The following is a 72089-nucleotide window of genomic DNA, read 5'->3' as shown; positions in this document are numbered from 1 at the left end:
TTTTAACAATATCGTGCATGTTCAGGGTGGTGTGACCATAGACTGATCTTAGTTTTTGAATGTTGAGTGTTAAGTCAGCTTTCTCATTCTCCTTTCACCTTCATCAAGAGGTTCTTTAGTTCCTCTTCACTTTCTGCCACTAGAGTGATAACATCTGCATATCTGAGGTTGTTGATATTTCTCATGAAAATCTTGATTCCAGCTTGTGCCTCATCCAGTCCAGCATCTTGCATGATGTACTCTGCATATAAATTAAATAAGCAGGGTGACAACATACAGCCTTGTCATACTCCTTTTCCTGCATTGAACCAGTCCATTGTTCCATGTTTGGTTCTAACTGTTGCTTCTTGACAGGTAAGGTAGTCTGATATTCCCATCTTTTTAAGAATTTTCTAGTTTGTTGTGATGCACAGAGTCAAAAGATTTAGCATAGTCAATGAAGCAGAAGTAGATTATTTTCTGGAACTCTCTTGCTTTTTCTATGATCCAGCAGATGTTGGCACTATGATCTCTGGTTCCTCTTCCTTTTCTAAATCCAGCGTGTACATTTGGAAGTTCTCAGTTCACGTACAGTTGAAGCCTAGCTTGAAGAATTTTGAGCATTACCTTTCTAGCATATGAAATGAGTGCAGTTGTGTGGAACTTTAAACTTTCTTTGGCATTGTCTATCTTTGGGATTGAAATGAAAACAAACTGACCTTTTCCAGTCCTGTGGAACTCCATTGCTGAGTTTTCCCAATTTGCTGGCATATTGAGTGCAGCACTCTAACAGTGTCATCTTTTAGGATTTGAATTAGCTCAGCTGGAATTCCATCGCTTTCACTAGCTTTTTTCATCTTAATGCTACCTAAGGCCCACTTGACTTCAGACTCCAGGATATCTGGCTCTAGGTTAGTGACTACATCATCATCGTTATCTGGGTCAATAAGACCTTTCTTGTGTAGTTCTTCTTTGTATTCCTGCTGCCTCTTTTTTATCACTTTTACTTCTGTTAGGTCCTTGCCATGTCTTCCCTTGAAAATACAACTACCAATATTTGAAAGCATAAAAAAATGGAAAATCTGAAAAAAAAAAACTGAAGTTTCTTAAAAACTTCACATTAAGACAATTGCAGTCCTCCAATGTCAGCTCTTCCACAGAGCTCAGAAATGATTTCTACTCTGGATTTATCCTAAACAAAGTACTTCACCTTCAACAATCTGATAAAGAGGGTGAAATTTTCTTTCACACCACTTTCCTAAAATTGAGAAGAAACTGCAAGACTTCAGTTTCAATTAGAGAATTGAAACAGACATGCTATTCTCTTCTTACTTCTCCTGTGTAAGTGACCTGCCTTCACTAAAACATGTTTCTGAAAATATAGAAGGGATAGACCAGAGGGAAGAAACTGACAAAGAGATTAGCACAAAAAAACTGGAACAGTTCATAAACATGTGAAAATCTAAATTAGAGCAGCATTAGGGAGTAAAAACCATAATCAAGGTTAAAATGCCATAGCATCCTGTTAATTTTTAAGTGTATCTTAACAAATTAATATTGAAACATTGATTTTCTCAAAACAGTAACATTAGGAGCTCCAATATCACATAAACTTACAGCACCACACACTGCATTTTTACTCAGATGCTGATTTATCAAAATAAGGTGGAAAGCCATGTAGTGTTTCCACAAGTTTATCTGCAGTTGAAACCATGATTAGGGCATGGTGACAATAGAAATGTTACTTGAAATGCCAGAAAACAGATTTTCTTAAAACAAAAAATTCCTATCTGAAACTCAAATGCCCCTTGAAACTAATTATTTTTAATAATAATAATAGTAATAACAGAAGAAAACATTTTCAGTGATGAATAGGTTTTTGCATAGATCGTGGTAATGATTTCACAGATGTATACTTACCTCCCAAAGTTCTAAGTTGTATTCATTAAATATATACAGCTTTTTGTATGTCAGTCATATCTCAATAAAGTAGCTTAAAATGAAAGTAATTCTTTTCTTAGGGGTCTCAACTAGTATCATCAAAGATCTTCTGAGAGTGAGATTGGAAAAGATCACTTTTCTGGTGATCTTCCCCAAAAGAGCTGATTAGCCATGAGCTGCTAGAAATGTACTGCAAATATTCTCAGGTCTCCCCCTGTCTCACCCACCAGATGGCTGACCATTTTTAAAGACTCAGTTACCTACATTAGGAATTCACCGTGATATCTGACTTTTCCTCTAGTCCACCTGGTCTGATGGGATTAATGTGCAAAGCACCTAGATCTTCCACCATTGTAATAATAACTGGAAACTGACCACCTACTCATACCCTAGTCTCACTGCTATTTTTACTGTCTCCACCTTGGCACAATCCAATGCGCTTAGCACTGAGCACTTCCCATGAGTCACTTCAGGTCCTATTAGCCTCACTGACTGTTACACTTGATGTGCTTCAGCTGCTGTGCTGTTAATTTCCAAGCTTCATATTTTGCTTCTCCTTCAACAACCCCACAGACAGAATGTGAGCTCCCCACCAAGGTGGCCAGGTGATGAGACTAGCTCCTGCCACAAATCCTCCTTCTTGCCCTGACTGTGACCTAGGACCTTCAAATGCACCAGTGAAATCCCCTCATGCCTTTTCCTTGCACCCTGACTCCTGGTGTTGTCACTTGTCCATGTGTCTTCACTCTCTCTTTTGGCTTCTCATGCTTTGCTGAGTCAACCTCCTTGCAGCCTCCCTGATATGATCCCTTCATACCTCTGGTGACTCTGTTTCTTTAAGACCAGAGAGTGTAATAAACTATGCTTGCCCTCTCTTGTGGCCAAACCTGACTGGCCATCTCAATAGAATAAAAAATAATCATGATGAAACTAATCTGTCACATCATTGTATGAAAGTATAACCCAGCAGTTGTACCTGTTTGTAACATTTGACATCACCTCCCTGCCTCTTATGACACATCACAGAGATCTGAAGGGTCCAGCTGTCCACAAGTCTAGAGTTTTTACTGTCCAGGGCCAAGCAAACCCTTAACCCCCCTTGAGAACCTAATGCTCTAAGAATCAAGTATGACCAGAGTCTTCCCCCAAGGGTGCTCTAAAGCATGTGATCTGGTTTCCCCATGGTCATTCTGTGAATAAGACGGAGGTGTTTCCTGCTGGGAATCCCCTCCCAGACCAGACAGGCCTTACCTGAGCAGACTGCTCCAATATCCTGGTCATGAGAGAAGGTGTCATTATAGTTTTTAAAATCAATATGAATACACTTATAGATACTCAAAGTTGATTCAGCCTCTATACTCTCACAAGAACCATATAAAAACCAAATGGGGCCAAGTCTTGGTCCAAAATAAGACCCTCTGGGAGCATCAATGGCAACTCCACATTCCAGTCGTCTGCACATCTCTTCTACAAATGCTGTGAGCCAGTTCTCAGTATGCACTGCGCCCCATTCTCCTTTGTACTTAGCTTCCACTCTCCCCTCACAGCAGTGGGCTCCATCCTTCAGCCTCAGCTCCAGAACTGCAAGAGAGACACAGACACAGGACACAGGAGAGATTTTAAGAGAGAGTGCAGTGGTGTGCTGGTAAGTATTAAAAAAAAAAAAAAAAAACCTTCTTTCTGAGGGGAAAAAAATCCCTGCATGTGTTGACTTTTATGGTCTAAACATTCCCACCATGGCCAACTTGAAGCCCCCAATGTGCCATCACTGAACCTGGAGCAGGAAGTGAGGAACCAGGTGTTTCTCACGAGCCTGTAGAACCAGCTCCAGGGACACCACCAAGGACAGGCCTTCAGAGACTCTGGATGCTGCCCTCCCTGTAGATGTGCCCAAGGCTACTAGGGCCCAGCTTCTCTGTCTCAGTTACAGCTCATGGCCCTGGACCCAGGGAGGAATCCTCCCTCTCCTTCGCTGTCCATAGGGAGCATCTCATCCAGCTCAGGAACAGAGGGCTGGGGTAACAGGCTCCACAGTGTCCCAGTTATTCCTGTCACCTGTGTTCATGCCCTTGTGTAATCCCCACACTCCAATGTATCTAGTAACATGCATGTAACAAATGGAATTTGGCAAAAGTGATGAGATGTCACTTAAGAGATTAGGTTTCAAGATGACTCTGGTTTTCCTTTGGTGACCTATCTTACTCTCTCTCTCTTGCTCTAATGAAGCCAGCTGCCGCATTGTGAGCTGTGTATGGAGATACTCTCACTACAAGTAACCAAGGGAGGCCTCTTGGCAACAGCCAGCAAGAGACTGAGGCTCTCAGTTAAACAGTCTCCTAGAGTCTGAATGCTGCCAACAACCAGGTGGGTTTGAGTGGTACCCAACCCTCGTTGAACCTTCAGATAGATGATTGAACCAGTGAGACAACACAAGTCAGAGGACCCTGGTAATCCTTGCCAATTCCTAGCCCATGGAAATGAGGTGCTAGATGCTTGCTGCTTTAAGCTGTTGTTTTGTTTTGTTTGTTTATTTTTGGCTGTGCTGGGTTTTTGTTGCCACTCACAGACTTTCTCTAGTTACGGAGAGTGGAGGCTACTCTTCATTGTGGTGTATGAGCCTGTCATGCTGGTGGCTTCTCTTGTTGCTGAGCACGGGCTCTAATCATGAGGGCTAAGATGCCAAGCTTTGTGGTAATTTGTAGCACAGCAACACATAACTAATGTAGGAAGGCTTTATGCTAAGTGAAAGAAGTAAGACAGAGAAAAGTAAATACTGTTTGGTCTCATTTATATGTGAACTCTAAAAAAACAAAACAAAACAAATTCATAGACAAAGAGAGTAAATTGGGGTTGCCTGGGTAGGGATGGGAGTGGGAGGAAAAGATGATGGTGGTACAAACTTCTACTTAGAATATAGATAAGCCCTGGGTATGGAATGTACATGTGACTGTAGTTGACAATTGTTGTTTTTTAGTCACCAAGTCATGTCCTACTCTCTGCAAGCCCATGAACTTCAGCATATCAGGCTTCCCTGGCCTTCACTATTTTCTGGAGTTTGCTCAAACTCATGCCCATTGAGTTGGTGATGCCATCCAACTATCTCATCCTCTGTCACTCTTTTCTTCTCCTGCTCTCAGTCTTTCCCAACATCAGGGTCTTTTCCAGTGAATTGGCTCTTCACATCAGGTGGCCAAAGTATTGGAGCTTCAGCATCAGTCTTCCAATGAATATTCAGGTTGATGTCTTTTAGGATTGACAGATTTGATCTCCTCACTGTCCAAGGGACTCTCAAGAGTATTCTCCAGCACCACAGTTTGAAAGCATCACTTCTTTGGCACTCAACCTTCTTTATGGTCCAGCTCTCACAACCATACATGACTACTGGAAAAGCCATAGATTTGATTATAAGGACCTTTATTGGTAAAGTGATCTCTGTTTTTTAATATGCTGCCTAGATCTGCCATAGCTTTTCTTCCAAGGAGAAAACATCTTTTGATTTTATAGCTTCAGTCACCATCTATGGTGATTTTGGAGCCTGAGAAAATAAAATCTGTCACCGTTTCCACTTTTTCCCCATCTTTTTGCCAAGAAATGATGGAATCAGTTGTCATGATCTTAGTTGACAATACTGGATTGCATATTTAATCATTACTAATAAAGTCAATCTTAAAAGTTCTCATAACATACACACAGTAACTATGTGCTGTGATAAATGTGTTAACTAACTTAAATATGTTAATAGTTTCAAAATATATATGTATTTCTTTTTTAATACTTTAATTTTTGGAGTATAGTTGATTTACAATGTTGTGTTAGTTTCAGGTGTACAGTAAAGTGACTCAGTTATATATTTTAATACATACACTCATTCTTTTTTAGATTATTTTCTCTCATAGCTTACCACAGAATACTGGTTAGACTTCCCTGTGCTATAAAGTAGGTCCATGTCGATTATCTATCATATATATAGTAAGGTGTGTGTGTGTTAATTTCAAATTCCTGATTTATCCCTCTCCCTAACTCCCAACATTTCCCCTTGTATAACCATAAGTTGTTTTAGATATCTGTAAGTCTGCTTCTGTTTTGTAAATAAGTTCATTTGTATCCTTTTAAAATTAATTTTTATTGGAGTATAGTTGCTTTACAATATTGTATCCTCTGTACAGCAGAGTGAATCAGTTATTTGTTGTTGTTCAGTTGCTAAGTCATGTCTAACTCTTTGTGAATTCATGGACTGATGCACTCCAGGCTCACCTGTCCTCCACTATCTCCTGAAGCTTGCTCAAATTCATGATGATTTCTAACCATCATGCTATCTAACCATCTCCTCCTCTGCCACCCCCTTCTCCTCTTGCCTTCAATGTTCCCAGCATCATTTCCAATGAGTCTGCTCTTGGTTGAGTCCTTTTTCTCCACACCATCCCCAGCATTTATCATTTATGGAATTTTTGATGGCCAATTCTGACTGGTGTGAGGTGAGGCCTCATTGTACTTTTGATTTGCATTTCTCTGATAGTTAATGATGCTCAGCATCTTTTCATGTGTTTTTTGGACACCTGTATGTCTTCACTTGGAGAAGGCAATGGCACCCACTCCAGTAGTCTTGCCTGGAAAATCCCATGGATGGAGGAGCCTGGTAGGCTGCAGTCCATGGGGTCACTAAGAGTCGGACACGACTGAGCGACTTCGCTTTCACTTTTCACTTTCATGCATTGGAGGAGGAAATGACAGCCCACTGCAGTGTTCTTGCCTGGAGAATCCCAGGGACGGGGGAGCCTGGTGGCTGCCGTCTATGGGGTCACACAGAGTCGGACACAACTGAAGTGACTTAGCATAGCATAGCATAGCATGTCTTCACTGGAGAATATATACATATGTATTTCAAGTCATCATACTGTATACCTTTCACTTATATCTTATTATATGGTGATTACCTTCCAATAAAGCTGGAAACAATAGATTTAAAAAAAACTATATAGAGAGACAAAAACTTTTGCAAATGCAAGGGAAAGAATGACAGGAATAATAGTAATGGGAGCTTGGAATATATTTCTCAGCTTTTAATACTTGAAATGGTCATCTGAACTAAATTCAATGGGAAAAAAGTAGAAGTAGTGACAAATTTTATTTTCTTGGGCTCCAAAATCCCTGTGGACAATGACTGCAACCATGAAATGAAAAGACACTTGCTCCTTGGAAGAAAAGCCATAACAAACCTGCTGCTGCTACTGCTGCTAAGTCGATTCAGTCGTGTCCGACTCTGTGCGACCCCATAGATGGCAGCCCACCAGGGTCTCCCATCCCTGGGATTCTCCAGTCAAGAACACTGGAGTGGGTTGCCATTTCCTTCTCCAATGCATGAAAGCGAAAAGTGAAAATGAAGTCGCTCAGTCGTGTTCGACTCTTAGTGACCCCATGGACTGCAGCCTACCAGGCTCCTCTGTCCATGGGACTTTCCAGGCAAGAACACTGGAGTGGGTTGCCATTGCCTTCTCCAAATAACAAACCTAGTCAGCGTATTAAAAAGCAGAGACAGTTTGCCAACAAAAGTCCATATAGTCAAAGCTGTGTTTTTTCCTGTGGTCATGTATGGATGTGAGAGTTGAACCATAAAGAAAGCTGTGTGCATGTGTGCCAAGTCGTTTCAGTAGTGTCCAACTCTTTGTGACCCTATGGACCACAGCCTGCCAGGTTTCTCTATCCATGGGATTCCCCAGGCAAGAATACTAGAGTGGATTGTCATTTCCTTCTCCAGGGGATCTTCCCAACCCAGGGACTGAAACTGCATCTCTTATGTCTCCTGCATTGGCAGGCGGGTCCTTTACCACTAGCACCACCCGGGAAGCAGCACCGAAGAATTGATGCTTTTGAACTGTGGTGTTGGAGAAGACTCTTGAGAGTGCCTTGGCCTGTCAAGAAATCCCACCAGTCAATCCTAAAGGAAATCAACCCTGAATATTCATTGGAAAAACTGATACTGAAGTTGAAGTTCCAATACTTTGGCCACTTGATGCGAAAAGATAACTCATTGGGAAAAAAAAAAAAAAAAACAACCCCGCTGGTGTCCCCACTGATGGCACTTATCAGAGTTTATTATAATTTCTAGTTTCATTGTCCAGCTTCACTAGACTATCAGTTAATATGGGCCAGGGAGCTTTATTCACCATCATTAGGGCCTCAGCATCTGGTGAATTGCAAAGGATATGGATTGAATGCCCCACAAACCCACCTTTAAATTAATAAGTATTTGTGGAATGAAAGTCTAAATAAATTCTGAAAAGAAGGTGTGGAAATGATATAATTTAGCACATTTATGGCATTTAAATCAGTAAGAAAAGAAAAATAAATAATTCAGGAATGACATTGGAAAAAATAAAATAAAATTAGGTAGAATGTCATATCATACATAAAATAACTTACAATTATTTAGTATTTACACATTTAAATATATTCATAAAATTATTACAGATAAAATTAATTTATTTAAATTTGAGGTGGGGAAGAACATGCTTGACAAGGCTCTGAAAGTGGAAAAAAAATGGGAAATTTTAACAGGCAATTAATATTATTAGAAACTTCCGTGAGGGACTTCCCTGGTGGTCCAACAATTAGGACTCTGCACTTCCAATGCAGGTACCACAGGCTTGATTCCTGGTCTGGTTTGGTACAGCCAAAAAAATCAAACAGTAAACTGAAGGAAGCATATTCAGTCTATAAATAATGTAATTCAATAGGACAGGGACTTGCACCCAAACTGTTTGGTTTCAAGTCTTATCTCTGTGTCTTACAACTGACTCATCTTGGGCAAGTGACTTTGCTTTGCCTCAGTGATCCATTCAGTGGATAAAAAATATATTCTGCTCACTGGACTGTTGTGTGCTCAAATGAGTTCATATAAGTAAGTGCACTGTAGGTTGTTGCAGTAGATGATAGTAGTAGTATAAAGAGCTTCAATACAAATCATGACAAAAATGATAGCCATCACAAGGTAAAAAGGATAAATGTAATGAGCAAAGTAATTGACAAACGAAGGATTAAATTAGCTAATATATGCCAGTATTTGCCTACCAAACTGGCTAAGATTTTAGAACCTCGTAAGAAGACACAGTTGGTGAAGCTATGTGGAAACTAACATTCTCATTCACCATTTGTAGAACTAAAGTTCAGTGCAGCTATTTCTGGCAAGCATTAGTCTCTATGTACCAAAAACCGTAAAGGTATAGGGTACAAAGCCTTAAAGCCTTAGAGGTACTCAGCCTATAAAACAGCAACTCCACTTTTTTTTTTTTTTCGACATTTAAATATTTGTTTATTTATCTATTTATTTGACCACCTAGGTCTTAGTTGCCATATGCAGGATCTTTAGCTGCAGCATGCGAACTCTCGGTTGCCACATGTGGAATCTAGTTCCCTGACCAGGGATCGAATCTGGGACCCTGCACTAGGAGCAGGGAGTCTTAGTTACTGGACCACCAGGGAATTCCTGGAAACCTCACCTTTAGAATATGATTAAGAGAAGCAGTCATGGATGGTCCTACATTTAAACACAGGGAAGTTCAGAGTAACATTTTCATAATAGCAAAAAATGTTGAAAACAACTAAATGCTCAATACAGATGGTCAGGTGAGCATATTGCATTTCTGCATATAGTGAAATAGCTGGAGGCAGTTAAAAAATTCAGCACTATCCCTGTGATAGCCTGTATTTTTTAATTCTACAATAAAATGCTTTAGTGTGTAAAAGAATAGTTAATGATATAGAAAAATGCCCAAAATATATTCTGGATTGTAAAAACAGGATACAAAACAATATATGCCAGATGATCTAATCCTGAGGATCTACGCTAATGGCATCAATTGCATTTGAGATAGTTTTATGCCAATGCCCATCATGAATTTCAAGGTGGAGATTCCTGTAACATGTGAGAAATCATCAGGTGCTCGGAAAGGCCAAGACTATTATTCTACAAGGAGAAAGTCTACTGTAACATGAAGTAGAAGAACAAAATGTTATAGGATAACTCTGAATGGTGTTGTTTCAAAGAAAATGAAAATAGTGCTTGCTTTGGTGAAATATTCTTGCTTCTTAAAAAACAACTGATGAAATTTCCTACAATTTTTCTTGTAAGAGGAGGGGGCCATGCATCAAAACACCCATCATCTCCCCCTTGTGCGACCAAAACCCACCTCTGACCTCCAGAGCCCTCAGAAGGAGATATTTCACCAGCACCTGCCCAGTGCTCAAGGAGCAGAGATGAGGATGGAGGGGACTTCCCAAGGAGAGCTGTGGACTCAAAGTTGAGGTCTAGGGGATGACAGTGAGCTCTGAGACAAGATAGGGCTGCACAGAGTCTCAGCCAGATCAGCACCCACATCTGAGAAAGCTGCCTTCTCCAGGCTGGAGACCAGATTCTCCGCAGCCCCAGCCCTGACGCCCGCCGTCCTCTCACTCAGGGGAAACCAGCTCCAGGGAGGAACAGGAGAGGGCACGAGGCAGAAAGTGCTCCCTACAGAGTCACAGCAGATCCTGGGAGGGGAAAGGACCATCCCAGGGCCCCAGCACATCAGGAAATGTCACAGGGACCGGGGCAGAGACTAGGGAACTTATACACCTGTGGCTGCACATCAACTGATCTCTACAGACAAGAGGTCCCCTCTCCTGGCTGTGGGCTTCTGCTCTGTAATGGACACCTGGTGGGGACAGGTGAGGTAAGCAGGCAGAGCCTCTCACAGAGCACAGTGCTGGGCAAACAGGGCAACAAGCAGAGGGGAGCCTGGGGGATGGGTAGAGAGGAGCCAGAGAGAGGCAGACAGGTGCACCATTATCTCTGATCTGGTTACATGCAGTGGCCAGGATACCCAGCCCTGTGGGACCCTGTGTGCTTCACAGACCAATGGACTCAGTCCCTGCTCAGCAGCTCCGTTCCTTTCACAGAGACAGGATCCACACACTCCTCACACACAAACATACAAACAAACTCTTTATACACTCTGACTCCACACACACACACACAAATTCCTCACTCACTCCTCACATACACACACTCTCACACACACTCCACACCCACATACCCTCACATACCCTCACACACTCCTCACACACCCTCACACATGCCTCACAATCACACACACACACACTCCACACACACACAACCTCACACACACAACCTCACACACTCCTCACTCACCCACTCACACACACACACACACACACACACTCCTCACCCTCCCACACACAAACACAGAGCCTACAGGAGCATACACACAGGAAACATGGGGACCCAGTGGCAGTGCTCACACACCAAACACGTGGAGCATGTGGGAACAGCCCAGAGTCCCAGCTGAGGTCAGTCGCTGGAGCTTCCACACACTGGGAGCCACTGGGACCCTAGAAGCTCCCTGAGGGAGTGGAGGGGACTCAGGCTGACCCAGCTCAGTCCAGAGCAAACCTCACTGCTCTGTAAAATCTGCCACAACTAGCAGTGGACCCCCCACAGGAGACGGACAAGTATTCACAGTCAGCGTGGCTCCTTTTTGGTCAAAAACACTGAGGCTCGGCTCCACAGCTACAGACACCTTTCCCTTCACCAAGGCGTGCACTGCCTGGTGTGGACCCAGGACAGAGGGGCAGCTCTTACCTTGACCACCCACCATGGTGCCAAGGAGGAGGACACAGAGTCCCAGCAGGGAGAGGTGTCTGCCCAGAGCCATCCTGACCCCACGTCCTCAAGGTCACAGTCCCAGCTGCAGGATCAGCCTGTGAGAAGGTGTCAGGGTGCTGACCGGGGTCTATATAGACCACCCCTTACACCTTCCCTCCTGCAAGCCAATAGAGACACCTCTCACCATTTCAGGCACTATTGGAGGCTGCATCTGCCACTTTCTGCAGCTCAGACACCAATGAGCTTCTGAATCTTCAACATCTCCTTATATGAGCAACATAGTCCTTTGACCTCCCACTTCCGTGATCCTGAGAGCTGGGCGCCCTGACCAGGACTGAAGTAGAAAAGTCGCATCAAAAACTATGAGTACCATTCTTTCCTCTGATTACCTTGGCCAATCCTTAAGAACTGTAAGATCTCGCAGGGTCAGGTTGTGGAATTCACTGGACCACGGAGAATAACTTTGGTGGTATCAAGCATTGATCTTCCCCAGCACTGAGCTCAGGATCAAGCAGAGTACTACAAGAAGGCTTCAAACACAAGAACATTTCTCGGGCCAGCAGAAAATGAGGACAAGGATTTCAGGAATTCACAGGTGACTGTGGAGAAAGTGGGGAAGGAACCATTAAGTTGAGTGGATGAGATTGCAGGTCTTCTCCTCACAGAATGATCTGGAGATTGGATCCCAGAGAAGGTGCATGTATGCTCAGTTGTATCCTACTTTTTGTGACCCCTGGATTGTAATCTGCCAGGCTCCTCTGTCCACAGGATTTCCTAGGCAAGAATACTGGAGTGGGTTGCCATTTCCTTCTTGAGGGGATCATCTCAACCCAGGCATTGAACCCACATCTCCTGCATCTCCTGCTTTGGCAGGCAGGTTCTTTATTGCTGAGCCATCTGGGAAGCCCTATAAGGGATTTTCAGACATGCTAAGTCCCTTTCCCTTTATTGCATTAATTTTATTTTGAAATATCCCTCTCAGCTAGTCAACAAATGACGCTTCAAGAGAGAAAGAGATTGCTGTTACAGGAAACAAAGAGAAAGTAGGAGTTATCATTCAACTCTAGCCTGCCAAAATAGGATTTGGGGATCTAAGAGAAGAAAATATATAACTTAGAAAGATTTGGGTTTTCTAAACTTCACATTGTCCCTCTTTGCATATTGAGAGTTTGATTTTATAGGATTCAGAACACCCTTGTATTATAAGCCATAACTAAAGAAGATGTAAAATATAATTTAAAGCAACTGCCCCCAGACAGAAGGATAAATAGAAAGTATTCTGCTGCACAGTGGCTGCATGCAAGGGGCAAAGAAGAGGTGAGTGAAGCAGAAAACAAAAGAGGGTTCATTCATTTTGAGTCTAAGAGGAAAGGTGGCAGCAAGAATGGAAGCCCAGGTAGATTGGGTGCACAGAGCCAAGCAGAAGGGTCTAATGTCCAGTGTGGCCATTGTTGCCTTATTCTGTTTCCACTGATCAGAAAAGCTCCCAGATGCTCTCCAGAAAGTAGCCCAGGGATGAGTATAGAGACAGCATAGGGCCATAAGTGATGCAAGATAGAGCTCCCCCATTGAAATTCAAGGTCACTAACATACTGCCTTCATTCCTCATACTCCCTCAGGCTCAAGATGCCCTTGATGCCCCTCTGTGGTCCACAAAAACCCACCCTGAGGCCCTGTCACCCTGATTCTCATTTCAGCACAAATGTGGGAAGGACCCACCTATGACACACATGCCCCAGAGTCCCCACCAGAGCTCAGAAATGGCTTCACACCCTCCCCATCCCACACCTGAGGGCAGCTGTGGACCAGTCCACAGCCCTGTCACATCCCCACCGGAAGAACACCTCATCCTGGTCAGCAGACCTAGCTTCTCTGTCCTTGAGACTCAGGTAAATAAAAAGAGAGAAAGTTCAATTGAACATATGTTTTTCTCCCTCTAAATATGCTAATATTAATCCATTATTTTACAACAGTCACTTATTTGCCCTGTGTTCCTCTGACTTTCAAGCCTCCATCTGTACATGAACCCCATCTCCTCTGGATGCTTAAAACAGTAGTGATAATAACTGATTATAAATATCAAAACCAGAATATAAACTCAGGGACTGGAGTAGGAACAAGATCTGCTCAGTCACTAGAGTTGATGTTCTACTCCCCCTGGGTCCCAGAGTCACCATTCCTTACCCAGTTATGGACTCTGCAGCATCACCAGAAAACACCAGACAAACACCTAGAACACAGGATGTGCTTCCTGGAGTCCAGTCATTCCTCCCACAGGATGACACAGGGATGTTTTTAGTGAACCAGGTACACATGATCTCACCTCGGGATTGAGATCTCACAAGTGAAATACTGTTATGGACTTCATACCCTGTTATAAGGATGGAGTGGGCTGGAAGGAGGGGATAACCCAGTGCTGGCAGGCTGTGTCCAGGCAGCACCGTCTACCCCAGAGCTGGGGATGCAAGTCAACATGGACCAACTCACCCTCTGATGAACGTTTATCTTCTCTGACACATAAGGAAATCTCAGTGTCCCATCTCATCCAAGATTTCAAGGAGGAAAGCTTTAGGGAGGACACTAACCCAGCTGTGTCCACATGAACTTCAGGGGTCAGAACAGGCTCAGGAACCAGTCTGCCTGGCCTGACTCAGAGCTCAGCCACATATCATGTGTGTAACCTTGAACAGGGTCCTTACATTCTCTGTATAGTGGCTTTGTCTGTAAAAGAAGAGTTATACTTGTGTATAGATGACAGAGTTTTGGTTAGAATTAAATGAGTTTGCATTAGTAAGAGATATAAATAGTCAACAATAGTACATCATCTTGGCGGAGAAGCAATATTAGGGCCCCTCTGTCCATCCCGTCCCAGGAATCCCAGGACTCTAGAACAGGAATTTAATTCTGTTACCTGGAGCCTTGACTGGAACTGTCAGAGCTCTCCCAGGAACCACATGCTGTGACGGTGATTGGGGCCAGAGATGTGAGTCTTCCACACATCGCCCCTTCTCTCTGTGCCCCAGAGAGAGGTTCTACTGCTCATAAACCTCGACCTTATCAACTGTGAACCTCATGAATTAAGTTGTTTACTTGCTAATTTTACTTTATAAATGGACTTGGTAAAGTTCTGTGTCTAATTCACCTCCTTATCCCCGATGCCTGTTAATTAAAAATCCTAAATGATGTCTCTTGTATACCTGAATGAATGAATGTCAGCCAGATATTTTATACAAATCATTTCAATCAAAAGAAATCTTTTGAGATATAATTTAACTTGATGTGAGGACTTAACAGCACAGTGCAAGTTATGTCACTTGTTGTAATGATATTTCAATATGATTAAATGGTATAAGCTATGTATTGGTTAACTTCTACACTTTTTTGCAATGAATGCAGTAAATTGAAATACCAGAAACAAGGCTGGCCCCATTCCAAGAGCAGTGCTGAGAGAGCCAGTTCTAAACATGTATAAACACTGCGTCTTTGTGTATCTGAAGATAAAGAAGACAAACCTCAGCACACTGACAGGTGAACACCATGAAGCCTCCTGTTCTGGTCTTAACCAGATATGGCCATGTGGTCCGGATGTTTATATATTTTTCATTTGGCATATTTTCAGTTCAAACCACATTTGTGGTTTTAAAATTTTAGTTTAACAGCTTCTGTATTGAATCAAAGTGCAGAAGTAAAGAGCAGGAAGAAGCCTGTTCTTTAACTTAGACTAACTGTTTATTCAGTCTTATGGATTGTAAAGCAATAAAATATGTAACATTATTATTCCCAAATCACCATGAAAATATTGAGGTTTCAGAGGTTCAGCAATCTCTTTGCTAGGAAAGTTAATAATTAAATATCCTTGGTAGAGGGACATTTTTCGGACCAATCAGAGGAACTAATATACAAAATATTTTTGAATTAAAAAAGAACTGTATGACTTTAAAAGGAAACAATTAATTGAGTTATTACACCAAAGTACTGGAGACCCACCTCACCATCTGTGTTCCTTGCATGGCTGGACCAAGATATGTAAAGTCTTCTTTATTAAAGACAACTTCTTCACAAGGGCATGTGATGAGCTTGATCATGAGCTGGTCATGAGCTGACTGAGGTCCAACCCATCATCTCTGTTCAACCCTTTACAGTATATGACTGGCAACATCAAACAAAGTGTATGGCACTGAATTGGCCTCATTCATTCCTCCATAGTGCAACATCAAATACCCAGAAACCAGAGCAGATCAAAGCTACTAAATCATAGACAAGCATATTCTAAGTGGTGAGCAAGCAGACCAAGGGCCCTTCCCTGCTGCTGTTGGAAAGGAAGAAGCCCTCCCATCCCAGACACCATCTGTGGGAGGAGAAACAAGAAGATGCCTCCTGAAATAGAAGAAAACCAGTCTTAGCAGGGAGCTTGAACTGGATTTGACAAGATAATTACTAACATAAATCCGAGCTAACTTGGGGGACACATTTTAAATGGGAGAGTCTATGTCAACTTCATGGAACTTTCAGTCCATGTAAACACCCCTTGCTATTGCACAAGATGAAATCAGTTATAAAAACAGCGAGTACTACATTTATGCGTATTGGAATCTAGAGGACACATTTTCAAGCCCACTACAGAAAGAAAGTATGTATAACTTCCTTTATTTTTAAAAACACAGAGTTGTCACCTCTGTGGACGCTTTCTAATTCTTACAGTTCAGAATTACTGCTGTGTCTATTTAATCTGTAAAAACTTTCTTTTTGTCTCTAAAGTGGTGTTTTTTGGGAGCAAGTATTGTGTCTTGTTCTTCAATGCCTCCATAAGGTCAAGTAAAGACACATAGAAAGAGCTTAATAAATATCAGATAAGAAATGAATGAATGAACAAATGCTGAACAACCACCCTGCAGTTAGTGATACTGAGTGGGGAAGGGAGAAGGGCAGGGGAGACACAATCTGATTAATCCCATTCGAACAAGCTGAAGTGGAGTAAGGAGTCAGAGACACACCAGACAAAGGAGCCAGATAGAAAATGCCTTCAAATCCCACTCCGGGAGGGTCAGATCATGTTCAATCTCTGCACAAAGCTGTACCCAAGAAGCTTCTCCAAGGTGAGAAAAAACTGACAGCACTGCTCTCAGGAGTTCTACTGAAGGATGTGGACAGACAGTAATACTTGTCAAATAGCTGTACTTCTACTCCCCAATGCCTCACTGTGGCCAATGAAATGTGGGCGGTGTCACCTGTGTCACTTCTGAGTGGAGGCAGAAAAAACCCAAGTGTGACTTTCTAGTCTATTTTTCCTGCCCCAGAAGCTGCATGTGCACACATGGTGCACGTGTGAGAGCTTCACAGACCACAGATGTCTGTAGGTTGTGATGAGTGTGTGTGTATGTGTGTGTCTGATTATGAGTATGTAAGTATGTGTTCATTTGTATATGTGTGTGTATGTATGTGTATGTGTGTTTGTGTGTGTTGCCACTGAGATTTGGGGGGTCACTTTTTCCAGCAGCAGAACAGAGTCTCTTCTGATGGATACCAAGGAGAAAGAAGACTTGAAGACAGAATCTGTCACATGAAGCAGGTCCTTTCCTAGATCTCCTCTTCCTTCTGTGTCTTCGTCTTAAGCTACTACCTCTGATTTCACCTTGCTTCCTCTGTTGGGTTTAGTTGTTTCTCAGTCACCATTTCTGATTGACCAACACCTAGATCTAAGTCCTGTTTAAGAGCACCCACCCCTGGTGCATCTCCTGTTCCCTTTACATCACTCTGTGCTGACAGTCAGGCTCAGTTTCCCAAATTTCTCTCTTAGCATCTTGACATTCATCCTTAAACAGCTCTTCTTTCCACTGAGTTAGCCAGTCCATCATCTTTGATCCTGTTTTTACTTTCCACCAATGCTATACTAATGAAAAGGCAGCATGTATTTCTAAACCCCCTAAGTTTTTTCTTGATTTCCTGAACAAATCTGATTCCTGGATTTTGTGCTCCATGCAGATAATTAACTACTTCACCTTTGGTTAAGAAATAATTTTGCTGAATTTTTTCACATCAACTCAAGAAAATGGCACATTCAAAACCTATATTCTTATGAGCACAGCCCTAGGGCTCCCCTCACAGGACTTGGAAGGGGCAGGTGTAAGGAGAGGCTGTGAAGGTGAAGCTTTGTTAGCTTCATGATTAATCCACCTCTGTTCAGAGTTGATATAATTGCCAACTCCAGAGCTATTGAGTTCTTGTGGGTGGTAATTATTAAGCCACTTAAATCCAAGATTAGTGCCACTGGAATGGCACTCAGAGTTCAAAGGCTGAGTGGTTGCTCAGACTTGAACTCCATGACCTGATGCTCTATTGCACATGGAGCATTGGTGCAGCTGAGTCCAGTCTGAGGACCAGCCTAAGAACACTGGAAATACAGCAAAATGTGTTCCTCCTTTAACATCTTAAAGTCTGTGAATAGATTCTCTTTTCCTTATCATCGAATCCTTCCCCATCTGGGCATGCTATCCAAGGCTCCTACAGGCTACAGGCATCTGCTGAGGCCCTGCCAGGGCCCAGGACTGGAGTGAGGCCTGTACCTGAGTATAAGCTCTGTATTTCCACTCTCTATAAGTTAATAGATGCTCATCTAAGGTTTATTGAATGATTGAATGGCACTAAGCTAGATATTTAAGAGAAATTATCTTAACTATAAAGAACTATTTTTGAGGACATCATGTAGCTAATTGACATTTTTGTTTTAAAGATAAATGTTTTCAGCAATTAACAGGCCAAAATTTGATTTTCAAAAAGAAGGTACCTATCACCACCAGATACATCACAACAAACACTCAAACCTCTATCTCTAAGGATACACAAGACAAACCACAACACACTCACATGCGGCTTCTTATTAAGTCTTAATCAGACCCAATAGAGGAGACAGGGTATTTGGATGATTTATCACTTGGCAGTTTTTCAATTAAAACCACACAGGAACATCACAAGAAGAAAATTTGCAATTAATAAAGCACAGCCACACCATCTATTTGACATAAGGAAGGAGATGAGGTGCAGAAAGAGTTCTTTGGCTTAAAATAGCAAACAGACTAATTAGTCTTTCACTTTGTAAAAGGAAGGTCCTCTGGGGCTGATACTGAAGGATTGCTGTAGAGACCAGGATAAGTTGACTTTTCTGAACAACGGTTAGAACTGTGAACTGATCATTTTGGATAATGATGTGCTCTGATTTTTCTCTCTCTACTTTTTGTGAATCCTCTGTAGGTTTTTACATTTTTGTTGCCACATGGCTCACATAAAACATCTTAAAGACACAATAGTCTATATTATACTGATAACAAATTAATTTCAATCGCATACAAAAGCTCTACCTTTTGATCCTCTCCTATATTTTCTGCTTTTGATGTCAGAATTTATCTCTCTTTATACTGTATATCACTAACAAAATATTTTTCTCTGTAGTTACTTTAATGCTCCCCGTAAACTAGAGCTCACTGGTTAGCACACCACCATGTTCAGTGTTAGAATATTTGGAATTGCATTACATATTTACATTTACATGTCTGCTGTATATTTTCATTTATTTAATATAATAATTAGCATCCTTCATTTGGGCTTCCCTGGTGGCTCAGAGGTTAAAGCATCTGCCTGCAATGTGGGAGACCTAAGAACTCCCCTCAGCAATCTTGTAAGACAAAACTCTGTTGGTGAACTCCCTCAACTGTTATTTTTGGGGGAAAGTTTTTAACGCATCTTCATTTCTGAAAGACAACCTTCCTGAGAAAAGTATTCTTGGTTTGCAGGTTTTTTCTTTCATCAGTTTGAATATATCATCCCTTTCTCTCTTGGCTTGTCAGCTTTCTTCTGAGAAGTCTGCTGATATTTTTAAGGTTCTTCAGAGAATTTCTATTTTGTGAGCATTTGCTTTTATCTTGATGCTTCTAAAATTCTCTCTTTGTGTTGATTACACACAATGTGTCTTGGAGACAATCATTTTGAATGAACTCTGAGGAGTGACCTATTAGCTACATGAACTTGGATGTCTAAATCTTATCAGATGTGGAACTTACCTGGTATTATTTCTTTAAGTACAATCTCTGTCCCTTTCTCCCTCTCTTCTCCTTCTGGGACTCCAATAATGTGCAGGTTGTTACTGTGAATGTTATCCCATAGTTCACACAGGTTCTTTCACACTTTTTTCATTCTTTTTTCTTCTTTGTCCTCTGGCTGGGTAATTTCAATTTTCTTGTCTTCTGCCTCAAAGATTCTTCTGCTATTGGTGATGCTTTCTGTAGCATTTTCCATTTTGTTGCATTTCATTCATTGTAATCTTAAAAAGAATTTCTGTTTGATTCCTTCTCTTTTTCTGCCTCATTGTACAGCTTCAGGGATCTCAGTTCTCTGACCAGGATTGAATCCAGGCACAGCAGTGAAAGGATCAAATCCTAACCACTAAACCAACAGCAAACTCCCTGTTTGCCTCCTTTTTTTATGATTTCTGTGTCTTTAAAAAAAAAAAAACAAAAACTGAATTTATTCTGTGGAGTGACTCAGAGCCCATGCACAACAAATGCTGAGCCCATGCTCTAGGGCCCACAAACCACAAACAGGAACCTGCATTCTGCAAGTACTGAAGCCTGAGCTCCTAGAGCCTGTGCTCCAAACAAGAGAAGCCGCAGCATAGAGAAGCCTGCTGTCCACAAAGAGAAGTAGTGCCTGCTTGCCGCAACTAGAGAAAGCCCATGTGCAGCAACAAAGACCCAGTAAAGCCAAAAATTAAAAACAATAACAATAATTATAATACATAATTTTTAACCTTATTTTGTTCACATATTCTTTACCTGAATTTGATTGTTTATCTGTGTTTTTTGGAGTTCACTGAGCTTCTTGGTGGGTATACTTTATTTCTTTCATCATATGTCATTTATTTCATTACTTCCCAGCGGTGAATACTTCCCAATGGTGAGCTGCCCTGGGAGAAGTCCTGGGTATCTTCCCACCCCCAAGCACAGCCTAGAACTATGAAGACTGCAAGCGTGACTGTAGGTCTGAGCACTGAACACCATGCAGAGCCATCAGCCAGGGACTGGGTGGGTTCAACTCACAACCAGGCCATCACTATCAGGTCTTATATTAGTTCAGCAGCCTCTCCACATGTCCACAGTAGAATTGGGGGCAGGGGGTTGTTGTGAAATGTAATACTTGGCCACTCCTACATAACAGCTGTCTCTACCCTGAAGAATCACAGCAGTATCACATTTACATTTTCAGTAGTAACCAGATTAAAGCAATCTTGAAACAGTGTGTTTTCAGAGAAGCCCATTAGCCTGAAATTCTTTATTTAAGTTCTAGATTTAATTCATCAAGAGATGGGACTATCAGAAAACCTGACTTGCTTCCTGAGAAATCTATATGCTGGTCAAGAAGCAACAGTTAGAACTGGACATGGAATAACAGACTGGTTCCAAATCCGGAAAGGAGTATGGCAAGGCTGTATATTGTCACTTTGCTCATTTAACTTATATGCAGAATACATCATGAGAAATGCTGGACTGGATGAAGCACAAGCTGGAATCAAGATTGCCGGGAGAAATATCATAACCTCAGCTATACAGATGACACCACCCTTATGGCAGAAAGCGAGGAAGAACTAAAGAGCCTCTTGATGAAAGGGAAAGAGGAGAGTGAAAAAGTTGGCTTAAAGCTCAACATTCAGAAAACTAAGATCATGGCATCTGGTCCCATCACTTTATGGGAAATAGATGGGGAAACAGTGGCTGACTTTATTTTGGGGGGCTCCAAAATCACTGCAGATGGTGACTGCAGCCGTGAAATTAAAAGACGTTTGCTCCTTGGAAGAAAAGCTATGACCAACCTAGATAGCATATTAAAAAGCAGAAATATTGCTTTGCCAACAAAGGTCCATCTAGTCAAGGCTATGGTTTTTCCAGTAGACATGTATGGATGTGAGACTTGGACTATAAAGAAAGCTGAGCACCGATGTATTAATACTTTTGAATTGTGGTGTTGGAGAAGACTTTTGAGAGTCCCTGGACAGCAAGGAGATTCAACCAGTCCATCCTAAACGAAATCAGTCCTGAATGTTCATTGGAAGGACCGATGCTAAAGCTGAAATTCCAATACTTTGGCCACCTGATGGGAAGAACTTACTCATTGGAAAAGGCCCTGGGAAAGATTGAAGGTGGGAGGAAAAGGGGATGACAGAGGATGAGGTGGTTGGATGGCATCACTGACTCAATGGACATGAGTTTGAGTAAGCTCTGGGAGTTGGTGATAAACAGGGAAACCTGGCATGCTGCAGTCCATGGGGTCACAAAGAGTCGGACACAACTGAGAGACTGAACTGAACTGAACTTCCTTTAAGAATTCAATCATATCAGATCACTCCATCCACATCTTTGAAACATAAATAGACAAATGTACTTGATCTTCCCATCTATATCCCTTCTTCTGGATTCCCTCTGCCTAGGTCTCCACTTTCTTGCCCTCTTGTCCCACGTGAATACAGGGTAATGGGTGAGCAACAATTTGCCATCCATCAACTAGAGAGAGATATGAGCTGATATAATTCACTCAGAAGGATAGATAATTGGACAGACAAGAAATGGTAATGTCCTGAAGAAAAAGTACGAAGGTATGGAAAGAATGGATTCATAAGGATTTGATAACCGACTAGACACGGGAGAGAGCAAGGGGGAATCTACATCTGCTTGAGAAATAAACAGATAAAGTAACCTAGGGAATGAGAGATGAAAAAGGGAGAGGTAGTTAGGTAGAGTTAGAGTTTTAATTGGCCTGTGAACACTTAGGCAGGTTAAGGAAAACTGTATCCCTTTTCTCCCAAGAGCAAACTCCAACTTTGAAACTCACATCCAAGTCTGGTGACCAAGAACAGGTTAAAACAGGTGATGTGACATCTCAAGGAAAACCTAGGAATGTTCAGGATTGGGTTTTTTTCATGAGTTTGTGAAATGAAAATATCTCCTGCCATATCAATAAACAAGAAATGTCACAGCCATCAAGGATTTCTGGTCTCCAGTTGTGAATGAGGGCTCCCAAAACTGATCCAGGGGATGCTGCCACCCCTCCATGGTGATTGCTGAGGAGCTGGGGAAAGCAAGAAGCAGCCATCTGCCACCCCTTAAGATGAACAAGGAAACAGGGTTGGCCCCAGATAGCTGAGCTGCATATGGAAGGATTGAATCCAGTGAGTCCAGAGGCTTGCATCTTCCCAGAAACAGAACACTAAATCCCTTAACTTGGTACCTGATCTTTGATGTTCAGACTGCCTCTCCCTTTGTTGCAAACTTGTATGTAACCTGACTTCCCTTCCTGCCTGCTTGGAGCAGTTTTCTCAGAGCTACTGAGATGCTGTCTCCAGGGCTTAGAGTCCTAAGCATTCCCACCAAATAAAATAATTCTATCAGGTTCTGACTATATTTTCTGGTCAGCAAATTCATCTTGCTAGGAAGGAGAGTGTGAATGTGGATCAAGTTTAGATGCTTTTTCTAAATAAGAGTGACCTGGAGCATTTGTGATCTCAGGCAAAGTCTCATTAGCCTTTGAAGGAGGTGAGCAAAGTGCACTCATCTGTATTTCCTTTGAGGAAAATGGTGTTTGAGGACCAACCATCTAAACGCATTTGAAATGGAACTTGGTAATTATTAACAAAGCAAAAGAAAAAGCTACTTTAATCAGAATATTTCATTTTGAGCAATTTCCATATAACACCATCACAGGTCAGCCTCTATTGAAATACAGGCAATTAGAATATCTGATGGAGAAGGTGATGGCACCCCACTCCAGTACTCTTGCCTGGAAAATCCCATGGATGGAGGAGCCTGGTAGGCTGCAGTCCATGGGGTCGCTAAGAGTCGGACACAACTGAGCGACTTCACTTTCACTTTTCACTTTCCTGCATTGGAGAAGGAAATGGCAACCCACTCCAGCTTCTTGCCTGGAGAATCCCAGGGACGGGGGAGCCTGGTGGGCTGCCGTCTATGGGGTCACACAGAGTTGGACATGACTGAAGTGACTTAGCAGCAGCAGCAGAATATCTGAGGCATCATCTTGTATTAAATACATCACACGAAAGCCACTGTGGATGTTCCCAAGACACTGAGTTCAACATCATCGTACCCTGGGTCCCCTTTCTCCCCCTGGAGTAGGCAGGGGCTCTGTTCTCCTTCCTCAGGATCAGCTTCCTCTCTAGAGACATTTAGAGAAGAGCCTGAAAGAGCAAAGAGAAGCATAATTAGAACTGAGACAAAGCAACTGGACACTGTGTTGGAAGCCTGTTAAACAAGTGATGATGACAAAGCATCCCTGGGACCCAGGTGTGGACAGGAGGCTCAGACTATTTCACACCAGCTACAGTGAGGATGGATCCAGGCCGTCCTCTCAGATCTGGTCCATGTGGTCTCTGGGGCCTCAGTTCATATGGAAATTCTGCATCACAGGAGACCTGTGCTCACACAGGAGCTCTGGGAAGATCTGCTTCCAGGCTACACACTAGCAAGGAGATGCCCAGGAACAGTAAGAGCATAACAACAAATTTAAATGTTCTCCTCTCACAGCCGACAGATGTGAAGTCACAATGAGAGGGAGAGTGGACACAGGGAAAATCTGAGTTCCTCACTCATAAACCAACTCTGCTCTTAGTTATCTTGACGCATGTTCCCAAATGTCCACAAAGAGTATCATGGGTGCATCCACAGATGGCCCCTCCCAGGCACCACACAGGCCCTCAGATGGATAAATACTCTCTTCCAGAGAAAGAGTGTTTTCTCTTGACAACTGAAATATCTGGGGGAAATTAGACCTTAGCTGACCATCAGCTCCGAGTCAATGATCCACCAACATGGCTTAATGTTAAGGCCACCATATACCATAGACTTTGTACATGTCATTGCAACCTTATACACAGACCTCATCTTAAATTATCAGATGACTCACAAATGTCAATATTGCAACACGTTTTTAAAATCTCTGTCTTTCACGTTCAGGGCAGCACAGAGATGTTATTAAAACACTTATCTATTATTGGATTTGGTAAATATGCTCAATTACTCTATAAGCTATCTATTTCTTTTGACTACTACACAATGCTTGTGGGATCTTAATTCCTTGAACAGGGATTGAACCCAGGCCCTAGAAGTGAATGCGTAGAATCCTAACCACTGGATTACCAGAAAAGTCCCTAATCTATAAATTTTAATGTAGGTATATCACAAATAAAATGAAAATTTATGTTGCATTATGGGGACATAGATGTCAAAAGTAGAGTGATTCCTCACCCACAAAGGAGTCTGACAGCATTAAAGATGGCATATGGTTGAGAAGTGAAGTGTTAGTTACTCAGTTGTGTCTGACTCTTTGCAACGCTATGAACTGTAGCCCACCAGGCTCCTCTGTCCATTGGATTCTCCAGGCAAGAATACTGGAGTGAGTAGACATTCCCTTCTTCAAGGGCTCTTCCTGACCCAGTGATCAAACCCAGGTCTCCTGCATTGCAGTTAGATTCTTTACCATCTGAGCCATTAGGGTGGCTCATCAAATGCATGAGATTACCCATATTTTGAAACTGCAGAGAGGCTGGGCATTGAGGAGCTCAAATTCACCTTTTCCAGGACAAAGACCGAAGATTACAGGGGATCAGATAATCTCCCCACTCACCTGTCTGAGACCTTATCCCATCTTCCTTCTCTGGGAGCACTTCCTCCTCACTCCCCTGAGAGTCATGAGGAGCCCCAGTCACTGGTACCTCTTCACCACCATCGTAATCCTCACCAAGGGCAACAGTCCTCTGATCTGGTGCTTCTGAGGGCAGAGCAGGGGTCAGATGAAACCACAGTAAGGGCGTTGGTCTGAGAAATACCTAGGATCCTTCTGACCCATAGTTTCTGAGCTGCTAGAGGCACCAGTCACTCCTTCTTTTAAAAGATTTTTTCTCTAAGACCATGTTTCATTTTTATGTGTCCATAAACCAAAACATAATTTACATATCTTAATATTTCCTGTTTGAAAATATATATTCCAAAGTAACTCTCCTACCATTGAGTGTTACTAAAGTATTTTGACAAATTGTGCTTTACAGAAATTATTTTTAAAACCAGTGTGTGCTTGTTGTGATTCTGGACACAGAGAGCCCCACCCCAATGTGAGACATCACAGAACAGTCAGAGAAAGGGAAGGACGGACCCCATTTGGACACAAGGGATGCCTCTGGTCCATCAAATGAAGACTGCTCCCCTTGCATCTCGTCTCTATGAGGGAAACTCTCCTCCCCAAAGCCCAGCTGAGGCAGGTCTACCTCTATTACCTGGAGCAGATGTGGAGTCATTGTTGTCCTCACCATCTGACAGGAGGCCTAAAGTGGAAACAAACATCACACAACACACAGAATGACCCTCCCCACACTCACGGGACCTGTGTTAAGGCTGGGAAGGGGCAGACCTGGATCCTGCAGTGTATATGGGGGCTGCGGGCTCACGGGGCTCTCAGAGGCCATCCTGCCACTTTGGAGAGCTGCCTCTGTAAGGCTGGGGCACACGTGGGGTCTGTAGATGCTGAGAAGATGTTCACAGCCAGTGGGAGGTGACAACCAGAGGTCCCAGGAAGGCAGGCAGAAACACCCACCTGGGCTGCCCAGAAGACCCTCCTTCTGAGTCACAAGGTAATCGAGCTCCTCCTACACAGCTTCAGCAAGAGCATCTTCATAGCTGGATAAGGCTGAGAGATCCCCTAGCAGGTCAGAGATGCCGCCCCAGACACCCCGATCCAGCAGACCCAATTTAATCTTCCCTAGGCTCATACAGAGGCTACCTGGACCTCAGCATCATCTCTTACCCCATGCACCATGTTGGCATCTTCTCTCCTCATCTGACCTGAATCCACAGCTCAGCCCTGACTCTTTCTGGTCTCACAGGAGAGGTCATGACATATAAGAGTTCACACACCAGTCCTAAGAACCTGTGTATGTTCAGCCCTTAGAGCTCAGCACGGAGCACATGGAGCTCTACAGACTCAGAACAGAGACCTGGCCCAGGTTCCCCTCCTCATACCTGGCCCATGTCCTGCCTGCACACACTCTCCCTGGTCCCCAGTTCCCCCTGCAGCCCACCTCTGCACTCTGCTCTCCATCTGAGCAGCTGAGTCACCAGGATGATGAGGACCAGGAAGAGAAGAGACCCCAGGATGAGGCAGAGGACCCCAGGCAGGGAGAAGATGGCAGGGAGAGGATTTTAGGCTGGTCTGGCCCCTAAGGAAAGCAAGGCAACAGGGTGTGAAGAAGGTCCTGGGCACAGAGAAACCCCCTGTACCAGCATTTCTGGGGGCTCTGGATGATGGTATCCTAGCCTCAGACACAAATATACTAATAGTGACTGGGCTCCTCCAGGTCTCATCCTGAGACAAGTCAACTCCACTCCGGCAAGTCAACTCCACTCCGGCCAGTGTGGCCCCGAAGCAAAGCCGGGGATTGTCAGGGAGCTGCCCTACCGAGACAGCCTGAGGACCCGGCTCATCCCTTCTCCTTGGGCATCAAACAGTCCTGAGACCCGCACCTCACTGATGAGGAGCAACACTCAGGGGCAGGTAGGAGAATGGGAGAACTTTAGAATCTGCACCACCTGAACTAGACTCTTAGATCCTGGGCCTGAGAAACATGTGGCCCTGGGAACCAAGGCAGGGGCGTTCCCCAACATAATGCCCCGGCTGCTTCCCAACAGCCAGGACTCCTCAGGCTCTTTCATATCCTGAGTTGTCAGAGAGCCTACAGAACAGGTTACCAGAATCTGAGTATTCTCCCCTGCCCATGGATGGACCACAGTACCTGCTGTAGTTGGGGGCAATGTTGTCCTTGCACCTAAAGAGAAAAACAGGAGATTGAGTAAAGGGAATTGGCCAGATCACAGAGTAACCCATTTTCCCCTCCTGAGCCCTGAAATCACCACCTCAGTCTCCATGACATCAGTGCCCAGTCCCCCCAGCTTCACTGCGCTAGATCAGAGCCCCAGCACCCATACACTCTCTGAACACAAACTCCCCACCACCCCCTGTCCAGCCAGCTGTCCCCATGCTGTCCCAGCTCACACAGGGTGGACCCTGAGCCCCTCACTCACCAGAGCACCTCACACCAGCATCCTCCTCGTGCTTGCAGGCACTCTGCCCCCAGGACTCCACAGCACAGTCCCACGGGGAAGACTCCCGACCCCGGCACTGCACCTCATCCAGCCAGATGCTCCCATTTCCAAGGCCAAATGCTGCAGACCGCATGACTTCTAGGGCCTGGCCATCAGCCCAGCTGCTGACACACCACCTCGGCCTCTGCCAGGCTCCAGGAGTCATCGCACATGGTGCCCCAGGAGCCGCTGTACCAGACCTCCACCCGCCCTGAGCACTCACTGTTTCCTCCCCTGAGCCGGAGCTTCTCTCTGTCTGAAAAGGCAGCAGCCCCTCCTGTGACTGCCCTGGTGGGAGGAAAGAGCCCCTGGAAGCCACAGGGGAGGGGGCTGACGTACCTGTGCAGGGGGCAGCAGTTGGACAGCTCTTTGGTCTTCTTCCTGCACACAACAGGGAAACAGTGGATCAGGGAGAGCTGGGGGTGGTCCTGTCCCCACATAAGATTATCTAAGGTCTGACTCAGTGCAAATGACATGTGAAAACACAGGCTCATTATCTCCTGGTCTGAGACATTCAGTACATGTGATCATCAGTTGAAATAACTGTAACTGTTCATCATTTATTGGTCTCCACACCTCACAACAAATACAAACACACACAGACACAGGCACATAAACATTTTGTAGACTCAACTTAAAATATCACTTAGATTGGAAAGCATATATCACTCTAAGAACATCCTTCAGGGTTGAGACAGACACAGAAACCGACAGTAAGTCACCTGCACACGAGATATAGGCTTCCTCCTTTGGAGAGCAGGAACTGTATTTCCAAGGGTCAGAAGGACACTGCCAGAGAGAGGTGTCAGTTTTCTGACACTGGATTCCATCTACCCACCGGGGTCTAGAACCTTCTCTAAGAGCAACAAAAGTGTCAAGGGTTCCACTGTCCCCACAGCCAAGCTGTCTGCATATCACGGACATGGTGATATCATCTATGGGGTTACAGCAGACACTGCCCCAGGTCCTGCTGTAGAAAACTTCCAGCCACCCTGCACACTGCTGGTCCTCACTCACCATCATGAGGGACAGGAACTCTAAGATTGAAAGAGAGGAGACAGGACACAGTGAGCACTCCGCTCAGGGCTCTGGGTCTTCCTCTCTCCCAGAAACTGTGACCATACATCACTGACCCAACTGCAGAGATGCCCACTAGTTGACAAGACTATTGAGAGGGTAACAGGCAGGAAAGCCGGGGATCTCCAAATGGAGGAAATAGCCTGCAAGTGTCAGACATTTTTATCTCTCTTAAGCAGCAGGAAGAAACAAACTAGTGATATTTTTTTCCTTCTCTATACAAATTTAAAAGGAGGTTTTTCTTAAAATACTGTGTTGCCATAATGACACCAGGTTTCGCCTGAAGTTGACTGTTCTCAAACCTAGAGATAACCAATGCCTTTTTCTTATGGAAATGTTTGTCTTAAGCTTGCAGATGACACCACCCTTATGGCAGAAAATGAAGAGGAACTAAAAAGCCTCTTGATGAAAGTGAAAGTGGAGAGTGAAAAAGTTGGCTTAAAGCTCAACATTCAGAAAATGAAGATCATGGTATCTGGTCCCATCACTTCATGGGAAATAGATGGGGAAACAGTGGAAACAGTGTCAGACTTTATTTTTCTGGGCTCCAAAATCACTACAGATGGTGACTGCAGCCATGAAATTAAAAGACACTTACTCCTTGGAAGGAAAGTTATGACCAACCTAGATAGCATATTCAAAAGCAGAAACATTACTTTGCCAACAAAGGTCCATCTAGTCAAGGCTATGGTTTTTCCTGTGGTCATGTATGGATGTAAGAGTTGGACTGTGAAGAAGGCTGAGCGCCAAAGAATTGATGCTTTTGAACTGTGGTGTTGGAGAAAACTCTTGAAAGTCCCTTGGACTGCAAGGAGATCCAACCAGTCCATTCTGAAGGAGATCAGCCCTGGAATTTCTTTGGAAGGAATGATGCTAAAGCTGAAACTCCAGTACTTTGGCCACCTCATGCGAAGTGTTGACTCATTGGAAAAGTCTCTGATGCTGGGAGGGATTGGGGGCAAGAGGGGAAGGGGACGACAGAGGATGAGATGGCTGGATGGCATCACTGACTCGATGGATGTGAATCTGAGTGAACTCCAGGAGTTGGTGATGGAAAGGGAGGCCTGGCGTTTTGCGATTCATGGGGTCGCAAAGAGTCGGACATGACTGAGCGACTGACCTGAACTGATGCTAATATACTATGCATTTACCCCAAGCTCTGTCTTCAAGTTGGTTCCGCCTCTTGGCTCAGAACCTACTTGACAAACCAGTATGTTATACTCAGATATTGTTCCCCTAATCTATGTAAATGAAACTATTTATATGATGGTCTGCCCTTCTTCAAGACTCAAGTTAATCATTTTATGGCCCAGGATAAACTATTTGGTGCCAAGATTATCCCAATATGCATGTTATGGGTCAGGGGCTTGGTGCTATTCTGAATTTTAAGACATTCCTTTCTTTCATTAACAGACTGCTAGTGACTATATAACATCCAGCTGAAGACTAGGAGGAGGGTGCTCTTTCTGTCCCCTTCTGATCCCTATGTCAGAAGCTTTCTCTATCTCCTTTATACTTTAATAAAACTTTATTACACAAAAGCTCTGAGCGATCAAGCCTCATCTCTGGCCCCGGATTGAATTCTTCTTCTCCGGGGGCCAAGAATCCCGGCATCTTTGTGTGATTCAACAACAACCTTTCACTATCATTGCCTCACTTCTACCTGACTTTGTCCATTTGTGTCTGTCTTTCTATTTCTACCACAATGATGTAGTGGATACAAACAGAGAAAGACCTACCAGGGCACCTGCGGGATGGAGAACTGACACCCGCCTCCTGAAAAAGAACTCTAAAACGGTTTGTCGATGGAATGTGATGTGGGTATTTGGGGAGGGAAGCAAAATAACAGGGCCACAAATGTCCACATACCAATCCTTAGTACCTGTGAATATGTACCTGACCTGGCAAAAGGAACTTTACAGATGTAACAAATTTAAGGACCTTGGGATGTTTAGACCCCAGTTTAAACACCTCCTTAGCCACACTATCCTTAGAAATGGACAACCTTTCCCAGTTCCAGTCAGAGGGAAATGTAAGTGAGGAAGAATGGTCAGAAGAGGCACTGTTGTTGAAGAAGAAAGACCCAAGCCAAGGAATGAGACCACACAGAAACCAGGAAAGGCTGGGAAAGGGTCCTCCAGGAAGAACGCAGCCCTGTGGACACTGGGGTGTTGGCCCACGGAGACCCTCATCAGACTCCTAGCACACAGAACTGAACAGAATAAGTCTGTGCTTTCATTACATCATCCACAGGATCTCCAGACTGTACTACCACAGGGAACTGAAGAGAGAGCCCTGCTTTAACGTGGAAACTGTCAGAAATGGCTCTGCCAGGAAACACTGCTGAGAAAAAAGGACCACAATCTCAGCTGCTGCAGGAGGAAGTGAAAGCACCTTGTCTTCTCGTCTGCTGGAAAGACAAGCCCCATGAGAGGAAGCCTCCTTCTCTGTCCTTTCAGCATCTCTCCCTCAAAGCTCAGATCCCTGTCCTCCAGAGCCCCACCCCTCCCCCTGCCTGTGGACAGTGTGCAGCGTGGACCTGAGCAGATGACCCCTGCATCCTCCTTGTGTCTGCAGTCGTGCCGCCCCCATCCCTGGGAAGGACACCTCCACATGTGGGACTCCTTTCCTGTGCAGTTCAGGTCGTCCAGCCAGATGGGCCCTGATCCCGCCCCAAAGTGAGCAGACCTCGTGGCATTGAGGGCTTGTCCACAGCCCAGCTGCCTACACACCACGTGGGCATCATCCAGGTCCCAGCCGTCATCACAGATGGTGCCCCAGGAGACCTGGTCAAGGATCTCCACTCTCCCGGCACAGTGACCACCCCCATCAACCAGGCGGAGCTGTCTGCTGTCTGAGGAGAGAGAAATGGGACAGTCGGTGTTGGGGATTTTCTCCCCGGGACTTGGAAGCAATGAACCTGAAAAAATGACACTTGGCCAGTCTCTTGCAAGGACTGACAAGTTTATTTCTGCAGTCAAGCTTTTTTACAGAAGCAGGAATAAAGAGCTTAAAGTATACGGTCAGCAGAGTGCATACTGAGTTAACACATAATCAGTAAAAACATTTCAAGGACAGCGCGCTCTAAATGACTCATGGGTTTATCCCACAACCCGCTTTCACAAGTAACATCCCTATTAACTCTTGGCGCCGAGCATAACCAAAGGCAGGAGATGTTTTTCTGTCCACAGTGCAAAGCCGGGTATTTCTGGCCCTTCGCCATTTTCCCAAGGACTTTCTCCTTTTACCGCTATTTTGCACTACGCTTCACAACATATCCTCCTTTTGTTTTTAAATTAAGCACGGCGGCTGCTAGTTGGACTCCGTTGTGGGAGGCATGGAGTCTTGAGTAGAGACTTCTGTATTGCATAATCAATTACAAAAAGAGCAGGGTGATTAATACATATATAAAAATATTGCTTCCTGAAAGCCAAGCTCTAGGGTCTAGAGACAATAGGGTTTTGGTTAAAGTATCATAGAATTGAGTGCTATACAATTCTCTAGGTACCCTAACTTGAAAATTAGCAACTTGTTGTTTCAACAAATTGATGTCTAAACTTGAGTTATTTGTGAGATTCAGCAAATGCACCTTAACCTTATTCCAAGGATATTCAGTGCTATTATAGGGCATGTTAGTCAGACAAAAAGAAGTAAAATTCCAGTGACAATGTGTACGTGTTTGGAAAGCCAGTTGCCACACTTGATCTCCTAAGTGGATAACCACAGTTTGTAACTCATTAATTCATGTTTGTAATTGCTGATCTATTTGAGCTCTTCGAGTCCAAAGATCATGAGAGTCTTTGTGCCAAGCAGTGATAAAATCATGATTTTGTATAGAATTATGTAAAGCCACACCAGACAAAGTTCCTACAGTCACAATGGAGATAAGGCTTAAGATGCCTGCAATAATCCACCCAATGATGTGCTTAGATCGCCTAATCCCAGTTTTCAACAATACAGAAAAAAATATAGAATCAGTCCAAGGTTCAGTTAAGTTTACGGGAAGCTATAACTCAGATCTTTGTTTAACTAGCGCAATGCTAGCATTGTGATATGAAATGGTGTGATTAAGGCAGGTATACAATGCACATGCAGTACAATTGACAATCTTGGCCGATAAGTCGATGTCAAAATGCCCTACAATAAACAAGCATGGAAGGTGAACACACGATTGAATATAGCCAGTACTATTATATAGGAAGGTATAATTAGAAGGATGAAACACACCCACAGTCCCATAAACATTAGCAAAGTGCTCTAAAGCTGCTGGAATTTCCTAAATGTGCCATCGCTCTGGCCCCACAATGGGGACAACAATCCTGGGTCGTGGGGGTGATAAGCCCCTGTTATACCAATTCAGCAATATGTCCTTATCAGTCCAGAAACTTGTCTTAGATTTATGAAAGCCTCCAGTGTTTGATCTATTAAACCAGGAGCAATTATGATGTTCCTCCTGCTCTTCAGAACAGTTTACATTGCCAGAAACAGCTTATCTGGAGTCATAGGAGTTTCAGTACTCTTCAGTGTCTGCTCAGCCTGACGAGTCATGTTTTCACTTGAGCCCATGTCGGGTAAGGATTCAGACGATGGCGTTTCCTCATTGGCTCCTCTAGGGTCATTGACGAGACCCTTCGAGTCAACTTCATCACTTCCTGAGGGAGTCCGGTCTTGGGGTCCCTCTCGGTAACGGACATGGCGAAGGGGAACCCAGATTTCCTCTCCATCTGCAATGACAAGACCATAACCCTTGCCTAGGAGTTGTAAGATTCCTGGCAGCCATTGATTAAATTGCTTATACCATATTGGTGTATTGATTTCTAATTTGCTGTTTTTGTCTTCTGCAAAATGTCTTTCTGCACGACTGTCAGAATTATTTTTTGTTAAGTTTAGTTAAAGATAATAGTAATTGAGGGTTCATGGGATAAGAAGTGTATCTCCTCTTCCATATTCCCCTTTTCTGTTTTAATAAATGAGTTTTAGGGTGTGGTGGGCTCTTTCAATAATGGCTTGACCCTGAGGATTATAGGCTATTCCTGTAATGTGTGTTATGTTCCATTCTGATAAAAATGAACGAAATGAATGTGAGGTGAATGCAGGTCCATTGTCTGTTTTCAAGACAGAAGGAATCCCCATAATGGGGAAGGTGAGTAAGAGTGCGGAAATGGTGTGTTTGTTGGATTCTGAAGAGATAGGTACTGTCCAGATAAAGTTGGAAAATTGAGACAAAAAGTAAAGAAAATTTTCTTTAAGGAGAGTGAGTGAAGTCAAATAGCTAAAGGAAATTAGATTGTTGCCCCCGGGGATTAACTCCTGAAATCGTAGTTCGTAAGCTCAGAGGGATGCAGACATCACAGGTTTTAATAATATGCCGTGTTTCAGTGAGAGGAATATGGTATTTAGAGTGCAATCTGTTAGCATTGGTATGAAGATTAGCATGTTCATCATTGGCAGATGTAAAAATGGGAGCTATGAGCCTGTCAACAGCATCATTTTTTGTGACCAGAGGGCCAGGTTAACCTGAATGAGCACGTATATGTGCAATAAAGAAGGGTTCCGTACGTTAGCAAATTAAAGCTTGAGTCTGTGAAAAGACAGTATATAATTCTTCATCTAGATTGTATAAAAAGGCGGTAACAAAATCAGGAAAAAGGGAAGCAAGGTATTTGGAATCAGTATATACGTTGAAGGATAATGGTTGAAGCAACAAAAGAGCATATAAAGCATACAATTCAACTCTTTGTACTGAAGAATAGGTAGTGGGTAATTTCTCTTTGATATCAGGGCCGACAATCTCTGCTATGCCTTTCTTGTTGCCATCAATGAAATAGGTGGGCACATTGGAAATAGGCTGGGATGCAATGATATTAGTTATAATGAATTTAGTACATTGTAGAAAGTCCCATAATTTTCTTTTTGGCAAATGAAATGAGATAACATTTTGAAAATCACTTAATGCCATTTGCATGGTCAGGTTATACTGTAAGGCAATTTGCAATTCCTTTTTTGTCAAGGGAACGTGTATTGCATATGAATCAAATCCAGTAAAAGTTTGTACACGGCTTCTTCCTGACACAATTAAGTGCCCTATTTTCTCAATATATGATACAATTTTTTCAGACTGTTTAGTGTGTAAATATACCCATTCTATTGGGCTATGTTGAGCTATAATTGCAGTGGGCGAATGTTCAGTGGGGAATATATCTAAAGAAACTGGTTGATCATAATCTAGCCGAGTTGAAAAAGATTGTTGAATGTGTTTCTCCATTAAGGCCAGTTCTTCTTTGGCCTCTTTTGTTAGTTGTCTAGGGCTATTAGGGTCAGGGGATCCCTTTGAAATTTTAAATAGATTTTGTAAGGCATAGGTGGGGATGCCAACAGATGACTGCAGCCAATTAATATCTCCTAGCAATTTTTGAAAATCATTCAGCGTGCATAGAGATTGCACAGAAATTTGAGTTTTTTGAGGTTTGATTTTAGATTCTTCCATAACATGTCCTAAATAATTAAAGGCTGCTTTCCATTGAATTTTATCTGGTGCTACAAGCAGGCCATGATTTTGAAGAGTAGTAATAACTTCATTATATAACTGTTGTAAATAGAATTCAGATTCCATAGAGAGAAGTATATAATCCATATAATGAATTATAAACGCAGTAGGATACTTGTCTCTAATGGGTTGTAATAAAACAGATATGAGATATTGGCAAATGGTAGGGGAGTTCATCATTCCCTGAGGTAGCACCTTCCATTGGAATCTTTTAACAGGAGCCATGTGATTTATAGAAGGAATTGAAAAGGCAGAACGTTTTCTCTCTTTAGGGTGCAAAGGTATAGTAAAAAAGCAATCTTGTAAGTCAATAATAACTATAGATTATCCTTTTGGTACCATAGAAGGGGAGGGCAATCCGGGTTGTAAGGACCCCATAGGTAACATGGTATTATTAACATTTCTTAAATCTATCAGCATTCGTCATTTTCCTGATTTCTTTTTTATTACAAAAATAGGGGAATTCCACGGGGAAAATGAAGGTTCTATATGAGCTTTTTGTAATTGTTCATTTACTAATTGTGTAAGAGTTGCCAATTTTTCTTTAGTTAGGGGCCACTGATGTGTCCATACTGGGGTATCAGATTCCCAATCGAGGGGCAGCAGTGTTAACTCAATGGCCCCCATTTAAAAGGTTCATTTAAAGAAATTGTGGCTTTCGTTTGTTCAAGAAAATCCTGTCCCCATAAATTGATAGGGATATTAGTAATATATGGTTTAAGATAAGCTACAATTTGATTAGGGCCATACATTTGTAAATAGGATGCATTGACAAAAGTTTGTGTGGCATTAGCTTCATTTACTTCTAATAGTCTAGAAGGAGCTATAACCTTATCCCAATCAAGGGGCCATTTTGCAGCTCTAATGATTGAAATGTTAGCTCCAGTATCTAACATGCCTGTGAAATTCTTTCCCTGTATGCGTAAAGTAAGCATGGGTTTCCGATGTTCCTTTAATAAGGTGGATAGTGCAGCAGTAAGGTTGGTACTGCCAAAGCCTCCCTGCCGAACTTTATCAGATGCCTTCATTGGTTTGACATATGGCAAAAGTAATAATTGTGCAAAATATTCCCCTTTTTGTAAGTATGCATTTCCCGTTTTCACAACATTTACCATAACATGTATTTCCCCTTCATAATTTTCATCCATAACACCAGTCAATAGCACTAAACCTCTCATTGTGCAGCTACTACGTCCCAAAATCAGTCCCATTGTCCTGGGTGGAATCAGGCCATAATATTCGGTGGGAATTTTGTGGGGGCTGTATAATTCTATTAGTTCCATATCATAAGGACTAGGTATATCAGTGCAAGCACTCTTAGATGTAGCTGCTTGTAGCGTCATAACATTAGGTCCTCCTTTTGTAGTGGGGCTAGAGGACGGCCCCTTTATCAGTTTCCCTGTTGTTTTTGTTGTGCATCAGGGTTCAAGGTGTTTCCATCCTTATCAAATTTAGAATGACATTCATTCAGCCAATGGAACCCCTTTTTACATTTTGGACATATTTCTGGGGGACTCTTCTTATTAGAAGTAGTATTATATTTTTTGGCCTGTGTTGACATGAGACATTGTTTTTTCATATGGTTGGGCTTCCCACAGTTAAAACATTTGGCATTAGCAGCTTTTTGTACAATAAAGGTTTCCAGTGTTGCCAATTTTGCTCTATGGGAACTAGATCTGATATCCCTATATGCTTTCAAATATTCCATAAGAGAGCCAGTCTCTCGAATTAGTCTAAGCATGGATTGACATTCCTCATTAGCATTTTCAAAAGCAAGTTGTTTTAAAATAATATTTTGTAAAGTCATATCCTTAATAGATTTCTCAATTGCATCCTTTAATTTTCCTAAAAATTGAGAATATTCCTTTTCATGCCCTTGAATAATCTTAACAAATTAACCATCAGAGTTAGTGCTATCCACCTTTGCTTATGCCCTTCAGGCAGTTTCTTTAATGAAATGTAACATCTGAGGGGTAATATTAGCTAGTTGCGCAATCATATAGGCCATGGCTCTTGTTCCAGTGAGTATATCATAGGTTAAATTGGCAGGGTTACCATGAGATTGCTGGTCAATCATCAGCTGTCAGGCCTCATCATTAACCCACATTTGCCATTGCAGTCATTGTTGAGGATTTAAAACCATCTTTGGTATTTGAAAAAAAATCATATGGCATCCAATGGCTAGCCCATCCTCTGAGAAATTCTATACAGTAAAGAGAAGTAGGTCCATATAGAGTGCATGCTTTCTTAAAGCTAGACAACATGCCAAAATCTAGATTAGACCAAGTATTTTTGTCTTGGGCAGGTTGATTAAATTGCATTGGGAAAGCGAAAGTGCAAGCAGGCATCTCCCAAGGAGGAGTGAAATGATTAGTATGAGCAAAGTTAGCAATTGCTGTTACAGGCGGAGCAGAAGCAAAAACCTCAGATTTGGGCTGTCTGTTGAATGAAATGACTTCTGTTCTAAGTGGCTTCAGTTTTGACATATCCTGTATATATATATATGTCTCTAAGTTGTTTTTCTAAGGATTGTGTCTGATTGAGCATAACATTCTTATATTTCAAAGCACCTTGTATATTTGTTCTTTAAGCTCATATTCATGTAAAGATTGAATAGTTTTTACTTCCAAATCAACGTTATGCCCTTCAATTTGTTCTGTGATAGCCCGTATGAGTGACCATGTTACCCTTGCTGATATGCTCGCAAAATATTATTTTTAACCCTTTTCTATATGTCTAGATTGAGTGTCCCCTCTTCTGGGAGCCATGACTTGTTCCAGTAAAATATGATAGCAGTCATTCAACTGATCTCTTGAAACATTAACACCGTTTTGTTTCAAAAAATGATGCATTATAGAAATGAAAGGAATTTTACTGCTATGTTGTCCCATCCTACTTATCTCTTTCTGCAGGGGCTCATCGCTTTGTTCAGCCTTCCTTTCAAGTCCCTGTTCGGGCGCCACTTGTTGGGGATTTTCTCCCCAGGACTTGGAAGCGACAAACCTGAAAGAATGACACTTGGACAGTCTCTTGCAAGGACTGACAAGTTTATTTCTGCAGTCAAGCTTTTTTACAGAAGCAGGAACAAAGAGCTTAAAGTATACGGTCAGCAGAGCGCATACTGAGTTAACACATAATCAGTAAAAACTTTTCAAGGACAGCACGCTCTAAATGACTCATGGGCTTATCCCACAACCCGCTTTCACAAGTAACATCCCTACTAACTCTTGGTGCCGAGCATAACCAAAGGCAGATGTTTTTCTGTCCACAGTGCAAAGCCGGGTGTTTCTTGCCCTTCGCCATTTTCCCAAGGACTTTCTCCTTTTACGGCTATTTTGCACTACGCTTCCCAACAGTCGGGTGGTGACGGGTGGTGAAGGGGCAAGGGGACAGTGGATTAAAAGGGTCTTCTGTCCTGTGGAACCCTCATCTGAGCAGTAGGGGTCGCTCTCCTCTGAGGCTTCAGAGCCTGCTGGTTCGGACACAGAGTCTTTGCACTGGGGAAGCACCTGGGACTGGTTTCCTGCAGAAACACCAATGATCAGAGGGCTGGGAGGGTTGAAGTAAAGAAAACTAAATTAAGGTTAAAAAATGACCTAGCAGTGGAGACTGAAATGAAAGCTGTGGCATATCAGTAAAGTTATCATAACTTTAGTATCCACTTTCTCTATGGAGAATTCTGCTTCTGACAGTGCCATAATTTGGGTTTAAGCCAAGTGTTGCACTAAGAATGAGTTGAATAAGGTGTGTTACTCCTAAATCTATCCCTAAGTAGAAGAAGCAAAACAAAATCCTTTCTGAAGAATTTCTACAATTTTTCATCTTCAATGTCTATCATTTAAACAAATACTTATACAAAAGAGATTTCTTGGAAACTCAAGAGGCAAAAGGAAAGAATATCCCAGGGTATCCAGCTATTAGAGTTACCAGACAGAGAATTTATTTGATTTTGTTAATTTATTATTTTTATTACTGGAAGATAATTGCTTTACAATGTTGTGTTAGTTTCTGCTGTACAACAATGTGAATCAGCCAAAAGTATACATATATACCCTCCCTCTCAAGCCTCCCTCCCACCCCATCCACCATCCCACCCTTTTAGGTCATCACAGAGCATCTAGCTGAGCTCCCTGTGCTATATAGCAGCATCCTGCTACCATCTGTTTCACATGTGACAGTGTACACATGTCAGTGCTACTCTCTCAATTCATCCTGCCCTCTCCTAACCACCACCGTGTGTTACCATCTGTTCTCTAGGTCTTCATCTCTATTTCTGCCCTGAAAATAGGTTCACCTGTACCCTTTTCCTAGATTCCATTGACAGAGAATTTAAACAGCCATGATTAAAATGCTCATAAAATTAACTCACAAGATATGTATCTTGGCAGGGAAATGATTACAAAAACAAAAATTCTAGAGATAAAAAACTTAATAGCTGGAATTAAGAACTAGAGATTGAGTGTATCTCAGTGTTAGATCAGCATAAGGTAGAAAGAGTACAATGGAAGATCAGAGGACAAATATTCCTCTATTTAGAAATGCTGGTCACATGGTAAGTGTCCCAGTTATCGTGCTGTAAAACAATTTCCCCCCAAAACTTAGCAACTAAAGCAAAACATATATACTTCAGTTTGCTTATGATTTCCTGGGTGTAATCTGAGAAAGACTCAACTTGGCAGTTCTGTCTTGGGGTTTTTCATGTGGTTGCACTGACATGTCATCTGGGGCTGAAGTTTGCTGAGACTTGACTGAACTGTGGTTAATAACTGTGGAAATTCCCTGAAGTATTTTAGGGATAAGGGGACATCATGTCTGCAACCTAATTCAGAAAGAGTTTACATATTTAGGGACAAATGGAACAGGAGGGGGACAGACAGAAAAAGAGAGGGAGACAGAGAGATAAAGATTAAAGCAAAATAAGACTTCCAATTCAAGATGGCAGAGTAGAAAAAATGAATATGAAATAGAAAAAGTGAAACAGACTAGATAAAAGTAAAAGATCATGTTTCACTTTTTCTATTTCATATTCAGTGCTCCCATTTCATTTAGTTTATGTTCTCCAATTTCTCCATCTCTTTTTTTTTTGATGTTCTTACTCAAGCCTTTATCAAGTGTAGTAGAAAAGCTTTTGTACACATATATAATTATGTATAATATGTATATTTTAGAAAACATAAATTTTTGCCTAACTAAAAAGTTTATGACATTTTGATTCCACTTGTTTGACTTAGTATGAATAGAATGCCAAATTTCTAATTTAAAAATAGATATGCAACAAGTAACAGTGGTTTACTGTATACCATAGGGAACTATAGTCAATACCTTGTAATAACCTATGATGGAAAATAATTTCAAAAATAATAATGTGTATTTGTATAAGCGAATCACTTTGCTGTGCACCTGAAACATTGTAAGTGAACTACACTTCAATAAAAAAATATGTATTTAAAATATACGTATTTTTTTAAAAGATTAAAGCAAAATACTAACATTGGGAAATCAGGTAAAGGTCATCTGGGGATTTTTATATTATTCTTACAACTTTTCTGTAAGTCTCAAAAAAAATATTAAAAGGTGAAACAAGTCCAAATAATTCATTCTTAGGACACTTTTACACACAAAAAAATATGAATAGCAATCAAAAACAAAATGCCTAAGAGAAAACCTAGTAGAAGATGGGCAAAACCTCTGAGGGAAATTCAAGACCTAACTGAAAGGAGGGATATACGATGTCAATGAATTGGGAGACTCAAAATTGTTAATCATCCTCAAATTTATACATAGATTCAATCTAGTCACAATCAAAATACATTTAGGCTTTTTTTCTTGGGGGGGGGGGTGAAAAGTGACAAGCTGATTCCAAAACTTATACAAAATCCAAAAGGCCTAGAAAGACCAACACAGTTGGCAAGAAAAGAAACAGTGTTAGAGGAGTTAATAAAAAGTAACACTCATAAATTAAAATCATTCAGACAGTGTAAAGATACAATACTTAAGAAATACAGTATTGGTGCCAGGACAGACAAATAATACAATGGAACAGAGTAGACTGTCATAAAGGACAGACACATATGCCCTTCTGCTTATGACAAAGGTGACACTGCAATGGGGAAAGAGCCTGTTCAGTAAAGGATTCTGAGTCAGTTGGATGTCCATATGAATCCTGGAGAAGGAAATGGCAACCTGACCCTTATCTTACACAGATATCAATCCCAGAAGAAATGTACAATTATATGCAAGAGAAAGTAATTAAATTGCTATAATATTTCACCATGGAATATCTACCTTTTGAGACACAGATGCAAGAACAGACATTTGGACTCACTGGGAGGAGTTGTTGTTGTTCAGTCGCTCAGTCATGTCTGATTCTTTGCAACTTCACAGACTGCAGCACACCAGACTTCCCTGTGGTTCACCATCTCCCAGAGCTTGCTCAAACTCATGTCCACTGAGTCAGGGATGCTATCCAACCATCTAAACCTCTGTCATCCCCTTCTCCTCCTGCTTTCAATCTTTCCCAGCATAAAGATCTTTTCTAATGAGCCAGCTCTTCGAATCAGGTGGCCAAAGTATAGGAGCTTTAGCTTTAGCATCCATCCTTCTAATGAATATTCAGGACTGACTTCCTTTAGGATTGATGGGTTTGATCTCCTTGCAGTCTAGGGGACTCTCAAGAGATTTCTCCAACACCAGAGCTCAAAAGCATCAATTCTTCAGCATTCAGCCTTCTTTATGGTTCAACTCTCACATCCATACATGACTACTGGAAAAACCATGGCTTTGACTATATGGACCTTCGTTGACAAAGTAATGTCTCTGCTTTGTAATATGCTGTCTAGGTTGGTCATAGCTTTTCCTTCAAGGAGCAAGTGTCTTTCAATTTAATGGCTGCAGTCATCATCTGCAGTGGTTTTGGAGCCCAAGAAAATAAAGTCTGCCGCTGGTTCCATTGTTTCCCCCACCTATTTGCCATGAAGTGATGGGACCAGATGCCATAATCTTCATTTTTTGAATGTTGAGTTTTAAGCCAGCTTTTTCACTCTCCTCTGTCACCTTCATCAGGAGGCTCTTTAGTTCCTCTTCACATTCTGCCATAAATGCGGTGTCGTCTGCACATCTCAGGTTATTGATATTTGTCCTGGAAATCTGATTCCAGCTTGTGCTTCACCCAGCCTGTCATTTCTCATGATGTACTCTGCATATAAGTTAAATAAGCAGGGTGACAATATATGGCCTTGGCGCACTCCTTTCCCAATTTGGAACTAGTCCATTGTTCCATATCCTGTGGTCACTGCTGAGTTTTCCATATTTTCTGGCATATTGAGTGCAGCATTTTCACAGCATCATGTTTTAGGATTTGAAATAGCTAAGCTAGAATTCCATCTAGCTTTGTTGGTATTGATGCTTTCTGAAGCCCATTTGACTTTGTACTCCAAGATGTCTGGCTCAAGGTGTGTGATTATCTGAGTTATTAAGATTATCTGGGTCATTAAGATTTTTTGTGTAGCTCTTCTGTGTATTCTTGCCACCTCTTCTTAATATCCTCTGGTGTGTTAGGTCCATACTATTTCTGTCCTATATTGTGCCCATCTTTGCATGAAAGTTCCCTTGGTATCTCTAATTTTCTAGAAGACATCTCTAGTCTTTTCCATTCTGTTGTTTTCAATTTCTTTGCATTCTTCACTTAGGATGGCTTTCTTATCTCTCCTGGATATACCTTGGACCTCTGCATTCAGATGGGTATATCTTTCCTTTTCTCCTTTGCTTTTCATTTCTATTCTTTTCTCAGCTATTTGTAAGGCCTCCTCAGACAGCCATTTTGCCTTTTTGCATTTCTTTTTCTTGGGGATGGTTTTGATCACCACCTCCTGTACAATGTCATGAACCTCTGTCCATAGTCCTTCAGGCACTCTATCAGATCTAATCTCTTGAATCTATTTGTTGATGGAGGGGATAATTTGAGAGAATACCATTGAAACATATACATTACCATATGCAAAATAGATAGACAAGAGTTTGATGTATAATGCAGGGCTCCCAAATCTGGTGATCTGTGACAATCTGGAGGGATGGGATAGGGAGGAAGATGGGAGGAGCGGACAGGATGGAGGGGACAAATGGATGCCTATGGTCGATCCATACTGATGTATGGTGAAAAAAATAACAATAATATAAAGTAGTTATTAAAAAGAGAAATTAACTTTTAAAGCCAGTTTTCCCTCACCCTCTGTTCTTGGGGACATTTCACACCAGGAGCATCCTAAGTACCAGTAGCCTTTCCCTCTCTCTTACCTGAGCAAATCACAGAAGCTGTGTTGCCATGGGAACAGTCAGGACCACCCAGAGCAGTCACAGGGCAACTCCACAGGAAGGACTCAGCCCCTGAGCAGTGAAATCGGGCTGTTGATATCCGATCACCTCTTCCCACCAAGTGTGGTCCTCCAGGGGTGGAGATGGCGACTCCACAGCCAAACTGATGACAGACAACGTTGGCATTAGCCAGACTCCAGTGGGAGGCACAGAGCACTCTCCACCCTCCAGAAATGTTCATCTCAACCTGCCCTTCACACTGAGAGGAGCCGTTTGTCATGAGCCGGACTTCTGAGTATGCTGGATATGAGACAACAGAATTTCAGAAATATCTAATGATTTCTGACCTGAACAGAGTGTGCAGGGAGGTTAGTCCTGACCTGCATCTCACCTGAACAGACAAGCTGAACAGCTCCACTGTGGTGACAAGTGCCCCCTGGACAGGGCACTCTGGGGCAGGACCAGAGCTTAGGCTCCTCCCCCTCACACCTGAACTCTTCAGCCCAGATGCGGCCATCTGACTCTCTGAAGAGCTCATGTCCCAGGACTGACACAGCTTTGCCACACCTCAGCTCTGCACAGATGACTTGGGCAGTGGGGAGTGTGAAGTTTCCATCAGACACTGGGATCCAGTCTTCTCCAGAATAAACTTCTACTCGCCCTGAGCAGGGTCCATCCTCTCCAACCAGATGCACAAATCCTGAGAGAAACAAATAAATAAACCCACTGCACATTCATGATCCTGGCTTGGCAACTGGAAACATGTCACAGGCAATGGTGTGAAAGCTTTTATTTTCCAGGACTGAGGCATTAAGAGAAAATATGACAGTGTCAGAATTGCATTTTCAAGGGCAAGTGTTGGAAGAGAAATCCAGAAGGATTTGCAGAGTCAGTTTAGAATGGACGAATTCCAAAAACCTATATTTGATGTTGGTTAGGATGAGAATTCCTCATTTAAGGGTCTGGAAACTATAGGGCCCAAGGAAACTGCACTGCAATGGGCATCAGACTTGGGTGCAGAACTGAACTAACCCAGAGTGAAATAGGTCCTTGGGATTCAAGAGTTTAGAGAACTAAGATCCAGACAAGGTTAGAAGGCCATCCTGACATTTCTGGGGCTAGAAGTCCAGCCGGATTTTTCTCAGGAGTCAATACTCAAGTCACTGATACAAGGGAAATCAATCGAGAGATCTGAGCGCAGGTCAATCTATAAACAGACTTATGACTCATGGAAGGAAAGCTAGATATTATAACAAGTCTACTTCTTATGATTCCCATATGTTTCTCATAATCTCTGATGGTGAGAAATTCCAAGAATTTCTTATCCAACTTGAATTGTGAAAAGAAATTGTCCATAAATGAGTTTGAATATGAAGAAAGGTCAGAGTCATAGGAGAAAGGGTTGGTCCTAGCCATCTTTCAAGAAAGCCTAGGATTTACCAATGAACCCAGGAGAGAATGAGTTCTCAGTGGGACTATCTATACAAGATGACTAACTGTGTTGATAGTTCATATTACTGGTTTTCTTCCAACACATGAGAATCTTAGCAAATGCTATGGAGTGAAGGTAATTTAATGTTTTTAAATTCTATCTATATGCTAAATGGTGCTTCCCAGGTGGCACTAGTGGTAAAGAAGCCCCCTGCCAATGCACAAGTTCAATCCCTGGGAGGAGGGCATAGCACCAGTATTCTGTCCTGGAGAATCTCATGGATGAGGGAGCCTGATGGGCTACAGTTCATAGAGTCACAAAGAGTCAGACATGACTGAAGAGACCTAGCATGCACTCATAGGCTAACTTCAAACTACTTTCCTATTTCTTGAGAAATAGTCATCATGCTGTAAAAAAAAAAAAAAAAAAGGAGAGGGAGAAGAAGAGAAGACAGAGCAAACAGCCATATATAATTTACAGATTTCTACTTTACAAAAGCCTCAATATGGATGAAAGAAAGATTTGGGGAAAATATTTGTCCAGCAAGTTTTTAACACATTTTACCCATGTGCTCCTTCCATCTGCGACCTAATCCTGTTTCCCTTTCCCATTTCTCCCACTGCAGACAAGAGAAAACAATCCTAAGAGCTACAAATGGATGGAAAAGAGACTCTGAAAGGGAAGAACTTTTGTAGGAGTGGAGTGTGGTGGGAGGAGGGGTAGGTTAAACTGGGAGTGGATGGAGTATGAAACTGAAAGAGGGAGACTAAGGGAAAGACTCACGACATGATTTGACATTCAGGGACCACATTTTGGATAGAGGAAAGGTAACCTAATGAAAAAAAATAAAACTTCTCATCATAAAAAACAATTTTTAAATACATTTGCCTGATTTCTGACTGTGCTTATAATTATTTATGTACAGGGTGAAATTCTTTCTGATAAAGGACTCTGATTTCATAAGTATGAGAACATTGAAGGTTCAGAAAGAATATGTCAACAGAATAAAAATCTACTATAGAGAACAGGTGAGAACAGAAAAGACACTATAGAAATTAATGAATCGAAGGACCAGCTTGACCACTTATCCAAGAGGGAATGGTAAGAGCCAGGTTGATCTGTTAGCCTTTTGTTACTTACCCACTTTCAACTCCCCAGTCCAGCTTAGGACATTTGGTGTGGTCTGGCTGGGAGTTTGGTCATAGGATACACATTCTAATTAAAACATTTTTACTTAACAGGTTGTTAGTTTCTATATCAATCCCATGAGATTACAAATTTAAAAAGAACAAGAAAGAAATATTTCTTGTATGCTGTTTAATATACCAAGATACATGCTAAACACTCAATTATATGCTAAATAATCAATAAAGTCTTGTACACATCAGGATAGAAACTTCTGAGACATATTATTATTTCTTTTTTATTTTCTACTTGATTTTAAATTTTATATAAAAGGATATGTGTGTGAAAATTGTAAGAAAATTTGTGCAATAGGAGGCTGGTGTGAGTGGATAAAGGTATTAAATATAATAAAAATACATCCTTGTCTGGTCTCTTGCTGTACAGACCTCCTGTATCCTTAGGCACACATAGCATCCTCCACACCACACCTGGACCTGCAGTGATGCTCAGAGAACCCCATATGGCCTTTGACATCTCCCATTGCCCTTCTTCTTCCTCTTAGCTACTATAAGTCTCCTCCACCTTCTTCAAAAATTACAGGTGTCTTCTTACTCCTATTCCTATCAAACAAGCCCCCAAACACAATTCTCTTATATCATTGAAGACATCAGGTATAAAATATAATTTATTACCACAAAACATAGGAATTCATATTTTATTGCCTATGTCTTTGACTTGTCAGTGTGTGGCTAAGTGTTCCTCCAAAATTTTGGTTTATACAGAGGTTTTAAAGAAAAAAAAAGAACAGACAATCCTTCCTAGTAACAATGAAAGGAGAACCCAGACTCAGAACATATCATCAACAACTCTATTGTCCTACCAGTCAAAGAGCTATGAATATTCAAATCTAAATTTTCAAAGGGGACTTTCAATTTGGCACAAATCCATAAGTTCCTCTCCGATTTGTTTGATGATGTCCCCTGTGCCTCCACTCCTACTAACCTAGCACAAAAATGTGTTTTGCACTATATATACAGAAAGGACTCCATCCTGGAAGGTACAGCCTCATTCTAGCCCTTTCCTCCCATGGGCTCACTGTGCAAAGCAGGTGCGTGTGGTGATTTGCAAATGCTTCACTCTTCCAAAAGTAAATTATATAAAAATGAGTATCAATTTTTATTGGGATATAGATTAAGCTATATCAGGTAAGATCACTGGAGAAGAAATAGCAGAGACTTGTAAGAGGAAAGTAGCAATAAATGAAGCCCATCAGGAAATCAGTCCTGAATATTCATTGGAAGGACTGATGCTGAAGCTGAAACTCCAATACTTTGGCCACCTGATGGGAAGAATTGACTCCTTTGCAAAGACCCTGATTCTAGGCAAGACTGAAGACAGGAGAAGAAGGGGAGAACAGAGGATGAGATGGTTGGATGGCATCACCGACTCAATAGACATGAGTTTGAGTAAGCTTTGGCAGTTGGTGATGGACAGGGAAGCCTGGCATGCTGCAGTCCATGGGTAGCAAAGAGTCGGACACCACTGAGCGACTGAACTGAACTGATCACTCACAGATACTTTATGCATTCAAGGAGGATATCTCAGACATCTCTAGCTTACACATCTATTGCCCTGGTAATCAGACACCATCTTCCTTGGAGCTTTCTGTTCTTTCAATAGGTGGGCAATTCACTGATCATACCTGAGCAGGTAACTCCTGCATCCTCATCATGACCACAGTTGTGCTTCCCCCAGCCACGGGAAGGGCACTGCCACACGTGGGACTCCATTCTTCCACAATACACATGATCCAACCAGATGGGTCCTGATCCCGCCCAAAAGGGAGCAGACTCCACAGCACTGAGGACTTCTCCACAGCCCAGCTGCCTGCACACCAAACGGGCACCGTCCAGGTCCCAGCTGTCATCACAGATGGTGCCCCAGGAACCCTGGTGAAGGATCTCCACTCTCCTGGTGCAGGGCCCGCCCCCATCCACCAGGCAGAGCTGTCTGCTGTCTGAGGAGACAGAAATGGGGCAATGGGGGTGCTGACCAGGAGATGAGAAAGATCTTCTGTCTTGTGGGACCCTCACCTGAGCAGTTGGGGGCGCTCTCTTCAGAAGCTGATGCTGTGGAGCCATTGCCCTGTGGAACATTTAGATCTGGTTTCTTATGGAAGTGATAAGAGCATAACAAGGATGAAAAAGGACAAAAACAGGAAATATTACTACTAGGTAGCCTGAGACAGATGGTGTTACAAGGTCCTATCAGAGTTAACATTCTGATTTGTAGAGCTCTGCACAGAATCTGAGAAAGATTTACAGGAAATGTTGGTCTCTCTACCCTGAGGGGTTAAATGAGTTCAGAGTCACAGGATTAGGCTGGTAGCTGGATGTATTCTTTATAAGCTACACACTCTTGGTCATTGACTTTAGAGTCAGGCAGTGGCCTCATCAGAAGCTTCGGGAAGCAGCCATGAATCCTCTATCATTAAAATCATTCTCCTTGGTATAGTCATGAGAACTGAAAAACAAATGGTCTGTGAGACACCATGGTTTACCCCAGAATAGTTCACTTATGATTCTAAGCTTCAAACTCCAGATCTGGATACTTAGTTTCAAAAAATATAATCTCTTTGAGTAGATTAAACAACCCTGCGTGAGAGATGATGTCAGAAGATATTGACTGACATTGGCCAGATTCCACTGGGAATCACAGAATGCAGCTTCTTCTCCCAAATGAATATAATCTCTCCTTGGACATTGTGTCAGGAATTGCTATTATATAAAATTTGGAGTTATTTGTTCTCTAGGGGAAAATATGTATTTCTAACTCTCAGAGCAAAAATATGTTATAGTCCTGCTTTGAAAGCCTTTGAACAAACAATATTGACAGACACACTACATTATTCTGTCCTTTGATACATAAACAGTCATGGAAAGAAAGGGTAAATGATGTCTATCACTGTCGTAGTTTAAGTAAGTGAAAACTAGAGAATAAAACCTCAAATTCTGTACTTCCATGAAGAATGGAAGAGAAAGCAGGCCAATGGTCTGGTTAGGCACAACTTTAAATGCTGGAAATTTTCTTTAAGTAAAGGTATCATTGGAAAAGACTCTGACGCTGGGAGGGATTGAGGGCAGGAGGAGAAGAGGACGACAGAGGATGAGATGGCTGGATGGCATCACCAACTCGATGGACGTGAGTTTGAATGAACTCTGGGAGGTGATGGACAGGGAGGCCTGGCGTGCTGCAATTCATGCGGTCGCAAAGAGTCGGACATGACTGAACGACTGAACTGAATTGAAAAGTATCAGAAATTTGTGGAGACAACATGGACTAAATATGTTAAAATTCTAAAGAGTGGAGATCATGTAATATGTTTCAATGTTAGCCAAGGATCTACAGCTTCTTTTTCTCTGGAGGAATTTCCCAATTTGGTGCCTAGGTTAATGGCTCAGAATCTGGGCTCAAGAAACAGAGGACTCCTATTTGGACAGAGAAGCCAGCATAATTTTGGGTTACCTGGTGGTGAGACAGAATTGGAGACCTGAAATCCTTTCTCACACAACAGATTTTTTTCCTCGAATATGTGCTCATTATACAAGTCATGAAGCTGGCAGGAAGCCAAAGACCTATGTCAAAAGTCTTGGAGAGCAGAGTGGATATTCCCTTACTCTCTTGGGTGCTGAGCTTCCAAAATATCCAGGTTTTCAACCAAAATCTTTGAAGGCCCATGCCACATGGACAGAGAGATAAGAGGTGGATTGAGTGCTACCAAAACCGCAACCTAGACTTGTTACAGCTCAGTTCTCAGTTGTATTTATACATTTGAGTGATCTTCAACCCTTCTCCTACTTGCTTAACAAAACAGAATATGAATCCTCTCAAGGGTTAGAAAATGTATCTGGAGGATCATTTTTTCAATGCCGAGGACATGGGATGACATGACATATTAACAAAGTGAAAAAAAAAGAAAATAAGAGAAGGCAGAGACTCACAGGATAGAGGTGCTGGAGTTAGCAGATATAGATTTTAACTAAGATCAATATATCGAGGAAAAAAGAGGAAATGAGAGAATAAATGGTGAAAAGATGAAAAACATTAACAACTTATTATAACTATAAAAATCAAGGAACAGGTACCAACTGAAAATAAAATGTCTAGAGAGTTGAATTAATAAGTTTAGAAGAATTTTAGATAGAACTCAACACAGAATTACTGACTTAGAGGAGTCCTAGAGATGAGAGATGGGAAGAAGGAGGAGTGGGATAGGAGGAGAAGAGAAGCTAAGACAGAGAGACAGAGCAGCAGAAGTAATAACTGAAGATATAATAACTGATAATTTTTTTTAAAATGGATGGATGGGCATGAAAACTCCCACACCTAGTAAAGCTGCTGAAAATCAAAGGAAAAAGGAAAATTTGGAATAATAACAGATCTGTTTAATACAAAAGAAGGGGGGAAAGAGAGGAAAAAGGAACATAAAGCACATGGGTCAATTAAAAGGAAATGATAGATACTAGCCCAACAATACCAATAACTGCACTTACAGTAAATTGGTTAGATATTTCAAATTAATGCCCATCTTGATAAAACCACAAAATTCATGTAAATGCTACCATGAAGATATTCAGCTTATATATGAGGGTAAAGAAAGGTTGAAAGTAAAATGATGGGGAAAATGTACATACTGTGTGAATCCTAACCGTAAGAAAACTGGAGTAGCTATACAAATGTTACAGAAAGTAGACTTCAAAGCAAGATGTGCTAATTGAGTTAAAAGGGGTATTTTCATGATTATAACAGGATACACCCTTAATGAAGATATTATAGATATTAAAATCCAAGAAAATGTCAAAACATTGCTTTGAAATATAGAATAATACTTGACAGAATGAAAACAGTAATAGACAAAATCATAATCAAAATGTGGGGACTTTAACATGTATTTTGCAATAGCATGCAGACCAAGTACACAAAAAAGAATGAAGAATATAGCAGATGTAAACAACAGTTAGCTAAATAACATATATAGAGCAATACACCCAACAATGAAAGAACTTGTTATTTACATTATTGTAAATTCACTGCAAACTTTCATTTTTAAATGATCATCAGTTCAGCTCAGTTCAGTCGCTCAGTCGTGTCTGACTGCAACTCCATGGACTGCAGCACGCCAGGCCTCCCTGTCCATCACCAACTCCCAGAGTTTACTCAAACTCATGTCCATCGAGTCAGTGATGCCATCCAACCATTTCATCCTCTGCTGTCCCCTTCTCCTCCCACCTTCAACCTTTCCCAGCATCAGAGTCTTTTCAAATGAGTCACTTCTTCCCATCAGGTGGCCAAAGTATTGGAATTTCAGCTTCAGCATCAGTCCTTCCAATGAACATTCAGGACTGATTTCCTTCAGAATGGACTGGTTGGATCTCCTTGCAGTCTAAGGGACTCTCAAGAGTCTTCTTCAACACCACAGTTCAAAAGCATCAACTCTTCGGTGCTCAGCCTTCTTCACAGTCCAACTCTCACATCCATACATGACTACTGGCAAAACCACAGCCTTGACTAGATGGACCTTTGTTCACAAAGTAATGTCTCTGCTTTTTAATATGCTGTCTAGGTTGTTCATAGCTTTTCTTCCAAGGAGTAAGTGTCTTTTAATTTCATGGCTACAGTCACCATCTGCAGTGATTTTGGAGCCTCCCAAAATAAAGTCTGTCACTGTTTCCACTGTTTCCCCATCTATTTGCCATGAAGTGATGGGACCGGATGTCATGATCTTAGTTTTCTGAATGTTGAGCTTTTTCACTCTCCTCCTTCACTTTTATCAAGAGGCTCTTTAGTTCTTCACTTTCTGCCATAAGGGTGGTGTCATCTGCATATCTGAGGTTATTGATATTTCTCCCAGCAATCTTGATTCCAGCTTGTGTTTCATCCAGCCCAGAATTACTCATGATGTACTCTTCATATTAGTTAAATAAGCAGGGTGACAATATACTGCCTTGACTTACTCCTTTCCCTATTTGGAACTAGTCTGTTGTTCCATGTCCAGTTCTAACTACTGCTTCCTGACCTGCATATAGATTTCTCAAGAGGTAGGTCAGGTGGTCTGGTACTCCCATCTCTTGAAGAATTTTCCACAGTTTGTTGTGATCCACATAGTCAAAGACTTTGGCATAGTCAACAAAGCAGAAATGGATGTTTTGATGATCATGTGATAGAGCAAAAACCTTCAGAGAATTGAATTTATACAGAATATTTACTTTGACCAGAGTGAAATTAAGTATTAATAAGAAAATATAGTTAGCCATCCCTACTGAGAAAATTAAGAAATATTCTTCCAAAGAATTCCTGGGTCTGGAAATAACTTTCAAACTTGAAAATATTGTGAAATAATGGTAACAAAGATATGCTGTAACTAAATTCTTCCAATGCAACTAAAGTAGTGTCTAAGGGAAATTTATACCCTAGATTTAGAAAAGAGGGGAGACATAAAATGAAAAAATGTAAGCTTTCATTTAAGAAGCTAGGATATGGGAAATAAAGCCTAAAGGATGTACAAGATTGGAATTAATAAAAAAAATAAAGTTAATCTAAAAAAGAAAGTAAGCATAAGACAAAGACAATAGAGGAAAGCTGTTCAAACATGCCTCATGAAAACTGATCAACACTGAGCAATACTAATCAAGAGCAGAGAGAAAAAACTTAATACCAGAATGAAAAGGCAAATCACTATAAATTATACAGATTTTTTGGTCATAGTTTTGAAATGCAATATACACATTTAATGTGGATAAATATCCAGAAGAGTTCCAGTTTCTCCACAACCTTGTCAACATTTGTCTTTTTTTTAATTATAGCCATTTTGACAGGTGTAAGATGACATCTCATTGTGGTTTTCATTTACATTTCTCTGATGATTAGAGATGTCAGTATATTTTCATATCCCTGTTAGCTATCCATATGTCTTCTTTGGTGAAATGGCTAGTTCCTGACTAATTTCTTTAATCAGTTTATTAGAGATTTTGTTGTTGTTGCTTTTGTTTTGCTCTTGAGCTGTAGGGTTCTTATATATTTTGCAAATTAATCCCTTATATGATTTGCTGTAAGGTGCCTTTTCACTCTACTGTTGTTTCTTTTACTGTCATGCTGGTGTTCAGTCATTCAGTCGTGTCCAACTCACTGCAACCCCATGGAGTATAGCCTGCCAGGCTCCTCTGTCTATGAGATTTCCCAGGCAAGAATACTGGAGTAAGTTGCCATTTCCTTCTCCAGGGGATCTTCCGGACCCAGGGGTTGAATCCATGTCTTGTGTGTCTCCTCCACTGGCAGGTGAACTCTTTACCACTGAGCCATCTGGGATAAACTCACTTGTCTATTTTTACCTATTCTTTTGGTGTCATGCCCATGAGATCACGAAATAATATATTTTTATTTTGAAATTATAAGTAAAAATACCACATATCTAAGATATAATTCCTAACTGGTGACAATACTACACCATCATACACAATAAAACAAATTTATATGCAGTAAGGTTTTAAATATTACTTAGTGGAATTATAAAATCATTTGTAGAAAATAAACTTGATTAAAAGTTATTTTGAGATGGAGAATGGCATTTGAAACATTGCATTAAAGGCATAGTCAAAAAACTAAAACGTTATAAATTTAGTCACATAATCTCCCATACACATATACAAACCTAAAATCATACACAAAAGATGGGGAAATATTTCCAAATAATGTTAAAAAAAAATGGTAAATGATGTTAGTTTATAGAGTTCCTAAAAATAAATAAGAAAATTTGTAAAATATTCTAGAGAAAAAAATTAAAGATGGAGAAAGATATCTGAAACACCTATAAATATTTACTTATTAATCACTCTCCACATTCAGTAACAAATATAAACACAGGTGTCTATAAAGGCACACACACACACTAACACACCGCTGAATGAAGGAAAGACCTTGCATACTTTAATTAACCTGTGTTTATTCTATTAGGACAGTGCTTGTACATTGTATGCACTCATTCAACAAGTATGGATGGAGAACATTTTCTAAATACCATGATAAGTGCTTGTTAAATATTTATTAAATAAATGATCAGATGAATAAAATTCAGTGAAATATGTTTTCTTTAAATCAATGCTAATCAACAAAATAGTGAAGCAAATATAAATTAATGATAAATGGTTTATGAAAATAAAGTGTATTAAAGAAAATTAGTCCATAAACACAGAATAAATTTATATTTAAAATTTCCCTTATATACTTTTTAATATAAATGTATTTATTTTAATTGGAGGCTAATTACTTTACAATATTGTTTTGGTTTTGCCATACATCAACATGAATCCATCACGGGTTTCAGTGGAAAATTGTTAAATAGATTCTAAACTACTCTCATCTATTATTCAATATGACATACGCACAAGAGAATATTTCTGTAGTAAGAAGAAACTCTTTAAGGGAATATACAGATTTACCAAGTAGACTTAAGAAAAAGATAGACAAATAGCTACTGAGTAAAGCAAAACCCTCCTTGCTATTCTTTGGAACTCTGCATTCAAATGGGTATACCTTTCCTTTTCTCCTTTGCTTTTTGCTTCTCTTCTTTTCACAACTATTTGTAAGGCCTCCTTGACAGTCATTTTGCTTTTTTGCATTTGTTTTTCTTGGGGATGGTCTTGCTCCCTGTCTCCTGTACAATGTCATGAACCTCCATCCATAGTTCATCAGGCACTCTGTCTATCAGGTCTAGTCCCTTAAATCGATTGTCACTTCCACTGTATAATCGTAAGGGATTTTTTAAGGTCATACCTGAATGGTCTAGTGGTTTTCCCTACTTTCTTCAATTTAAGTCTGAATTTGGCAATAATGAGTTCATGATCTGAGCCACAATCAGCTCCTGGTCTTGTTTTTGCTGACCGTATAGAGCTTCTCCATCTTTGGCTGCAAAGAATATAATAATCAATCTGATTTTGGTGTTGACCGTCTGGTGATGTCCATGTGTTGAGTCCTCTCTTGTGTTGCTGGAAGAGAGTGTTTCCTATGACTAGTGCATTCTCTTGGCAAAACTCTGTTAGCCTTTACCCTGCCTTCATTCCTTACTCCAAGGCCAAATTTTCCTGTTACTCCAGGTGTTTCTTGACTTCCTACTTTTGTCCTCCAGTCCTATATAATGAAAGGGACTTCTTTTGGGGGTGTTAGTTCTAGAAGATTTGTAGGTCTTCATAGAAGCTTCATAGCTTCAACTTCAGCTTCTTCAGCATTACTGGTTCAGGCATGCTGCTACTTCTGCTAAGTTGCTTCAGTCATGTCCAACTCTGTGTGACCCCATAGATGGCAGCCTACCAGGCTCCCCTGTCCCTGGGATTCTCCAGGCAAGAATACTGTAGTGGGTTGCCATTTCCTTCTCCAATGCATGAAAGTGAAAACTGAAAGTGAAGTCACTCAGTCGTCTCCAACTCCCAGAGACCCCAAGGACTGCAGCCTACCAGGCTCCTCCGTCCATGGGATTTTCCAGACAAGTGTACTGGAGTGGGTTGCCATTGCACAGACTTGGAATACTGTGATACTGAATGGTTTGCCTTGGAAATGAACAGAGATCATTCTGTTATTTTTGAGATTGCATCAAAGCACTGCATTTAGAACTCTTTTGTTTGCTATGATGGTTACTTCATTTTTTCTAAGGGATTCTTGCCCACAGTAGTAGATATAATGGTCATTTGAGTTAAATTCACCAATTCCAGTCCATTTTAGTTCGCTGATTCCTAAAATGTCTACGTTCACTTTTGTCATCTCCTGTTTGACCACTTGCAATTTGCCTTGCTTCATGGACCTAGCATTCCAGGTTCCTATGCAATATTGTTCTTCACAGCATTGGACTTTGCTTCTATCCCCAGTCACATCCACAGCTGAGTGTTGTCTTTGCTTTGACTCCGTCTCTTCATTCTTACTGGAGTTATTGTTCCACTGATCTCCGGTAGCAATTTGGGCACCTACCAAACTGGGGAGTTCATCTTTCAGTGTCCTATCTTTTTGCCCTTTCATACTGTTCATGGGGTTCTCAAGGCAGGAATACCGAAGTGGTTTGACATTCCCTTCTCCAGTGGACCACATTTTGTCAGGACTCTCCACCATGACCCGTCCATCTTGGGTGGCCATATTGGCATGGCTCATAGTTTCACTGAGTTAGGCAAGGCGTGGTCCATATGATCAGATTGGTCAGTTTTCTGTAATTGTGGTTTTCAGTTTGTCTGCCCTCTGATGGAGGAGGATAAGAGGCTTATGGAAGTTCCCTGAAGGGAGAGAATAATAAGGAAAGATAAGAAGCCTTCCTCAGTGACCAGTGCAAAGAAATAGAGGAAACCAATAGAATGCAAAAGACTAGAGATCTCTTCAAGAAAATTAGAGATACCAAGGGAATATTTAATGCAAAGATGGGCTCAATAAAGGACAGAAATGGTATGGGCCTAACAGAAGCAGAAGATATTAAGAAGAGGTGGCAAGAATACACAGAAGAAATATACAAAAAAGATCTTCACGACCCAGATAATCACAATAGTATGATCACTCACCTAGAGCCAGACATCCTGGAATGTAAAGTCAAATGGGCCTTAGGAAGCATCACTATGAACAAAGCTAGTGGAGGTGATGGAATTCCAGTTGACCTATTTCAAATCCTAAAAAATGATGCTGTGAAAGTGCTACACTCAATATGCCAGCATATTTGAAAACTCAGCAGTGGCCACAGGACTGGAAAAGGTCAGTTTTCATTCCAATCCCAAAGAAAGGCAATGTCTACAAATGTTTAAACTACCACACAATTGCACTCATATCACACACTAGCAAAGTAATGCTGAAAATTCTCTAAGCTAAGCTTCGACAGTACATGAACCATGAACTTCCAGATGTTCAAGCTGGTTTTTAAAAAGGCAGAGGAACCAGAGATCAAGTTGCCAACATCTGTTGGATCATCGAAAAAGCAAGAGAGTTCCAGAAAAACATCTGTCTCTGTTTTATTGACTATGCCAAAGCCTTTGACTGTGTGGATCACAAGAAACTGTGGACAATTCTTCAAGAGATGGGAATACCAGACCACCTGATCTGCTTCTTGAGAAATTTGCATGCAGGTCAGGAAGCAACAGTTAGAACTGGACATGGAACAACAGACTAGTTCCTAATAGGGAAAGAAATATATCAAGGCTGTATATTGTCACCCTGCTTATTTAACTTATATGCAGAGTACATCATGAGAAATGCTGGGCTGGATGAAGCACAAGCTGGAATTAAGATTGCCAGGAGAAATATCAATAACCTCAGATATGCAGATGACACCACACTTATGGCATAAAGTGAAGAAGAACTAAAAAGCCTCTTGATGAAAGTGAAAGAGGAGAGTGAAAAAGTTGGCTTAAAGCTCAACATTCAGAAAACTAAGATCATGGCATCTTGTCCCATCATTTCATGGCAAATAAATGGGGAAACAATGGAAACAGTGACAGACTTTTATTTTGGGGGGGCTCCAAAATCACTGCAGATGGTGACTGCAGCCATGAAATTATAAGATGCTTACTCCTTGGAAGAAAAGTTATGACCAACCGAGACAGCATATTACAAAGCAGAGACATTACTTTGCCAACAAAGGTCCATCTAGTCAATGCTATGGTTTTTCCAGGAGCCATGTATGGATGTGAGAGACTATAAAGAAAGCTGAGCACCAAAAAATTGATGCTTTTAAACTGTAGTGTTAGAGAAGGCTCTTGAGAGTCCCTTTGACTGCAAGGGTTTCAAACCAGTCCATCCTAAAGGAAATCGGTCCTAAATATTCATTGGAAGGACTGATGCTGAAGCTGAAACTCCAATACTTTGGTCACCTGATGTGACGAGCTGACTCATTGGTAAAGACCCTGATGTTGGGAAAGATTGAAAGGGGAAGGATAAGGGGACGACAGAGGATGAGATGATTGAATGGCATCACTGACTCAATGGACATGAGTTTGAGCAAACCCTGGGAGTTGGTGATGGACAGGGAGGCCTCGTGTGCTGCAGTCCATGGAGTTACAAGGAGTTGGACACGACTGAGCGACTAAACTGAACTGAAAGTAAAACTGTCTGCAATAGACTCAAATAGATATACTGAGAAAGCTAAGTAATCAGAGGAAACAGAAATTACAAACAAAACACCAAGAAAAAGGCACAAAAGCCTGAAACTGAAAGAAATATATACAAGTGTAAAATGTACCTGTTAAAAAATATCAGAATTAATGTATTCTTTCCACATCATCCTATCAAACCTCCTATCCAATCTATACAGAGATCCTGGAGAAAGTGACGACAGGATCTCTGCGAGGTGGTTACTCACTTTCAGGGTCAGAGACTTAACCACCTCCCACTTTCTGGTGCTTTACTGTAGGAAAAATATCATCAATAAAAGATTTAACAATTTAATACTTCTTTAGCCTTCAAGTGGAAAAGACAAAGAGATGAGGCAAGAGAGGCAAGGAGTGGTGAATATATGTTTTTGAAATATCTGTTACCACATTCTCTCAGGCAACACCCAGCATATCATTCAAGATATATCTGAATGGGGTGTGTGTGTTTGTGTATGTAGGAAAGAGAGAGAGAGAAATGTTGCAGGGAATAAGCACTTTGGTTTGAATATCTGTCACCCCCCAATATTTATTTACTTCATTCAGCACTTGCTGTTGAAATCCCAACTCCCAGTGTAATGGTAGAACCTTCTCAGACTCTTCCAAAAGCAGAAGAAAAGAACACTGCCAAACTCATTTTATGAGGCCAACAAGGTTCTGATATCAAAACCAGACAAGAAATATCTCTGATAAACAGAGGGACAAAAATCCTCAACAAAATATTAAAAAACATAATTCAATAATGCATCCAAAGGATCATGCATGATGATCAAGTGAGATTTGTTCCAAAGGATGCAAGGATGGTTCAATATTCACAGATTATTCAATGCAATACACAAAGTAAACAAAATGAAAATGAAAATCATATCCTCTCAGTAGATGTAGAAAAAACATTTGAAAACATTAACATCCATTTCTGATTTTAAAAACCTCTATAAAGTAGATATAGAGGGATTATATCTCAATATAATAAAGACCATATGACAAACTCACAGCTAACCTCATACTCAACAGTAAAAAGCTGAATATTTTTTCTCTGAGATCAGATGCAAGACAAAGATGCCTAACCACCATTTTTACTTAACATAGGTTTGGTATTCCTAGCCAAAACAATCTGGCAATGAAAAAAAATAAGGACACACAAATCTGAAAGGAAAAGGCAAAACTGATGCTATTTGGAGATTTCATAATATTATATATAGAAAACCCTACTGCCCCCACCAAAATCTGTCAGAACTAATACACTCAGTGAAGTCGCAAGATACAAACTTCATATACAAAAATCAGTTGCATTTTGATACACTAATAACAAATTGCCACAAGGAAAAATTAAGAAAACAATTCTATTTACAGTTGAACAAAAAACTGATAAATTATTAGGAACAAATTTAACCAAAGAGGTGATAGTCCTGTACACTGAAACTCTAAGACACTGATGAAAGATAGTGGATTTTGTTATCAAAATTCCAAAGGAAATTTTCACAGACATGGAACAAACAATCCTAAAATTTGTATGGAACCACAAAGGACCCTCGGAAAAGGCAATGGCACCCCACTCCAGTACTCTTGCCTGGAAAATCCCATGGACGAAGGAGCCTGGTAGGCTGCAGTCCATGGGGTCGCTAAGAGTCGGACACGACTGAGCGACTTCACTTTCACTTTTCACTTTCCTGCATTGGAGAAGGAAATGGCAACCCACTCCAGTGTTCTTGCCTGGAGAATCCCAGGGACGGGGAAGCCTGGTGGGCTGCCGTCTATGGAGTCACACAGAGTCAGACACGACTGAAGTGACTTAGCAATAGCAATAGCAACAAAGGACCCTGAATAGCCAAAGCAATCTTGAGAAAGAAGAACAATATTGGAGGTGCCATGTTTCCTGATTTAAAACTATATTTCAAAGCTCTATTAAGCAAAACAGTATAGTGCTGGTATAAAAATGGGTGCAGAGATCAACAGAATAGAATATAGAGCCCAGAAATAAACCCAAATACATACAGTTAATTAATTTTTGACAGAGGAACTAGGAATATGCAATGCCGAAAGGACATTCTCTTCAATAAATGGTGTTGGGAAAACTGGACAGCTACATGCAAAAAATAAAACTGGACCACTCTCTCGTAGCATTCACAGAAATTAATTCAAAATGGATCAAAGACTTAATCATAAGTCCTGCAGCCATAAAATCCTGGAAGAAAAAGTTATAGACATCAGTTTTGGTGGTGGCTTTTTGGATTAGGCAACAAGAGCAAAACTAACTAAGTGGGACGACATAAAACTAAAAACTTCTGCACAACAAAGGACACCATCAGCAAAATGAGGAACTTAGCAGGCAGTCCAGTGGTCAGGACTCAGTGCTTTCACTGCCACGGCCCAGATGAAATCTCTGTTTGGGGAACTAAGATCCAGTTGTGCATGCAGGTTGGTAAATATATAAATAGAGGGCAAAAATATTGTGGTGAAAAATATTTTTTTAAAAATGGAAAGACAATCTATAGTATCAGAGAAAATATTTGCAAAATATATTTCTGATATGGGTTAATATGTGGAATACATAAAGAACTCATACAACTCAATAGCAAAAGAATACAGTCTCATTTAAAAATGGGCAGAGGACCTGAGTAGACATTTTTTCAAAGAAAACATACAGTTGTTCATGAAAAGGTACATGAAAAGATATACAACCTTACTAATCATCAGGAAAATGCAAATCAAAACCACAATGAGATATCACCTCATAGAGTTGTTTTTATCAAAAAGACAAGAAATAACGAGAATTTTTGAGACTGTGGCGAGAAGAGAAACCTTGTGCACAGTTGGGGGAAAGATAAGTTGGTGCAGCCACCATGGAAAACAGTATTAAGGTTCCACAATAGAAACTCAGACCTAAAAATAATACTGCCATGTGAGTTAGTAATTTCACTTTGCGGTATTTATTTGAAGAAAATAAAAACACTAACTTACAAAGATATGTGCAACCCAATGTTCATTGCAGAATTATTTAAAATAGCCAAACAACATTAAGCCTTTTTTGATGGATGAATGGATAAATAAAATTTGCTATGTACATATATCCAGCCATAAAAAAAGAAGAAAATCTTGCCATTTGCAACATGGATGGAACTTGAGGGCCTTATGCTAAATGAACTAAGTCAGATAGAGAAAGAAAAATACCATTTAATCTTATTTACATGTGCATTATTAAAAAAAAAAAAAAACAGAAAAATGAGTTCAGAGATGCAAAGAACAGTTTGGTGGTTTCCAGAGGGTCAATGTGGTCAAAATGGGATGGGTGAAGGTAGCAAAAGATACAAACTTCCAGGTCTAAAATTAATGTCATGAGGATGTAATGTACAGCATGGTGGCTACAGTTACCCCTGTATCTTATACTTGAGAGTAGGTAGGAAAATACATCTTAAAGTTTTCATCATAAGAAAAAAAATTGTAACTACATGTTGCGATGGATATTACTATACACGTGGTGATTATTTACCAATATGTACAAATACATAAATGCTATGTTGCACACTTAGGACTAGTACAATGTTACAAGAATTACATCTCAGAAATTTTAACAATCAAGGTTGGAATATGTGAATTAAATTAGTCCATCCTTACCTCATTTAGGTTTCTCTGGTGGCTCAAACGGTAAAGAATCTGACTGCAATGTGGAAAACCGATTTTGATACCTGGGGTCAGGATGATCCCCTGGAGAAGGGAATGGCAACCCATTCCAGTATTCTTGCCTGGAGAATTCCATGGACAGAGGAACTTGGCAGGCTATACAGTCCACAGAGTCGCAAAGGGTCAGACACGACTGAGTGACTAACATTTTGACTTAATGTCATTTTTGTGGACCCAAATTAAACTTAGATTACTAAAATATCACTTAGATTTTAAAATATCAAATCTCACTGCATCCTACCAGGATTGAGACAGACACACAGAAACATACAGTGAGTCACCTGCACACGAAATATAGGCTTCCTCCTTCAGAGAGCATGAAGTGTAATTCCAAGGGTCAGAGGGACACGGCCAGAGAGAGGTGTCAGTTTTCCAACAGTGGATTCTATCCACCCACTGGGGTCTAGAACCTTCTCTGATACCAACAGAAGAGTTGAGTGTTCCACTGTCCCCACAGCCAAGCTGTCTGCAGATCATGGACACAGTGATGTCTTCCATGGGGCTGCAGCAGACACTGCCCCAGGTCCCATTGTAGAAAACTTCCAGCCACCCAGCACACTGCTGGTCCTCTCTCACCATCCTGAGGGCCAGGAACTCTAAGGTTGAAAGGGGAGGAGACAGGACACAATAAAAACTTTGCTGGATGTTCTAGGTTTTTATTTCTTCTAGAAATAGTGAACATTCATCTCTGACCTTTTTCAAGAGATACCCACTAGACGACAAGACTGACATCCCTTTTAACTGACTTTGTCCATTTGTGTCTGTCTTTCTATTTCTACCACAATGGTGTAGTGGAAATGAACTGAGAGGAAGACCAAACTTCGCGGGTGCTAGTGAGGGAGGGAAGCTGAATCCTGCTTCCTGACAAAATCTTTAGAGTATGTCAAAGGGATGTGATGTGGATACTGGGGAGATAGGCAGAATAATTAACCCCAGAATGTCCACATCCCAATCTCTGCAACTTGTGAATCTGTTACCATATCTGACAAGAGGGATTTACAAATGTGATTAAGGTAAGGACCGTGGGATGGTGAGTTTAAGCTAGAATATTGTATTAACAATGTGAGCCTAGTCTAACCACATCCTTAGACCCATTGTCTTTAAAAGTAAAATACTTTTTTTTAGCTCTGGTTAGAGAGAGGGATGTGACTCTGGATAATGGTTGAAGACAGGCAGCATTGCTGATCTGAAAATGGATGAAGGGGGCTATGAACCAAAGAGTGTAGGCATTTTCTAGAAGCTTGAAAAGACAAGAAACAGATTTGCCCCTAAAGCCACAAAAGTGATGCAGCATTGCTAAAGCCTTGATCCCAGCCCAGTGAGATCCCTGCTGGACATCTAAGCTACAGAAGTAAGGCAATAAACACATATTGTTTTAAACCACTAGTTGGTATGTTGTTACCTAAGCAAATGAAACTAGTACTGTGGGTTTAAATTTTTTGTATGTAACTGGAGAGAGCCTTGCTTTCAAGAAAACCTGTGAGAAAAGGCTCTGCCAGGAAACACTGCTGAAAAGAAAGGACCAGAACCTCAGCTGCTGCAGGAGGAAGTGAAAGCACCTCATCTTCGTATCTTCTGGAAAGACAGGCTCCATGTAAGGAAGCCTCCTTCTCTGGTCCTTTCAGCATCTCTCCCTCAGGGCTCAGACCTCCGTCCCCCAGGGCCCCACCCCTCCCCAGCCTGTGGACAGTGTGCAGCGCGGACCTGAGCAGATGACCCCCGCGTCCTGCTTGTGTCTGCAGTCGTCCCGCCCCCAACCCCAGGGAAGGGCACCTTCACACGTGGGACGCGTTTCCAGCACAGTTCAGGTCGTCCAGCCAGATGGGCCCTGATCCTGCCCCAAAGTGGGCAGACCCCGTGGCAATGAGGGCTTCTCCAAGGCCCAGCTGCCTGCACACCACGCGGGCATCGTCCAGGTCCCAGCCGTCATCACAGATGGTGCCCCAGGAGCCCTGGTTAAGGATCACCACTCTCCCGGCGCAGAGACCTCCTCCGTCCACCAGGCGGAGCTGTCTGCTGTCTGAGCAAAGAGAAATGGGACAGTGGGGCGGTGACCTGGGGAATGAGAAGGGTCTTCTGTCCTGTGGGACCCTTACCTGAGCAGTAGGGGACTCTCTCCTCTGAGGCCGTAGAGCCTGCTGGTTCAGATATGGAGTCGTTGCACTATGGCAGCACCTGGATCTGATTTCCTGCAGAAACAGCAATGATCAGAAGTCTGGAAGGGTTGAATAACAAGAAACTGTTAAGGGAAATAATGACCTAGTGATGGAGCCTAAGATGAAAGTTGTGACCCAGTAATAAAGTTATCATAATCTTAGTGTTCACCTTCTCCAAGGAGAGTTCTGCTTCTGACAATGCCACAATTTCTGTTTTAACCCAAGTGTTGCTGTAAGAATGAGTTAAGTAAGATGTTTTATCGCTAAATCTATCCCTGAGCTTTGCTTAGTCACTCAGTCTTGTCTGACTCTTTGCAATCCTGTGGACTGTAGCCCTCCAGGCCCCTCTGTCCATGCTGATTCTCCATGCAAGAATACTTGAGTGGGTTGCACACCCTCCTCTAGGGGATCTTCCCAACCCAGGGATGTAACCCACGTCTCCAGCTTTGATGCTTTACCGTCTAAGCCACCAGGAAGCCCAAATCTACACCTAAGTAGAAGCAAAACAAAATTCTTTCTAAAGGAGTTCTACAATTTCTTCAATATCTATCTTTAAAACAAACACATATAAAATAGATCTCATGAAAAACAGAAAGGAAAAAGGAGATACTAGAAAGAATTTCCCAGGGTTTTCAGCTGCTAGAGTTATCTGACAGAGAATTTAAATAGCCGTAATTAAAGTGCTTGTGGAATTAAGCACTGACAAAATGTGTATCTTTGTAGAGAAATGATAACAAAAACCAAATACTTCTAGAACACAAAAACTTGTTACCAGAAACTAAGAACTAAAGAATAAGTGTAGCCACACATTAGCTCAGCATAAGGTACAAACATCAAAATGAAGATCAGAGGATATTCTTCAGATTAGAAATTCAGGTTCTGGTTATATTGTTGTATAGCAGATTTTTCCCCAAAACTTAGTCCAGTCACTCAGTCATGTCCGACTCTTTGCGACCCCATGGACTGCAGCATACCAGGCTTCGCTGTCCATCACCAACTCCCGGAGCTTGCTCAAACTCATATCCATCGAGTCACTGATGCCATCCAACCATCTCATCCTCTGCTGTCCCCTTATCCTCCTGCCTTCAATCTTTCCCAGCCTCAGAGTCTTTTCAGATGAGTCAGTTCTTCACATCAGGTGGCCAAAGTATTGGAACTTCAGCTTCAGCAACAGTCCTTCCACTGAATATTCAGGACTGATTTCCTTTAGGACTGACTGGTTTGATTTCCTTGCAGTCCAAGGGACTCTCAAGAGTCTTCTTCAACACCACAGTTCAAACGCATCAGTTCTTCAGCACTCAGCCTTCTTTATGGTCCATCTCTCACATTCATACATGACTACTGGAAAAACTATAGCTTTGACTAGACAGGTCTTTGTTGGAAAACCAATGTCTCTGCTTTTTAATATGCTGTCTAGGTTGGTCATAGCTTTTCTTCCAAGAAGTAAGCATCTTTTAATTTCATGGCTACAGTCACCATCTGCAGTGATTCTGGAGCCCCCGAAAATAAAGTCTGTCACTGTTTCCACTGTTTCCCCATCTATTTGCCATGACATGATGGGACCGGATGTCATGATCTTTGTTTTTTGAATGTTGAGTTTTAAGCCAACTATTTCACTCTCCTCTTTCACTTTCATCAAGAGGCTCTTCAGTTCCTGTTCACTTTCTGCCTTAAGGGTAGTGTCATTAGCATATCTGAGGTTTGTGATATTTCTCTTTGCAATCTTGATTCCAACTTGTGATTCATCCAGCCCATCATTTCGCATGATGTACTCTGCATATAAGTTAAATAAGCAGGGTGACAATATATAGCCTTGACATTCACCTTTCCCAATTTGGAAACAGTCTGTTGTTCCATGTCCAGTTCTAACTGTAGCTTCTTGACCTGCATCCAGATTTCCCAGGAGGTAGGTAAGATGGTCTGGTATTCCCAACTCTTGAAGAATTTTCCACAGTTTGTTGTGATCCACATAGTCAAAGGTTTGGTGTAGTTAATAATGCAGAAGTAGATGTTTTTCTGGAACTCTCTTGCTTTTTCTGTGATCCAACGGATGTTAGCAATTTGATCATTATGAAAAGGCAAAATTTAGTAGCTGAAGGAAAATATATATATACTTCATTTTGCTTATGACTCTGGGTCATTAATCAGAAAAAGACTCAGTTTGGCAGTCTTTCAGTCGGGCCTTTCAGTGCTGCAATTAGATGTTACCTGGAGCTGAAGTCATTTAAAGATTTGACTGAACCCTGGTTCTGTAAGGAAATTCCCAGAAGTGTCCTAAAGGTAAAGGAACATCATGTCTTCAGCTTAATTCAGAAAGATTTTGCATACTCAGGAAGAAACGGGGCAGAAGGGGAACAGAGAAGGAAGGACACAGAGAGAGAGAGATTAAAGAAAATATACTAACATTGAGAAATCCAGGTAAAGGTCATCAGGGAATTTTTATATTATTTTCCCATCACTTTTATAAGTCTCAATTACATCAAAATTTAAAAAAAAAAATTAAAAGATGAAAACAAGTCAAAGATAATTCATTGCCAGGACACTTTCACAAAAATACTCATAACATAAAAAATTAAATACCTAGGGAAAACTTAGTACAAGATGGGCAAAATCTCTGAGAGAAATTCAAGATCTAACTGAATGGGGGGATGTATTATGTCAATGATTTGGGGAGCTCAAAAAGATACAAGCATCTGAATGCAGAGTTCCAAAGAATAGCAAGACGAGATAAGAAACCATTCCTCAGTGATCAATGCAAAGAAATAGAGGAAAACAACAGAATGGTAAAGACTAGAGATCTCTTCAAGAAAATTAGAGATACCAAGGGAACATTTCATGCAAAGATGAGCTCGATAAAAGACAGAAATGGTATGGACCTTTTAAGAAGAGGTGGCAGGAATACACAGAAAAACTGTACAAAAAAGATCTTTACAACCAAGATAATAATGATGGTGTGATCACTCACCTAGAACCAGACATCCTGGAATGTGAAGTCAAGTGGGCCTTAGAAAGCATCACTACAAACAAAGCTAGTGGAGGTGATGGAATTCCAGTTGAGCTATTTCAAATCCTGAAAGATGAGGCTGTGAAAGTGCTTCACTTAATATGCCAGCAAATTTGGAAAACTCAGCAGTGGCCACAGGACTGGAAAAGGTCAGTTTTCGTTCCAATCCCAAAGAAAGGCAATGCCAAAGAATGCTCAAACTACCGCACAATTGCACTCATCTCACATGCTAGTAAAGTAATGCTCAAAGTTCTCCAAGTTAAGCTTCAGCAATATGTGAACCATGAACTTCCTGATGTTCAAGCTGGTTTTAGAAAAGGCAGGGGAACCAGAGATCAAACTGCCAACATCTGCTGGATCATCAAAAAAGCAAGAGAGTTCCAGAAAAACATCTATTTCTGCTTTATTGACTGTGCCAAAGCCTTTGACTGTGTGGATCACAATAAACTGTGGAAAATTCTGAAAGAGATGGGAATACCAGACCACCTGACCTGCCTCTTGTTAAACCTATATGCAGGTCAGGAAGCAACAGTTAGAACTGGACATGGGACAACAGACTGGTTCCAAATTGGGAAAAGGAGGATGTCAAGGCTATATATTGTCGCCCTGTTTATTTAACTTATATGCAGAGTACATCATGAGAAACACTGGGCTGGAAGAAGCACAAGCTGGAATCAAAATTGCCGGGAGAAATATCAATCACCTCAGATATGCAGATGACACCTCCCTTATGGCAGAAAGTGAAGAGGAACTAAAAAGCCCTTTGATGAAAGTGAAAGTGGAGAGTGAAAAAGTTGGCTTAAAGCTCAACATTCAGAAGACAAAGATCATGACATCTGGTCCCACCACTTCATGGCAAATAGATGGGGAAACAGTGGAAACGGTGTCCAATTTTATTTTTTTGGGCTCCAAAATCACTGCAGATGGTGACTGCAGCCATGAAATTAAAAGACACTTACTCCTTGGAAGGAAAGTTATGACCAACCTAGATAGCATATTCAAAAGCAGAGACATTACTTTGCCAACAAAGGTCCGTCTAGTCAAAGCTATGGTTTTTCCAGTGGTCATGTATGGATGTGAAAGTTGGACTTTGAAGAAAGCTGAGCACTGAAGAATTGATGCTTTTGAACTGTGGTGTTGAGAAGACTCTTGAGAGTCCCTTAGATGGCAAGGAGATCCAACCAGTCCATTCTGAAGGAGATCAGCCCTGGGATTTCTTTGGAAGGAAGAATGCTAAAGCTGAAACTCCAGTCCTTTGGCCACCTCATGAGAAGTGGTGACTCATTGGAAAAGACTCTGATTCTGGGAGGGATTGGGGGCAGGAGGAGTAGGGGCCGACAGAGGATGAGATGGCTGGATGGCATCACCGACTCGATGGACGTGAGTCTGAGTGAACTCCAGGAGTTGGTGATGGACAGGGAGGCCTGGCTTGCTGCGATTCATGGGGTCACAAAGAGTCAGACATGACTGAGCGACTGAACTGACTGACTGACTGAGGGAAAACCTAGTAGAAGATGGGCAAAATCTCTGAGAGAAATTCAAGATCTAACTGAATGGAGGGATGTATTATGTCAATGATTTGGGGAGCTCAACATTGTCAGTGTCAATCATCCTCAAATTTCTATGTCTTCTCTCAAATTTCTAAACCTATTCTCAAGGTAAATACCCTTAAGCTTTTCTTTTGGTGAAAAATGACAAACTGATTTCTAAATTCATACAAAATACAAGCAACCAAGAGCGACCAGCACAATTGGTAAGAAAAGCAACGATGTTAGAGGAGTTAATATAAAGTAACTCTTGTAAATTAAAATTATTCAGACTTACTACAAAGCTTGAAACTCGGGGAAATACTGAAGGACACAGAAGCCTGGTGTGCTGTAGTCACATGGGGTCACAAAGAGTCAGACATGACTTAGCAATTGAACAACAACTATGACGTTATCATAATTAAGAAAATACAGTATTAGAGCAAGGATAGGCAAATGATAACATGGAACAGAATAGAGAGTCTCAAATAAGACAGACATACTTGCCCTTCTGCATATGACGAAGGCAGCACTGCAGTGGGGAAGAGTCTTTTCAGAAAAAGATTCTGAGTCAGTTGGATGTCCATATGAAACCTGACCCTTATCTTACACAGATATCAATCCCAGAAGGAATGCACAATAATATGCAAGAGAAAAAATGATAAAATTTCCATAAGATACTCTTAGAGAATGTTTTTAAGATTTTCGAGTAGGCAAAATTCTTTTTTAAAGTATATAAGAAGCATTAAATGTACAGAAAAAAGTTGGTAAGTTATGTTTACAGAAGATTAAGAAATAAGTTCATCAAAGGACACCATCTGATTAAGAATATGAAAATATAAGACCAAGGGTTAAACATGGAAAATAAGTAACACATATTTGCGTCCAAAGACACTGTCATGGTAAGTTGTCACATCATATTTGTGATAGTCAAGAACTGGAAACAGCTCAGATATCTACTGTCAGTCTAATGGATTCAGTACATGGTCCTGTACTGATACGCTAAAGTAATAAAAAATAGGTGCTACAATAAACAACATCATGTGTGAATCCCAAACATAATTTTGAGGCTTAGAAATTAGATACAAAAGATGCAACATACACCATCCTTTTATAGAAAGTTCAAACATTGATAAAACACTATGCTAGCAGAAGTTAGCTAAGTGATTTTCCCTTTAGAGGAGGGAAGACACAGTTACTGGGGCCGACAGTGACTGTGGTGCTGGGGACATTCTCTTTGTTGCTCTGGGTTGGGGTTCATACTGAAGTCTATATTTACTGCCCCTACATTGTTTTCTATGATTATATATAAGCAACAATGTTGCTTAAAAATATATTATTCCCCTTCACATTTCTTGCCCTGATCTGAAAAATGAATGAACAACGAGAAGATCGACATTTCACCACGAAATACCTAACTTTCGAAGTCCATTTTCCCTCCCTCTCTGCTACTGGGGACATATCACTCCAGGAGCATCCTGAGTACCAGTAGCCCTTCCCTCTCTCTTACCTGAGCAGATCACAGAGGCAGTGTTGCCATGGGAACAGTCAGGACCACCCAGGGCAGTCACAGGACAACTCCACATGAAGGACTCAGCCCCTGAGCAGTGAAATTGGGCTGTTAGGATCTGATCACCTCCTTTCACCAAGTGTGGTCCTCTGGGGGTGGAGATGGCGGCTCCACAGCCGAGCTGATGACAGACAACATTGGCATTGGCCAGACTCCAGTGGGAGGCACAGAGAGCTCTCCATTGTCCAGAATTGTTCATCTCCACCTGCCCCTCCCACTGAGAGGAGCCGTTTGTCATGAGCCTTCTGAGTATGCTGGTAGAAGAAGATAGAGTTTCAGCAAAATCACATGACTTTCTCACTTGAACAGGGTGTTCACAGATGTGAAAGGCCTGACCTGCATCTCACCTGAACAGACAACCTGAGCAGCTCCACTGTGGTGACAAGTGCCCCCTGGACAGGGCACTCTGGGGCAGACCGAGAGCTCAGGCTCCTCCCCCTCACACCTGAACTCTTCAGCCCAGACCCAGGCACTGGACTCTCTGAAGAGCTCATGTCCCAGGACAGACACAGCCTTGCCACACCCCAGCTCTGCACAGATGACCTCGGCAGTGGGAAGTGTGAAGTTCCCATCAGATACTGGGGTCCAGGCTTCTCCAAAATACACTTCTACTCGCCCTGAGCAGGGTTCATCCCCTCCAGCCAGATGCACAAATAAGAGGAAACAACAAAACCTGTGAGTGTTGATGGTACTGACTTGAAACCACACATTACAGGCCGTGGTGTGAAAGTTTTTCTTTTTAGCAGTGGAGCATGTAGAGAGTCTTTGACAGTTAGTGTCCTAATTGAATTTTCATCAGCAGGTTTCTGAAGAGAAATACGGGAGGATTACAAGGTCAGTTTCGAATGGCTGATTCCCAAGAACAGACACTTTGAAACTGGTTAGAAATATGAATTCCTAGGTCTAGGAGCCTAGAAACTACAGAGCCCAATTCAGATCATTGGAATGGCTGAATACTGGAAACACATCTTTTAGCATTGGTTGGAGAAGTGAATTTCTCATTTAGCAGCCTAGGACCTACAGATCCAAGGATAATATATAATATGAAGGCACTTGAACATAGAGATACGTAGAACAGAAGCCACCCAGAGGGATGTGGATTATGAGATGAGAGACCTAGCATCCAGACAAGTTTAGAAAGCTTTCATGGGACTTGTGGGGCTAATATTCTGACCAGTTTTATCTCTCAGGAGCTAGTCCTCAAGTGACTTAGGTTAGGGAAAGTCCTGAGGCTGGATCCATGAGGGCATGCCAACCTGTAGGCAGGTGACGGCTCCAGAGAAGAAATATAGACACTATCACTAATTCACATTTATGTCATCACATCTTGTCTTTCTGATACTTTTTGATGCCAAAAAATTCCATGAATTTCTTCAGTGACCTCAGTGGGAAATAAAATGAGTTAAGAAAACTCAGAGAGTCATAGAGAGTCCCAGCCATCTCCCTTGAAATCCTAGGATTTGTCAAAAACCTGGGAGAGAGTGTGTTCTCAGTTGGAGTTTACCAGACATCTCAGTTTCCAAATCGTCTCCTATTAAAGGTTTTTCTTCTGAAACAAGACTCATAGAAAATGCTAAGGGCTGAGAATAATTGATTTTAATGTTATCATTGTACTAATTCTAACCACAGAAAAATATGCATTCTTCTCAAGCACACATGGAATATTCTCCAAGCTAGGTTACAAATAAGTCTTAACAAACTCAAAAATATTAAAATAATTCCAAGTATC

The 72089-nt window shown here is 41.5% G+C and overlaps 1 protein-coding gene across 1 annotated transcript; it reads right to left on the bottom strand.

The window, feature by feature from the left end:
* Positions 1 to 23244: 23244 nt before the first annotated feature.
* Positions 23245 to 70895, bottom strand: LOC133248187 (antigen WC1.1-like). Its single transcript, XM_061418012.1, is given in 20 exon segments — positions 23245 to 23816; positions 25262 to 25405; positions 25908 to 25955; positions 26225 to 26317; positions 26709 to 26846; positions 27420 to 27452; positions 27709 to 27883; positions 27885 to 28024; positions 28108 to 28149; positions 28491 to 28805; positions 31385 to 31699; positions 38817 to 38915; positions 43685 to 44002; positions 44094 to 44402; positions 47962 to 48276; positions 62386 to 62700; positions 63809 to 63863; positions 63865 to 64124; positions 64201 to 64293; positions 70301 to 70895. Coding segments are annotated over 20 exon segments (3651 nt in total). The 5' UTR covers positions 70599 to 70895; the 3' UTR covers positions 23245 to 23670.
* Positions 70896 to 72089: the final 1194 nt, after the last annotated feature.

Source organism: Bos javanicus, chromosome 5 (assembly GCF_032452875.1).
Source record: "Bos javanicus breed banteng chromosome 5, ARS-OSU_banteng_1.0, whole genome shotgun sequence".
Classification (NCBI taxonomy): Eukaryota; Metazoa; Chordata; class Mammalia; order Artiodactyla; family Bovidae; genus Bos; species Bos javanicus.
This window is presented reverse-complemented; position numbering and strand designations above follow the sequence as displayed.